A 60,948-nucleotide genomic window follows, 5' to 3' on the forward strand; every position below is an offset into this window, starting at 1 on the left:
TCCATGGTCTCGGAGCACATGCTACAGGGTGGCATTTTTCACGATTTCGGAGGATTTAAAAAAAGGTGAAAATCTCGGAAAAGCGACAGGCTATAGTCCATGTTGTCGGAGGGTCGGAGGATTTGAAAAAAAGGAGAAAATCACTGAAAAGCGACAGGCTATAGTCCATGGTCTCGGAGCACATGCTACAGGGTGGCGTTTTTCACGGTTTCGGAGGATTTGAAAAAAAGGTGAAAATCACTGAAAAGCGACAGGCTATAGTCCATGGTCTCAGAGCACATGCTACAGGGTGGCCTTTTTCACGGTTTCGGAGGATTTGAAAAAAAGGTGAAAATCACTGAAAAGCGACAGGCTATAGTCCATGGTCTCGGAGCACATGCTACAGGGTGGCATTTTTCACGGTTTCGGAGGATTTGAAAAAAAGGTGAAAATCACTGAAAAGCGACAGGCTATAGTCCATAGTCTCGGAGCACATGCTACAGGGTGGATTTATCACGATTTCCGAGGATTTGAAAAAAAAAGGTGAAAATCGCTGAAAAGCAACAGGCTATAGTCCATGGTCTCGGAGCACATGCTACAGGGTGGATTTATCACGATTTCCGAGGATTTGAAAAAAAAAGGTGAAAATCGCTGAAAAGCAACAGGCTATAGTCCATGGTCTCGGAGCACATGCTATAGGGTAGGCATTTTTCACGGTTTCGGAGGATTTGAAAAAAAGGTGAAAATCACTGAAAAGCGACAGGCTATAGTCCATGGTCTCGGAGCACATGCTACAGGGTGGCATTTTTCATGGTTTCGGAGTATTTGAAAAAAAGGTGAAAATCGCTGAAAAGCGACAGGCTATAGTCCATGGTCTCGGAGCACATGCTACAGGGTGGATTTTTCACGATTTCCGAGGATTTGAAAAAAAAGGTGAAAATCGCTGAAAAGCAACAGGCTATAGTCCATGGTCTTGGAGCACATGCTATAGGGTGGCATTTTTCACGGTTTCGGAGGATTTGAAAAAAAGGTGAAAATCACTGAAAAGCGACAGGCTATAGTCCATGGTCCCGGAGCACATGCTACAGGGTGGCATTTTTCACAGTTTCGGAGGATTTGAAAAAAGGTGAAAATCACTGAAAAGCGACAGGCTATAGTCCATGGCCTCGGAGCACATGCTACAGGGTGCCATTTTTCACGGTTTCGGAGGATTTGAAAAAAAGGTGAAAATCACTGAAAAGCGACAGGCTATAGTCCATGGTCTCGGAGCACATGCTACAGGGTGGCATTTTGCACGGTTTCGGAGGATTTAAAAAAAGGTGAAAATCACTGAAAAGCGACAGGCTATAGTCCATGGTCTCAGAGCACATGCTATAGGGTGGCATTTTTCACGGTTTCGGAGGATTTGAAAAAAAGGTGAAAATCACTGAAAAGCGACAGGCTATAGTCCATGGTCTCGGAGCACATGCTACAGGGTGGATTTTTCACGATTTCCCCGGATTTGAAAAAAAAAGGTGAAAATCGCTGAAAAGCGACAGGCTATAGTCCATGGTCTCGGAGCACATGCTATAGGGTGGCATTTTTCACGGTTTCGGAGGATTTGAAAAAAAGGTGAAAATCACTGAAAAGCGACAGGCTATAGTCCATGGTCTCGGAGCACATGCTACAGGGTGCCATTTTTCACGGTTTCGGAGGATTTGAAAAAAAGGTGAAAATCACTGAAAAGCGACAGGCTATAGTCCATGGTCTCGGAGCACATGCTACAGGGTGGCATTTTTCACGGTTTCGGAGGATTTGAAAAAAAGGTGAAAATCACTGAAAAGCGACAGGCTATAGTCCATGGCCTCGGAGCACATGCTACAGGGTGCCATTTTTCACGGTTTCGGAGGATTTGAAAAAAAGGTGAAAATCACTGAAAAGCGACAGGCTATAGTCCATGGTCTCGGAGCACATGCTACAGGGTGGCATTTTGCACGGTTTCGGAGGATTTGAAAAAAAGGTGAAAATCACTGAAAAGCGACAGGCTATAGTCCATGGTCTCGGAGCACATGCTATAGGGTGGCATTTTTCACGGTTTCGGAGGATTTGAAAAAAAGGTGAAAATCACTGAAAAGCGACAGGCTATAGTCCATGGTCTCGGAGCACATGCTACAGGGTGGCATTTTTCACGGTTTCGGAGGATTTGAAAAAAAGGTGAAAATCACTGAAAAGCCACAGGCTATAGTCCATGGTCTCGGAGCACATGCTATAGGGTGGCATTTTTCACGGTTTCGGAGGATTTGAAAAAAAGGTGAAAATCACTGAAAAGCGACAGGCTATAGTCCATGGTCTCGGAGCACATGCTACAGGGTGGCATTTTTCACGGTTTCGGAGGATTTGAAAAAAAGGTGAAAATCACTGAAAAGCGACAGGCTATAGTCCATGGTCTCGGAGCACATGCTACAGGGTGGCATTTTTCATGGTTTCGGAGTATTTGAAAAAAAGGTGAAAATCGCTGAAAAGCGACAGGCTATAGTCCATGGTCTCGGAGCACATGCTACAGGGTGGCATTTTTCATGGTTTCGGAGTATTTGAAAAAAAGGTGAAAATCGCTGAAAAGCGACAGGCTATAGTCCATGGTCTCGGAGCACATGCTACAGGGTGGATTTTTCACGATTTCCGAGGATTTGAAAAAAAAAAGGTGAAAATCGCTGAAAAGCAACAGGCTATAGTCCATGGTCTCGGAGCACATGCTATAGGGTGGCATTTTTCACGGTTTCGGAGGATTTGAAAAAAAGGTGAAAATCACTGAAAAGCGACAGGCTATAGTCCATGGTCTCGGAGCACATGCTACAGGGTGGCATTTTTCATGGTTTCGGAGTATTTGAAAAAAAGGTGAAAATCGCTGAAAAGCGACAGGCTATAGTCCATGGTCTCGGAGCACATGCTACAGGGTGGATTTTTCACGATTTCCGAGGATTTGAAAAAAAAGGTGAAAATCGCTGAAAAGCAACAGGCTATAGTCCATGGTCTCGGAGCACATGCTATAGGGTGGCATTTTTCACGGTTTCGGAGGATTTGAAAAAAAGGTGAAAATCACTGAAAAGCGACAGGCTATAGTCTATGGTCTCGGAGCACATGCTACAGGGTGGCATTTTTCACGGTTTCGGAGGATTTGAAAAAAAGGTGAAAATCACTGAAAAGCGACAGGCTATAGTCCATGGTCTCGGAGCACATGCTACAGGGTGGCATTTTTCACGGTTTCGGAGGATTTGAAAAATAGGTGAAAATCACTAAAAAGCGACAGGCTATAGTCTATGGTCTCGGAGCACATGCTACAGGGTGGCATTTTTCACGGTTTCGGAGGATTTGGAAAAAAAGGTGAAAATCACTGAAAAGCGACAGGCTATAGTCCATGGTCTCGGAGCACATGCTACAGGGTGGCATTTTTCACGGTTTCGGAGGATTTGAAAAAAAGGTGAAAATCGCTGAAAAGCAACAGGCTATAGTCCATGGTCTCGGAGCACATGCTATAGGGTGGCATTTTTCACGGTTTCGGAGGATTTGAAAAAAAGGTGAAAATCACTGAAAAGCGACAGGCTATAGTCCATGGTCTCGGAGCACATGCTACAGGGTGGCATTTTTCACGGTTTCGGAGGATTTGAAAAAAAGGTGAAAATCACTGAAAAGCGACAGGCTATAGTCCATGGTCTCGGAGCACATGCTACAGGGTGGCATTTTTCACCGTTTCGGAGGATTTGAAAAAAAGGTGAAAATCACTGAAAAGCGACAGGCTATAGTCCATGGTCTCGGAGCACATGCTACAGGGTGGCATTTTTCATGGTTTCGGAGTATTTGAAAAAAAGGTGAAAATCGCTGAAAAGCGACAGGCTATAGTCCATGGTCTCGGAGCACATGCTACAGGGTGGATTTTTCACGATTTCCAAGGATTTGAAAAAAAAAAGGTGAAAATCGCTGAAAAGCAACAGGCTATAGTCCATGGTCTCGGAGCACATGCTATAGGGTGGCATTTTTCACGGTTTCGGAGGATTTGAAAAAAAGGTGAAAATCACTGAAAAGCGACAGGCTATAGTCCATGGTCTCGGAGCACATGCTACAGGGTGGCATTTTTCATGGTTTCGGAGTATTTGAAAAAAAGGTGAAAATCGCTGAAAAGCGACAGGCTATAGTCCATGGTCTCGGAGCACATGCTACAGGGTGGATTTTTCACGATTTCCGAGGATTTGAAAAAAAAGGTGAAAATCGCTGAAAAGCAACAGGCTATAGTCCATGGTCTCGGAGCACATGCTATAGGGTGGCATTTTTCACGGTTTCGGAGGATTTGAAAAAAAGGTGAAAATCACTGAAAAGCGACAGGCTATAGTCTATGGTCTCGGAGCACATGCTACAGGGTGGCATTTTTCACGGTTTCGGAGGATTTGAAAAAAAGGTGAAAATCACTGAAAAGCGACAGGCTATAGTCCATGGTCTCGGAGCACATGCTACAGGGTGGCATTTTTCACGGTTTCGGAGGATTTGAAAAATAGGTGAAAATCACTAAAAAGCGACAGGCTATAGTCTATGGTCTCGGAGCACATGCTACAGGGTGGCATTTTTCACGGTTTCGGAGGATTTGGAAAAAAAGGTGAAAATCACTGAAAAGCGACAGGCTATAGTCCATGGTCTCGGAGCACATGCTACAGGGTGGCATTTTTCACGGTTTCGGAGGATTTGAAAAAAAGGTGAAAATCGCTGAAAAGCAACAGGCTATAGTCCATGGTCTCGGAGCACATGCTATAGGGTGGCATTTTTCACGGTTTCGGAGGATTTGAAAAAAAGGTGAAAATCACTGAAAAGCGACAGGCTATAGTCCATGGTCTCGGAGCACATGCTACAGGGTGGCATTTTTCACGGTTTCGGAGGATTTGAAAAAAAGGTGAAAATCACTGAAAAGCGACAGGCTATAGTCCATGGTCTCGGAGCACATGCTACAGGGTGGCATTTTTCACCGTTTCGGAGGATTTGAAAAAAAGGTGAAAATCACTGAAAAGCGACAGGCTATAGTCCATGGTCTCGGAGCACATGCTACAGGGTGGCATTTTGCACGGTTTCGGAGGATTTGAAAAAAAGGTGAAAATCACTGAAAAGCGACAGGCTATAGTCCATGGTCTCGGAGCACATGCTACAGGGTGGCATTTTTCACGGTTTCGGAGGATTTGAAAAAAAGGTGAAAATCACTGAAAAGCGACAGGCTATAGTCCATGGTCTCGGAGCACATGCTACAGGGTGGCATTTTTCACCGTTTCGGAGGATTTGAAAAAAAGGTGAAAATCACTGAAAAGCGACAGGCTATAGTCCATGGTCTCGGAGCACATGCTACAGGGTGGCATTTTTCACGATTTCCGAGGATTTGAAAAAAAAAGGTGAAAATCGCTGAAAAGCGACAGGCTATAGTCCATGGTCTCGGAGCACATGCTATAGGGTGGCATTTTTCACGGTTTCGGAGGATTTGAAAAAAAGGTGAAAATCACTGAAAAGCGACAGGCTATAGTCCATGGTCTCGGAGCACATGCTACAGGGTGGCATTTTTCACGGTTTCGGAGGATTTGAAAAAAAGGTGAAAATCACTGAAAAGCGACAGGCTATAGTCCATGGTCTCGGAGCACATGCTACAGGGTGGCATTTTTCACCGTTTCGGAGGATTTGAAAAAAAGGTGAAAATCACTGAAAAGCGACAGGCTATAGTCCATGGTCTCGGAGCACATGCTACAGGGTGGCATTTTTCACGATTTCCGAGGATTTGAAAAAAAAAGGTGAAGATCGCTGAAAAGCGACAGGCTATAGTCCATGGTCTCGGAGCACATGCTACAGGGTGGCATTTTTCACGGTTTCGGAGGATTTGAAAAAAAGGTGAAAATCACTGAAAAGCGACAGGCTATAGTCCATGGTCTCGGAGCACATGCTAAAGGGTGGCATTTTTCACGGTTTCGGAGGATTTGAAAAAAGGTGAAAATCTCGGAAAAGCGACAGGCTATATAGTCCATGGTGTCGGAGGGTCGGAGGATTTGAAAAAAAGGAGAAAATCACTAAAAAGCGACAGGCTATAGTCCATGGTCTCGGAGCACATGCTACAGGGTGGCATTTTTCACGGTTTCGGAGGATTTGAAAAAAAAGAGAAAATCACTGAAAAGCGACAGGCTATAGGCCATGGTCTCGGAGCACATGCAAACAGGGTGGCATTTTTCACGATTTCGGAGGATTTGAAAAAAAGGTGAAAATCTCGGAAAAGCGACAGGCTATAGTCCATGGTGTCGGAGGATCGGAGGATTTGAAAAAAAGGTGAAAATCACTGAAAAGCGACAGGCTATAGTCCATGGTCTCGGAGCACATGCTACAGGGTGGCATTTTCCACGGTTTCGGAGGATTTGAAAAAAAGGTGAAAATCACTGAAAAGCGACAGGCTATAGTCCATGGTCTCGGAGCACATGCTACAGGGTGGCATTTTTCACGGTTTCGGAGGATTTGAAATAAAGGTGAAAATCACTGAAAAGCGACAGGCTATAGTCCATGGTCTCGGAGCACATGCTACAGGGTGGCATTTTTCACGGTTTCAGAGGATTTGAAAAAAAGGTGAAAATCACTGAAAAGCGACAGGCTATAGTCCATGGTCTCGGAGCACATGCTACAGGGTGGCATTTTTCACGGTTTCGGAGGATTTGAAAAAAAGGTGAAAATCACTGAAAAGCGACAGGCTATAGTCCATGGTCTCGGAGCACATGTTACAGGGTGGCATTTTGCACGGTTTCGGAGGATTTGAAAAAAAGGTGAAAATCACTGAAAAGCGACAGGCTATAGTCCATGGTCTCGGAGCACATGCTACAGGGTGGCATTTTTCACGGTTTCGGAGGATTTGAAAAAAAGGTGAAAATCACTGAAAAGCGACAGGCTATAGTCCATGGTCTCGGAGCACATGCTACAGGGTGGATTCTTCACGATTTCCGAGGATTTGAAAAAAGGTGAAAATCGCTGAAAAGCGACAGGCTATAGTCCATGGTCTCGGAGCACATGCTACAGGGTGGCATTTTTCACGGTTTCGGAGGATTTGAAAAAAAGGTGAAAATCACTTAAAAGCGACAGGCTATAGTCCATGGTCTCGGAGCACATGCTACAGGGTGGCATTTTTCACGGTTTCGGAGGATTTGAAAAAAAGGTGAAAATCACTGAAAAGCGACAGGCTATAGTCCATAGTCTCGGAGCACATGCTACAGGGTGGCATTTTTCACGGTTTCGGAGGATTTGAAAAAAAGGTGAAAATCACTGAAAAGCGACAGGCTATAGTCCATGGTCTCGGAGCACATGCTACAGGGTGGCATTTTTCACGATTTCGGAGGATTTAAAAAAAGGTGAAAATCACTGAAAAGCGACAGGCTATAGTCCATGGTCTCGGAGCACATGCTACAGGGTGGCATTTTTCACGGTTTCGGAGGATTTGAAAAAAAGGTGAAAATCACTGAAAAGCGACAGGCTATAGTCCATAGTCTCGGAGCACATGCTACAGGGTGGCATTTTTCACGGTTTCGGAGGATTTGAAAAAAAGGTGAAAATCACTGAAAAGCGACAGGCTATAGTCCATGTTCTCGGAGCACATGCTACAGGGTGCCATTTTTCACGGTTTCGGAGGATTTGAAAAAAAGGTGAAAATCACTGAAAAGCGACAGGCTATAGTCCATGGTCTCGGAGCACATGCTACAGGGTGGCATTTTTCACGGTTTCGGAGGATTTGAAAAAAAGGTGAAAATCACTGAAAAGCGACAGGCTATAGTCCATGGTCTCGGAGCACATGCAAACAGGGTGGCATTTTTCACGATTTCGGAGGATTTGAAAAAAAGGTGAAAATCTCGGAAAAGCGACAGGCTATAGTCCATGGTGTCGGAGGATCGGAGGATTTGAAAAAAAGGTGAAAATCACTGAAAAGCGACAGGCTATAGTCCATGGTCTCGGAGCACATGCTACAGGGTGGCATTTTTCACGGTTTCGGAGGATTTGAAAAAAAGGTGAAAATCACTGAAAAGCGACAGGCTATATATAGTCCATGGTCTCGGAGCACATGCTACAGGGTGGCATTTTTCACGGTTTCAGAGGATTTGAAATAAAGGTGAAAATCACTGAAAAGCGACAGGCTATAGTCCATGGTCTCGGAGCACATGCTACAGGGTGGCATTTTTCACGGTTTCAGAGGATTTGAAAAAAAGGTGAAAATCACTGAAAAGCGACAGGCTATAGTCCATAGTCTCGGAGCACATGCTACAGGGTGGCATTTTTCACGGTTTCGGAGGATTTGAAAAAAAGGTGAAAATCACTGAAAAGCGACAGGCTATAGTCCATGTTCTCGGAGCACATGCTACAGGGTGCCATTTTTCACGGTTTCGGAGGATTTGAAAAAAAGGTGAAAATCACTGAAAAGCGACAGGCTATAGTCCATGGTCTCGGAGCACATGCTACAGGGTGGCATTTTTCACGGTTTCGGAGGATTTGAAAAAAAGGTGAAAATCACTGAAAAGCGACAGGCTATAGTCCATGGTCTCGGAGCACATGCAAACAGGGTGGCATTTTTCACGATTTCGGAGGATTTGAAAAAAAGGTGAAAATCTCGGAAAAGCGACAGGCTATAGTCCATGGTGTCGGAGGATCGGAGGATTTGAAAAAAAGGTGAAAATCACTGAAAAGCGACAGGCTATAGTCCATGGTCTCGGAGCACATGCTACAGGGTGGCATTTTTCACGGTTTCGGAGGATTTGAAAAAAAGGTGAAAATCACTGAAAAGCGACAGGCTATAGTCCATGGTCTCGGAGCACATGCTACAGGGTGGCATTTTTCAGGGTTTCAGAGGATTTGAAATAAAGGTGAAAATCACTGAAAAGCGACAGGCTATAGTCCATGGTCTCGGAGCACATGCTACAGGGTGGCATTTTTCACGGATTCGGAGGATTTGAAAAAAAGGTGAAAATCACTGAAAAGCGACAGGCTATAGTCCATAGTCTCGGAGCACATGCTACAGGGTGGCATTTTTCACGGTTTCGGAGGATTTGAAAAAAAGGTGAAAATCACTGAAAAGCGACAGGCTATAGAGCGTCGCAGTCCCGCCTCCTACCCGGGCCCAGGAAATGAAAGCCAATGCATTATTCTCATAGACATTTCGTAAAGTATTTATTTAAAGACGGTTACGCCGCGGACAAAGCCAACTCGAGTCGTGACAACTCATGACAACACAAACAATATTTTGGACCAAACAAATAATTAGAAAGAAGAAAAAAACGGCAGGTTACAACACTTTTTTTGTTGTTTTTCTTCTTTCTAATTATTTGTTTGGTCCAAAATATTGTTTGTGTTGTCATGAGTTGTCACGACTCGAGTTGGCTTTGTCCGCGGCGTAACCGTCTTTAAATAAATACTTTACGAAATGTCTATGAGAATAATGCATTGGATTTCATTTCCTGGTCCCGGGTAGGAGGCGGGACTGCGACGCTCTATAGTCCATGGTCTCGGAGCACATGCTACAGGGTGGCATTTTTCACGATTTCGGAGGATTTAAAAAAAGGTGAAAATCTCGGAAAAGCGACAGGCTATAGTCCATGTTGTCGGAGGGTCGGAGGATTTGAAAAAAAGGAGAAAATCACTGAAAAGCGACAGGCTATAGTCCATGGTCTCGGAGCACATGCTACAGGGTGGCGTTTTTCACGGTTTCGGAGGATTTGAAAAAAAGGTGAAAATCACTGAAAAGCGACAGGCTATAGTCCATGGTCTCAGAGCACATGCTACAGGGTGGCCTTTTTCACGGTTTCGGAGGATTTGAAAAAAAGGTGAAAATCACTGAAAAGCGACAGGCTATAGTCCATGGTCTCGGAGCACATGCTACAGGGTGGCATTTTTCACGGTTTCGGAGGATTTGAAAAAAAGGTGAAAATCACTGAAAAGCGACAGGCTATAGTCCATAGTCTCGGAGCACATGCTACAGGGTGGCATTTTTCACGGTTTCGGAGGATTTGAAAAAAAGGTGAAAATCACTGAAAAGCGACAGGCTATAGTCCATGTTCTCGGAGCACATGCTACAGGGTGCCATTTTTCACGGTTTCGGAGGATTTGAAAAAAAGGTGAAAATCACTGAAAAGCGACAGGCTATAGTCCATGGTCTCGGAGCACATGCTACAGGGTGGCATTTTTCACGGTTTCGGAGGATTTGAAAAAAAGGTGAAAATCACTGAAAAGCGACAGGCTATAGTCCATGGTCTCGGAGCACATGCTACAGGGTGGCATTTTTCAGGGTTTCAGAGGATTTGAAATAAAGGTGAAAATCACTGAAAAGCGACAGGCTATAGTCCATGGTCTCGGAGCACATGCTACAGGGTGGCATTTTTCACGGTTTCGGAGGATTTGAAAAAAAGGTGAAAATCACTGAAAAGCGACAGGCTATAGTCCATAGTCTCGGAGCACATGCTACAGGGTGGCATTTTTCACGGTTTCGGAGGATTTGAAAAAAAGGTGAAAATCACTGAAAAGCGACAGGCTATAGTCCATGGTCTCGGAGCACATGCTACAGGGTGCCATTTTTCACGGTTTCGGAGGATTTGAAAAAAAGGTGAAAATCGCTGAAAAGCGACAGGCTATAGTCCATGGTCTCGGAGCACATGCTACAGGGTGGCACTTTTTCACGGTTTCGGAGGATTTGAAAAAAAGGTGAAAATCACTGAAAAGCGACAGGCTATAGTCCATGGTCTCGGAGCACATGCTACAGGGTGGCATTTTTCACGGTTTCGGAGGATTTGAAAAAAGGTGAAAATCACTGAAAAGCGACAGGCTATAGTCCATGGTCTCGGAGCACATGCTACAGGGTGGCATTTTTCACGGTTTCGGAGGATTTGAAAAAAAGGTGAAAATCACTGAAAAGCGACAGGCTATAGGCCATGGTCTTGAAGCACATGCTACAGGGTGGCATTTTTCACGATTTCAGAGGATTTAAAAAAAGGTGAAAATCTCGGAAAAGCGACAGGCTATAGTCCATGTTGTCGGAGGGTCGGAGGATTTGAAAAAAAGGAGAAAATCACTGAAAAGCGACAGGCTATAGTCCATGGTCTCGGAGCACATGCTACAGGGTGGCGTTTTTCACGGTTTCGGAGGATTTGAAAAAAAGGTGAAAATCACTGAAAAGCGACAGGCTATAGTCCATGGTCTCGGAGCACATGCTACAGGGTGGCATTTTTCACGGTTTCGGAGGATTTGAAAAAAAGGAGAAAATCACTGAAAAGCGACAGGCTATAGGCCATGGTCTCGGAGCACATGCAAACAGGGTGGCATTTTTCACGGTTTCGGAGGATTTGAAAAAAAGGTGAAAATCACTGAAAAGCGACAGGCTATAGTCCATGGTCTCAGAGCACATGCTACAGGGTGGCCTTTTTCACGGTTTCGGAGGATTTGAAAAAAAGGTGAAAATCACTGAAAAGCGACAGGCTATAGTCCATGGTCTCGGAGCACATGCTACAGGGTGGATTTTTCACGATTTCCGAGGATTTGAAAAAAAAAGGTGAAAATCGCTGAAAAGCGACAGGCTATAGTCCATGTTCTCGGAGCACATGCTACAGGGTGCCATTTTTCACGGTTTCGGAGGATTTGAAAAAAAGGTGAAAATCACTGAAAAGCGACAGGCTATAGTCCATGGTCTCGGAGCACATGCTACAGGGTGGCATTTTTCACGGTTTCGGAGGATTTGAAAAAAAGGTGAAAATCACTGAAAGGCGACAGGCTATAGTCCATGGTCTCGGAGCACATGCTACAGGGTGGCATTTTTCAGGGTTTCAGAGGATTTGAAATAAAGGTGAAAATCACTGAAAAGCGACAGGCTATAGTCCATGGTCTCGGAGCACATGCTACAGGGTGGCATTTTTCACGGTTTCGGAGGATTTGAAAAAAAGGTGAAAATCACTGAAAAGCGACAGGCTATAGTCCATAGTCTCGGAGCACATGCTACAGGGTGGCATTTTTCACGGTTTCGGAGGATTTGAAAAAAAGGTGAAAATCACTGAAAAGCGACAGGCTATAGTCCATGGTCTCGGAGCACATGCTACAGGGTGCCATTTTTCACGGTTTCGGAGGATTTGAAAAAAAGGTGAAAATCGCTGAAAAGCGACAGGCTATAGTCCATGGTCTCGGAGCACATGCTACAGGGTGGCATTTTTCACGGTTTCGGAGGATTTGAAAAAAAGGTGAAAATCACTGAAAAGCGACAGGCTATAGTCCATGGTCTCGGAGCACATGCTACAGGGTGGCATTTTTCACGGTTTCGGAGGATTTGAAAAAAGGTGAAAATCACTGAAAAGCGACAGGCTATAGTCCATGGTCTCGGAGCACATGCTACAGGGTGGCATTTTTCACGGTTTCGGAGGATTTGAAAAAAAGGTGAAAATCACTGAAAAGCGACAGGCTATAGGCCATGGTCTTGAAGCACATGCTACAGGGTGGCATTTTTCACGATTTCAGAGGATTTAAAAAAAGGTGAAAATCTCGGAAAAGCGACAGGCTATAGTCCATGTTGTCGGAGGGTCGGAGGATTTGAAAAAAAGGAGAAAATCACTGAAAAGCGACAGGCTATAGTCCATGGTCTCGGAGCACATGCTACAGGGTGGCGTTTTTCACGGTTTCGGAGGATTTGAAAAAAAGGTGAAAATCACTGAAAAGCAACAGGCTATAGTCCATGGTCTCGGAGCACATGCTACAGGGTGGCATTTTTCACGGTTTCGGAGGATTTGAAAAAAAGGAGAAAATCACTGAAAAGCGACAGGCTATAGGCCATGGTCTCGGAGCACATGCAAACAGGGTGGCATTTTTCACGGTTTCGGAGGATTTGAAAAAAAGGTGAAAATCACTGAAAAGCGACAGGCTATAGTCCATGGTCTCAGAGCACATGCTACAGGGTGGCCTTTTTCACGGTTTCGGAGGATTTGAAAAAAAGGTGAAAATCACTGAAAAGCGACAGGCTATAGTCCATGGTCTCGGAGCACATGCTACAGGGTGGATTTTTCACGATTTCCGAGGATTTGAAAAAAAAAGGTGAAAATCGCTGAAAAGCGACAGGCTATAGTCCATGGTCTCGGAGCACATGCTATAGGGTGGCATTTTTCACGGTTTCGGAGGATTTGAAAAAAAGGTGAAAATCACTGAAAAGCGACAGGCTATAGTCCATGGTCTCGGAGCACATGCTACAGGGTGGCATTTTTCACGGTTTCGGAGGATTTGAAAAAAAGGTGAAAATCACTGAAAAGCGACAGGCTATAGTCCATGGTCTCGGAGCACATGCTACAGGGTGGCATTTTTCACGGTTTCGGAGGATTTGAAAAAAAGGTGAAAATCACTGAAAAGCGACAGGCTATAGGCCATGGTCTCGAAGCACATGCTACAGGGTGGCATTTTTCACGATTTCGGAGGATTTGAAAAAAAGGTGAAAATCACTGAAAAGCGACAGGCTATAGTCCATGGTCTCGGAGCACATGCTACAGGGTGGCATTTTTCACGGTTTCGGAGGATTTGAAAAAAAGGTGAAAATCACTGAAAAGCGACAGGCTATAGTCCATGGTCTCGGAGCACATGCTACAGGGTGGCATTTTTCACGGTTTCGGAGGATTTGAAAAAAAGGTGAAAATCACTGAAAAGCGACAGGCTATAGGCCATGGTCTCGAAGCACATGCTACAGGGTGGCATTTTTCACGATTTCGGAGGATTTGAAAAAAAGGTGAAAATCTCGGAAAAGCGACAGGCTATAGTCCATGGTCTCGGAGCACATGCTACAGGGTGGCATTTTTCACGGTTTCGGAGGATTTGAAAAAAAGGTGAAAATCACTGAAAAGCGATAGGCTATAGTCCATGGTCTCGGAGCACATGCTACAGGGTGGCATTTTTCACGGTTTCGGAGGATTTGAAAAAAAGGTGAAAATCACTGAAAAGCGACAGGCTATAGGCCATGGTCTCGAAGCACATGCTACAGGGTGGCATTTTTCACGATTTCGGAGGATTTGAAAAAAAGGTGAAAATCTCGGAAAAGCGACAGGCTATAGTCCATGGTGTCGGAGGGTCGGAGGATTTGAAAAAAAGGTGAAAATCACTGAAAAGCGACAGGCTATAGTCCATGGTCTCGGAGCACATGCTACAGGGTGGCATTTTTCACGGTTTCGGAGGATTTGAAAAAAAGGTGAAAATCACTGAAAAGCGACAGGCTATAGTCCATGGTCTCGGAGCACATGCTACAGGGTGCCATTTTTCACGGTTTCGGAGGATTTGAAAAAAAGGTGAAAATCACTGAAAAGCGACAGGCTATAGTCCATGGTCTCGGAGCACATGCTACAGGGTGGCATTTTTCACGGTTTCGGAGGATTTGAAAAAAAGGTGAAAATCACTGAAAAGCTATATTACATGGTCTCGGAGGGCATACTATAGTATGTTGTTTTTTACGATTTCAGAGGATTTTATAAAAGGTTAAAATCACGGAAAAGCGAAAGACTATAGTCCATGGTCACTGACCGCATACTGGTCAAGGTCATTTATACTGGTCAAGGTCATTTACTAGTCTTATGAAGGTCATTTATACTGGTCAAGGTCTTTTACTAGTCTTATGAAGGTCATTTATACTGCTCAAGGTCATTGATATTGGTCAAGGTCTTTGAGCGGCGCTCTATAGTGCGTGATTCTTCATCATTGAGGATTTGAAAAAAGGTGAAAATCGCGGAAAAGCGAAAGGCTATAGTCCATGGAAAAAAACGACATGCTATAGCATAGCATGGGGAAGAGGAAACAGGGTAGGCCAAGAAACACCTGAAGACGTTCCACTCTCCAGGACCTAAAGGAATGAGCTGGCAGGAAGCAAAAGCGCAGGCCCAGAAGAGAGTGAGATGGAGAGCTCTGGTGGACGCCCTATGCCACTCGACGGGGTAAAGAGGATTAAGTCAAGTAAGTCATAGCTTTCCGTCCGAAACCATGAACTATAGTATGTCGTTTTTTCTCGATTTTCATCTTTCTCTCTAAACCTCAAAAATCGAGAAAAACGTCATGCTATAGACTTCCGTACGAAACCATGAACTATAGTATGTCGTTTTTTCTCGTTTTTCATCTTTCTCTCAAAACCTCAAAAATCGAGAATAACGACATGCTCTAGCCTTCCGTCCGAAACCATAGTATGTAGTTTTTTCTCGATTTTCATCTTTCTCTCAAAACCTCAAATCGAGGAAAAACTACATGCTCTAGCCTTCCGTCCGAAACCATGAACTATAGTATGTCGTTTTTTCTCGATTTTCATCTTTCTCTCAAAACCTCAAAAATCGAGAAAAACGACATGCTATAGTATGCTGTCTCTCTCTCTCTTTCTCTGCGTCACTCTCTCTGCGTCACTGTCTCTGTGTCACTCTCTCTGCGTCTGCGTCACTGTCTCTGCGTCACTCTCTCTGCGTCACTGTCTCTGCGTCACTGTCTCTGCGTCACTCTCTCTGCGTCACTGTCTCTGCGTCACTCTCTCTGCATCACTGTCTCTGCATCAGCTTACTGTGGAGATACATGCTGGAACTTTTTACTTTGAAATGTTTTGTAGTTTCTGAGTTATTTAAGTTAAACGCCCAATGCATTCCCAATGGCAATAGCACAAACTTTGGCATGCTACTAGTCCTACATACTTACATCTAGAAACCCCATTCAAACCTATTTAGGTTCATCTTACGGTGGACATGTTTGCCTGAAAAGGAATCTTTGAAATGTTTCATCGTTTTAGAAATATAGTGCTTTCAAATTTGAGACATTTACAATGGGGCTCAATGGCAGATATTGGCACGTCAAAAAAGCACTTTCACCTAGAAACTCCATTCACACTTTTTATAATTCAGCTTTCTGTGGAGACACATGCTGGAACTTTTTACTTTGAAATGTTTTGTAGTTTCTGAGTTATTTAACTTAAACGCCCAATGCATTCCCAATGGCAATAGCACAAACTTTGGCATGCTACTAGTCCTACATACTTACACCTAGAAACCCCATTCAAACCTATTTAGGTTCATCTTACGGTGGACATGTTTGCCTGAAAAGGAATCTTTGAAATGTTTCATAGTTTTAGAAATATAGTGCTTTCAAATTTGAGACATTTACAATGGGGGTCAATGGCAGATTTTGGCAAGTAAAGATTTGAGTGGGGTTTGAACCCACAATCTCCAGATAATGCAGCCAGAGTGCTAAGTCACTGATCTACTTGCTTCCTGCCACAATGCAGTCTGCTGTTCCCTTTGAGTACAACATTGATACAAAAATAAAATACAAAAAATAAAATAACAGGAGATTTGTCTATTGTTTATTTTGCTGTTGTATATCTCTAAGTTCAAATGTTTATGAACCACAATGGAAACAAGTCTCTGGCTCTTCTGTCATTGACTCATTATCTATTCGGCCTTTTAAGAACATGCAGTATGCACAGTGGCTCACTGGGTACAGAGCCTGCCTGGGAATCAGGAGGTTCAAGTCCTGGCTCTGACATAGTGTTCCAAAATCATGAAAATATGACATAATATATTATGCCGTCCCAAACCATGGACTATAGTATGTCGTTTTTTCTCGATTTTCATCTTTCTCTCAAAACCTCAAAAATTGAGAAAAACGACATGGTATAGCCTTCCGTCCGAAACCATGAACTATAGTATGTCATTTTTTCTCGATTTTCATCTTTCTCTCAAAACCTCAAAATCGAGAAAAACGACATGCTATAGCCTTCCGTCCGAAACCATGAACTATAGTATGTCGTTTTTTCTCGATTTTCATCTTTCTCTCAAAACCTCAAAAATCGAGAAAAACGACATGCTATAGCCTTCCGTCCGAAACCATGAACTATAGTATGTCGTTTTTTCTCGATTTTCAACTTTCCCTCAAAAATCGAGAGGTCGTTTTTCATGATTTCGGAGCCGACAGGCTATAGTCCATCGTCTCGGTGCGCATGCTATAGGGTGCCATTTTTCACGATTTCGGAGGATTTGAAAAAAAGGTGAAAATCACGGAAAAGCGACAGGCTATAGTCCATCTACTCGGAGTGCATGCTATAGGGTGCCATTTTTCACGATTTCGAAGGATTTGAAAAAAAGGTGAAAATCACGGAAAAGTGACAGGCTATAGTCCATCGTCTCGGAGTGCATGCTATAGGGTGCCATTTTTCACGATTTCGGAGGTTTTGAAAAAAAGATGGGCCATGATGGAGGGTTTTCAGACTACGGCGGAAGATTGGGAGTGATGCTGCAGTTCTGATTGCAATGGGAAGTGCATTCCACAGTTTTGGGGCCAGAAGGGAGAAGAGTTTGGGACGTGTGGAGCGTCACAGCGTTTTTAGTGAGGGTACTTCCAGCTTCCCTGCGTTGGCTGATCTGAGTGCGCGGGAGGGTTTGTAGGGTTCAATCATGCTTGCAAGATATGGGGGAGCCATACCTTTGGTTGCTTTGAATGCCAGCATCAGAGTTTTGTATTCTGTGTGGGCAGCGACCGGGAGCCAGTGCAGGGAGCGGAGCAGGGGGGAGACATGTGAGAATTTTGGCTGGTTGAAGACCAAGCGAGTTGCAGCATTTTGGATCAGTTGGAGAGGCTTAAGTGCACATGCCGGTAGGCCAGTAAGGAGGGAGTTACAATAGTCAAGTTTTGACAAGACTGTGGTCTGGATTAGGAGCTGGGCTGATTCCTGGGTGAGGAACGGTCGAATGTTATAGAGTGTGAACCTACAGGATCGAGTGACAGCTGTGATGTGAGTTTTGAACGAGAGCTGACTGTCCAGGACAACACCAAGGTTCCTGGCTGTTCGGACAGACGTTACCAGGGCGTTGTCTATGGAAATAGTTAGCTCCCGCATAGGGCAGGACTTAGCTGGGAAGAAGAGAAGCTCAGTCTTGTCTGGGTTCAGCTTGAGGTGGTTGGAGGACATCCACTGTGAGATGTCAGCCAGGCATGCAGTGATGCGCTCTTCCACCTGAGTGGCAGAGGGGGGGAAGGATAGAAACAGTTGTGTGTCATCGGCATAGCAGGGTTGGATATATTGTGAGCAGAGATGATAGTGCCAAGGGATTTAGTGGCACTATCATCTCTGCTCACAATATATATATATATATATATATCTTTCTTCTTGACCATCTTGACCATCTTGACCGTCATGACCATCTTGACCTTCTTGACCATCTTGACCATCCTTACCTTCTTGACCATCTTGGAAGATTTGAAAAAAAGGTGAAAATCACGGAAAAGCGACAGGCTATAGTCCATCATCTCGGAGAGCATGCTATAGGGTTCCATTTTCACGATTTCGGAGAATTAAAAAAAAAGGTGAAAATCACGGAAAAGCGACTGGCTATAGTCCATCGTCTCGGAGCGCATGCTATAGGGTGCCATTTTTCACGATTTCGGAGGATTTGAAAATAAGGTGGAAATCACAGAAAAGTGACAGGCTTTAGTCCATCGTCTCCGAGCGCATGCTATAGGGTACCATTTTTCTCGATTACTGAGGTTTTGAAAAAAAGATGAAAATCACAGAAAATCGACAGGCTTTAGTCCATCGTCTCGGAGTGCATGCTATAGGGTGCCATTTTTCACGATTTCGGAGGATTTGAAAAAAAGGTGAAAATCACGGAATAAGCGTCAGGCTATGGTCTCGGAGCGCATGCTATAGGGCACCATTTTTCACGATTTCGGAGGATTTGAAAAAAAGGTGAAAATCACAGAAAATCAACAGGCTATAGTGATAGTCCATCGTCTCGGAGCTAGGCATGTAACGATACACTCAAACGATATTTTCAACACAATTATTTTCCAGACAAATGACCGAAAAATATATATTTTTTTAATGATTTATCTTCCCCCCAACCTTTTTTCACAATTTTTATTTAACTACATTGCAAAAGTAGCATTACTTTTCATGTAAAAATACTTAATTTCTGTGCAACAACTGTAAACATGCTTTCATGTTTAAACCTAGCTCGAGTTAACATTTCTTCTTTTCTTTGATGGCATCTTAGGATAGATGTAGACCTATTTGACAGTGCAGAAACATAATTGCCTTCCTTGATGTATTAATGAGCATCAATAACGACCATCACCTGTGTCACAGACACATACAGCTCCCCCCTGCAGGCCTCTACTACTGAAAGTGACTGCATGGAGTCTGTCTCATGTCTCTCCAAAAGCACGTGAATATGATGGGATATGATTACAGCTCACATTTCATATCACATCGATACATAGTCGGGATATAATATCGATATATATCAATATCGATATACGATATATCGTTACATGCCTACTCGGAGCGCATGCTATAGGGTGCCATTTTTCACGATTTCGGAGGATTTGAAAAAAAAAGGTGAAAATCAGTTGGACAGTAGGTGTCAGACCAGAGCTCTTTACTACTCTATTCTATAGCTAGCAAATTGTATTTTGCACTGTTTTTTTCTACTGCATGTGTTTACATGTAATACATGCAAACACCATAGGTGTCAATGTGTGTGTGTGTGTGTGTGTGTGTGTGTGTGTGTGTGTGTGTGTGTGTGTGTGTGTGTGTGTGTGTGTGTGCGCGAAGACGATGATAACAATAACAGTGGTGGAAAGAAACTAAGTACATTTACTTAAGTACAATAATTGTGAGGTATTTGTACTTATCTATGAAAACCACAATGAGCAGAAAATAAAAATGTAAATCCAACAAATTGAGCAGGGCACTGCAGGGACTTGAACCCTGTTCTGGTAAACCAGGAGTACCACACCAGTGCCTTTTTTCTTTTGTTTTGTTGTAATTTACAGGTTCCAAAAGCAATCACATTCATTTACATTTCAACAGTTGAAGGACCACTTCACCACTTTTCAACTTATCTTTATAATAGGTCCTCACTAATAATCATGATAAAATGGCACAATTTTGTTCAACTCGGTCTGTGTCTCATAGGAAGGCTGTGGGCAGTTCAGAAACCAGTCTGTGTCTCATAGGAGGGCTGTGGGCAGTTCAGAAACCAGTCCACCAGTGACATCATCGATGGGTCTGTGTCTCATAGGAGGGCTGTGGGCAGTTCAGAAACCCGTCCACCAGTGACATCATCAATGGGGAATCCAAGCTAATAGAAACTGCAGGCTTGCAATGCGAAAATGGAAGCTTTCGTTCTCACGATAATACAAATCTCAACATTTTTGTAAAAAAATATTGTTTAAAAAAATATCTGCCTAATGATGATGTCACTGGTGGATGGGTTTCTGAACTGCCCACAGCCCTCCTATGAGACACAGACTGCATAGGAAAATAATTGTGCAATTGTATCATGATTATTAGTGAGGACCTATTATATGAAGATAGGTTGAAAAGTGGTGAAGTGGTCCTTTAAGTTATTTCACAATTTACATTGTAGGCAATAATAACAGTATATAAAAGAGAAAAGTAAAGCACAAAGCTAACCTTTTCAAATTATTCGCAAAGGCGCCACCATTTCATGATTTTTTCTCAGGCATCTTCACAAATTTTCAATACTGAACAAAAAAAAGGGAAAAATAGCAAATTTCTGTTTGCTGGATTAAATTGAACAAACATAATTATACTACGGTACCTTGACCACTTTTTGTGATTTTTCGATTAGCGTTTTCACAACTTTTCAATTTTGAACAAAAAACGAATATTTATATGTTGGATTCAGATTGAAATAAGACAATTATACTAAGGTCCCCTGACCTACCCTGACCAAACAGGCACTGATTTCCAATGTTTACACTAGACATTCAGAATAACGAAAAACAGGCCTGTGTTCTGTAGTTTCATTTTAGCCCACAATGTTTAGGTACACAGTATTGATAAGCTATGAGCTTATTTCGGTGGCACGTTATGCTTAATCAAACAACAAGTTTACTGCAGTGTTTGGGACATGTTCTGTGTCTCCGTGGATCAGCGCAGCAACTACCATCTTCTTATCTGAAAGAATTGTTTCCTATAAGCTTGAGCAAAGCATTTGCCACAAACTACAACTAAAGGTTTTCCACCCCTTTATGAGTCCTCATGTGTGATTTTAGACTCCCCTTTTGAACAAATTCTTTGCCACAAACGTTACAAATAAAGGGCTTTTCCCCCGTATGAATCCTCATGTGCGTTTTTAGATTACCTGTTTGACCAAATCCTTTGCCACAAACATTACACATAAAGGGCCTTTCCCCTGTATGAGCCCTCATGTGCTTTTTTAGAGAACCCCTTTCACTACAGCCTTTACCACAAACTGGACAGATAAAGGGCTTTTCCCCTGTATGAATCCTCATGTGTGTTTGTAGTTCAGACATTTGACTACAGCCTTTTCCACAAAATGCACACGTGTAGGGCTTCTCCCCTGTATGAGTCCTCATGTGTCTTCTTAGATTACTGTTTTCACTAAAGCTTTTGCCACAAATTGTACAAGTATATGGATTTTCAGATTCAGAAGAGTGTGAAGAGAGGAGATGGTCATGAGTAGTTGGTTGTGATGATTGCCAGTACTGTATATAAGCTTGTGTTTGCATGTGTTCTGTTGAGGTGCTGGCTCGAGGCTCTGTCTCTCCGTGATTGTCTTCACTTTTCACTTGTAGTAATAATGTTGATGGACCAGTCTCCTCTGGTCTTAGAGGTAGCTCCTCCGGTTCCTGTTTAATCTGTGGAAGATCCAACTCCTCCTGGACAACAACCACCACTTCTTCCTGTTCCTCTTTAATCTGTGGAGGTTGTGGTTCCACCTGGACCAGACTGGAGCTCCTCTCCTCATGTTGTGGAGTTTGTGGTTCCTCCTGGACCAGGCTGGCACTCCACCTCTCTTGTTCAGGGGAAACCTCTTCACATGGAGACAGGAGGAGAGAAGAGGGTACCATCAGCAAAACAAATCACAGTGCATTTCTCGTTGGATGACATTTAAGCCCAATGCATACAGTACTACAGCCAAACAACCGATGTCCATTCAGTCCGGCTGGGTCCAGATTACCATATGACATCGCCCACCCAAACCTCTGAATTTCAGAGATTCGGGTGGGCAGGATATTTTTTGTTGGAGCAACGAATTTATGAGCTTGTGGATCTGCATGTCTGCATTTCACTTCAGCTGAAACGTGGAATTTGTTTTAATTTAATTTGATAAAATGGTTGAATTTCTTTTCTTTACAATGTATGACAAATAATGAAAAATATATAAATAAACTCACAAAAATCAGTTCCCGACCCACTGCTTTGGAAACAGTGTACTAGCCTAACCTATTCTGCCAATTTATAGGAGGTACAATCTCCGAAATCTCTGTCGTCTAGTAACAATTCACAAAAAAACAACATATCACTAGAAAAGGTAAAACCTCTAACTCCATCCAACTCCGTAACAATGCTGCCTGGCTGTAGTCTAAAATCACACCCATGTGAAGTGAGCGGTGAAACTATAGTTTTATTGTGATAGTAACTGTACTTATGGTACAGTTTTATGGTTAGTTATACTTTTGTTAATAAAAGCATGTTAAGTGTGAAAGGCCCTTTAGGCTGCTCAACAGTGCCACTTTAGGTCACCCAGCGTTATTGCAGCTGTTCGTACCCCAAACAGACATACATATCATTGAGACAGACACAGTAGAGACACATGCGAACGGGTGGCGTCTGGCTTCCAGAACACAGAAGTACAAAATTCAATTTCTCTGTCCATGTTTTTTGTTGTTTTGGGTTAGGTTGGGGAGTGCAGCTAAACCAAACTGAGGGAGCAAAAGGAGTTAATATAACATCAAAATCAGTTTAACCACTTCAGATCTACAAGCTCACAAAGCGCTGTGAGCTTGTAGAAACAATCGTACAGTATGATATGGCAGTATGTCCTTAACGCAAACCATAAACAATAAACAAGGAGCCAAGGTTGACAAGACAGTCTTGCTCGATGGCTCTGTTCTGCCCCTCTCCCCCCCATCGAGCAAGACAATCTGGTCAAAACCACATGACTCCCATTGAAAATGAATTGCGAGCTGTTTTGCCCCCCAGAACAAAACATTGTGTTTGGAATGTGTGACCAACATGGTGGATGTATTGTTGTTTAACCCGTCATAACTAACAAGGAAGTCACAACACAACACAACGTTCCTTCTCCGTTCTGTTGTTGTGATCAGCACTTTGGAATATTTTTTTAACACTACGACAAGCGATTACAAAGTGGATTTTCATGACAAGCAACTCGGCGGTCGGCGCAGTGGCTCTTCAAAGGTTAGTGAAAACACGGCAGGGAGATCTGGAAAACGATTGTTTAATCACAGCATTAAAAGTAGCTGTGTAATTGTGTAATTAGCGGGATAACAAACAGGTCGGTTCATTATCGAGAAATAAATCTGTTCAGGATGATTAGGCACCTCCACTCCATGTCAGTGCCTAATCATCCTGTCGCGATTTATTTCTCGATACTGAACACCAACCCATTTTTTCATCCATAGAAGATGGATGAGACTTCTATGGAATCCAAATGAGTGAAATCAGCGGTGGCGACTGAGAAATGTAATCCATGGACTCTCACCGACTGAGGACTTTAATCCATGGACTCTGCGTGCGTGTGCGAAGAGCGTGGAGGACACGGAGAAGGACATGCCACAGGTGTCACACTGGTAGGGCTTCTCTCCGGTGTGTCGTCTCTTGTGGTAGGTGAGCGTGCTGGACTGGGCAAACGCCTGGCCGCACACGTCACACACGTAGGGTTTCTCTCCTGCAACAGGGAAGAGTAACAGGAGGGGGGGTTAGAAATAATGCAGACCTCACATAATAGATTGCTGCATTGTTTGGATTTCATAGTTTTTCCTTTCTTTTAGTTTTTCTGCGGTTGCACCACAGACCAACATCAGTCAATTAAACTATGAGTACAGAATAATAATCACACACATAGCTCCGCAAGGGAATGGTTACACCACTCAAAAATGCCCTTAAAGTCTCAGTCCTAGTTGTTACCCGTGTGTGTATGGGTCTTATCTGTGTGTATGTGCAGGTGGGTCTTACCTGTGTGTATGCGCAATTGCGCATGTGGGTCTTACCTGTGTGTATGCGCATGTGGGTCTTACCTGTGTATGCGCATGTGGGTCTCACCCGTGTGTATGGGTCTTATCTGTGTGTATGTGCAGGTGGGTCTTACCTGTGTGTATGTGCAGGTGGGTCTTACCTGTGTGTATGCGCATGTGGGCCTTGAGCTGATTGCTCTGACGGAAGCTCTTGGAGCAGAAGACGCACTGGAAGGGCTTTATCTCACTGTGGGTCTTCATGTGTCTCCGCAGGTTGCAGGTCTCAGTGAACGACAGGCCGCACACCTCACACGTCAGCACCTTTAGTTAGTTATAGATTATTTATCACACCTCGCACGTCAGCACCTTAGTTAGTAATAATTATAATTAGTTTATTTTGGTCATGAGCCACGTACAAATAGGCAGGCAAACAAACAGGAGGAGGGCGCACACCAGTATTGATGAGGTGCTGCTAACCTTGGTAAATAAGTCTAAAAGACAAGAAAGGGCCACACACACTCATAGCCATGATGCAGGAGAATATATTAAATAAAAGTGTCCTTTCTTAAAAGACCTTTCCACGACGAAACATTTTCATTTAATAAATGATCCTGCATCGTGGAGTGTGCAGCCTTTTCGTTCAATAAAGACAGCTAAAAACTGAAAAGATGTAGGCTGAAGCTTTAGCTTAGTGCCTGCCTAGTACCCTTCTTACTTAAAATGAGTTAAACTCCTCACAAAAAGTTTGCCAACTTAACCTTTCTCCCCTTTAATAATAGCAGTTAGTATATGGTAATTTATGTCCTTTTTATTGTTGATTAGCCACCTTTACGAGGTACAGCTTGTAAGGAACAGGCATTCGTGGTACGAGCGTGCCAAAAAAATAAAAAATAAATTAATAATTGCCCAAATCCCCTGCCATATTGTTCTGTTGGCATTCACTCTCGTTCTGAGTTGCTTAGTGGAGGAAAAAAAGAAAACACATATTGGCCATTTTTATACTTTATTAATTTTACACTCAGCGTAAGCATGTAGAAGATCCATACACAGCCACAACGTTTTTGAAAGGAGTTTAAAAACCAAAAACCAATTGCAGAATAATGAATCAGACAATATTTCCATACCTTCTTCCCTTTGCCCGTCTCGTCCAGATCCTCGCGGTCATGCTCGCCCCTCTGCGTCAAGTCGGTGTTCACGCTCAGATCCATGGCGCTCCACCCCTCTTCGCCATCCGCTGCAAGGTTATTATAGTTAACCAAAATTAACAAAATAACGAAGAAAGAAAAAAGAAAGAAAACATTTTCGTTAACTGAACTAAAAATAAATAAATAAAAAAGATAACCGAAGCATTTATAGGACTCAGATTGTGCTAATGGATGATGTTTAGAGCTTAATAATACTTTAATCCGACCTCGCCAGTAGAAAACCATTGTTTACACTGAGAGAAGACTTCACAGAGTAAAGTCAAAGTCATACAATTTGTCACACACGTTACCACAGTGAAATTTGTACTACACATTTGACCTATCTCTTGGAAAACTAAACTAGAATGAAAAATCCCAAACTATTCTCACCTTGCTCTGCTTCCTCCGCCTCCTCCCACTCTTTGTCTTCCTCCACGTCTGCAACCTCCTCTTCCTCCACCACTCCCTCTCCTGCATCTAGGGCCGTGTCACGATTATGAAGTGACGTGTTGTAAGCTTGTAGATCATCTATTTCTGGAAAATGTTTGAAAATATACAAAGAGTTTTCAACGTGTAAAAGATTACGACGTGTATGCAAAATAATCGTGATCATCTCAAATAATGGCGATTAGTAATTAATAATTGTATCCGCACCCAGCTCAGACTTGGACTCGTCGCTCGGCTTTGTGTGTTCGGGGCTTTCTTCCAGATATTGCGTAGCCTCTACCATCCCGAGAAACACGGCTGCACTACGCACCGTAGCCAAGTTGTCACTGAAACAACATGGTAAATGGACTGGTAAATGGTGCATTTATATAGCGCTTTTATCCAAAGCGCTTTGCATAGATTGTGCATTACATTCACACACACACATTCATACACCGATGGCGGATGGAAGTCAGCAAATCATGCAAGGCACCAACCTGCACACTTGGGGAACCCTGGTGTAATGAAATCAGATGCATTGATGGTGACAATATGCATATAAACTAACTGAATTTAACAGCTTGAATGCCGACAATGTACGGCCGTCTTTCAGACTGCCTATGTTTAAACTGGTTACCTTTGAACAGCCAGTGCACCGATCGCTGAGGGGCTTGTCATGAAAATCCACTTTAAACGGTGTAATCGTATGTTGTAGTGTTGAAAAAGAAAGTGTCGACCACAACAACAGACCGGACGGGGCAGCCGCGCGCTGCTAGGCAGGTTTCCCATTGTAAACAATGGGGACTCAATTTCCCATAACCCTTTGCACGCCGGAGCGACAGACATTTATGCGATGACGTCATCAAAACGCCTGTATGACTTAAAACTGATTAAAAACGTGGATTAAACAATGAAAACATAACTCAGGCAACTCGCGAATCGCAGGGAAAGTGTTCTACAATTAATTAACTTGAGCAACTCGTGAATAGAAGTCAAAGTGTTAAGGTGGAACACTAGATTGTGATGTGAATACTAGGTTTGATGACCCAAATGACGTTTGATGACCCTGTTACCTGACGAGGCTGCTCATCTCCCCGGTGTAGATGAACTCCAGCAGCTTCTCCAGGGCGTAGCGGCTGACCTTGTCGGGGTCCAGGCTCATGACCCCTTGACCCTTGACCTTTCCGGGGTCCAGGCTCATGACCCCTTGACCCTTGGCCTTGTCTGGGTCCAGGCTCATGACCACTTGACCCTTGACCTTTCCGGGGTCCAGGCTCATGACCCCTTGACCCTTGCCGGGGTCCAGGCTCATGACCCCTTGACTGTTGACCTTGCCGGGGTCCAGGCTCATGACCCCTTGACCCTTGACCTGTCCGGTCTGGGTGCTGAAGTAGACGCTGAAATAAGGCTGCAAGATATATCGAAAAAGTATCATCATGCGAGGTATATATATATTGCGAGAGACGGCATTATAGAGTTAAAATAACAGCATATAATTATGTCTATTTGCCGATTGAGCAATCCCATCGGCAAAGCAATGTGGAGCGGAGATCGAAGTATAAATCAAGTTGAGCTCCTCCCCGCCCCTCTCAACTGAACATGTTCTGTTTATATGATCCCAGTAGCCCCTCATGATATATTTAATTAATTCAAACTATATACTGCAAAAAAAGTGTACTTATCGTGAGTCATATCGTTACCGAATATATCGCTTATATATTGCTTTTCTAACATGCAGACTTACGCTGAAGGCGGCCAAGACGTTGCGGTGCGCGCGGAACTCCACGTCCCTCACGGCCACGGTGACATCACACATAATGTCCTCCTCGCGCAGCTGGTGGAGACGCTGCAGCAGCAGCACGCCGTGACTCGCCACGCGTGACATGACTCACTGCTTCCTGTGCGGCGGCAAGACACAAGACAGCACACACGTGGATTAGGGATAGGACGATATGAAAATAACATGGTTATTAAAAGCTTAAAAGCTAAAATGCCACTTTTGTTTTGTTATCCTATCCCTAAAAGCACAGGAAAGTACAGTTCAATACAAGGTCTGGTGCTAAGAGGATTTAAACCCAAGAAAGCCTATGGCTTGTTTCCATTGGGGTCCTTCATACTCAATTCATCGAAAGAGAGAGGTCAATTTAAAAATAAATACTAATCCAGCTTTACAATTCAAACAAATGCTACATGGTAGGTAATGCAAAGACAAGAATCAAACATTGGCAACATTGCAGGACCACATTGACAATAACTGTTACACTTATGTTATAGGCCTAAATAGGCCAACAATGGAAACCTACAGTCCTACAGTCTTTGTATTGGTGAGTAGTGAAAACGTTATTTTTATTTTAGCAGAAGTCGAGAGGATGTTCATTGAAAGTCCCATAGCTCTAATGCGACGGCAGCAGCGGCATTAGGGCTATGGACCAGAGCTACATTTTGGCCATTTGACAATAGCTGATATACAAGCTCATTTAGCTCAAAACGATATAGTAGATAGTAGTACTATTTAAAAATATTTTTTATTTTCTGTGAAATGGGACAGTCTACAAACTCTACATAATTAAATAGTCTACAGTACATTTTGAAGTCCCTTTTTATTTCTTTTTTAACTGTATATTTGTATGTATTTAATGTTCTGATGAATTGATTATGCAGGACCCTGATGTAAACAAGTCTTAGTGCTTTTTCTGGTTTTATCCTCGTAGCAGTTTTTGTATTGACCTGTACTTTCGTTTGAACTGTAGTACTGTACCCATACCATCGCGCGCGCGCGCACACAAGCACACACACACACACACACACACACACACACACACACACACACACACACACACACACACACACACACACACCTATTAATGTTTAACACAATGCTAACATTAGCTTATTATTCTATTCATCACAGATCCCAGTGTGATTGAATGGCGTGAAACGGTAAAGTGTAATGTTAAATTAAATAACGAGACTGCAACAACAAAACAACAAGCGCACGTAACATTGTGCTCTTATTTCGAAGGTTGGGCGACTGTTGTTTGGTTTGTTTGTTTTTGTTTTAGAGTAAAATAAATACAGACAGTCCATATTAAAAGCTTAAACAGTTAAGAGCGCCGGGCGCGTTATTGACTTAATGTCCACGTTGCAAAAAGGCGCTATTTTCAATCTCTTAAATTCCTTAGAAAAGCATAAAAGTACCTTTTGATTTCCTCTCGAAGCAGCCAGCCAGCCAGATATTAAGCAGCAAGTGACGTCATCATCAAAGGTCAGGCACCCGCGAGATTCTCGCGAGGGTTGCTATTTTAAAGCTACAGTGCGGTCAAAACAACTTGACAAATTATTTTTTCTCATTATTATTATCGTTATTAAAAGTAGAATTGGTACTTTTACTTTGACTTTACTCTGACTGTTACTTATGTAACATCTGTGTTTAACTAACCTCGCCTCACCATAGAGCCCCATTGTGAACCCGGACATGTTGAGTACACCAAGGTTTTATGTTAGAAATGTTTAGTATGGGTCCCGAGCATGTAGAAACTGCCCGATGCTAACTTGCATATGTTGAGCAATTTTCATAATTGGCATAATATGTGACCATACCAATTACAACCTATAGAAGGCAAAATATTCAAAATGTCATCATGCTTTATGTAGCATGTGACATGTCAAACTAGGGGGTTTTCATGATGCTGAATCCATTCCAGGCTTTATTTTTGCAAAAAAAACACTCATTGGGCTAAAAAACGGCCAATGCCGTCATCACAAATTGATGATGTCAGCACATTTGGGCACGTGGGCATGGCCGTTTTAAGCCCAATGAGTGTTTTTTTTTGCAAAAACGAATGCTTGGAATGGATTCAGCATCATGAAAACCCCCTAGTTTGACACATCACATGCTAGATAAACCATAATGAAATTTTGAATATTTTGCCTTCTATAGGTTGTTAATGTATGGTCATATATTATGCCAATTATGAAAATTGCTCAACATATGCAAGTTAGCATCCGGCAGTTTCTACATGCTGGGGACCCATACTAAACATTTCTAACATAAAACGTTGGTGTACTCAACATGTCCGGATTAACTTTTTGGCTACTAGGCTATTAGTGTTTAACAATAATGTAACTCTTGAGAGTATAATAATATAATTTGTTTTCATTATACATTTTAAAGGTCTATAACAAGGCCAAGGGTCCGTTTGGTTACCAACTCTCCATCATTTAGCTGGTGACCACCTGGAAACCACTGGTTGAAAACCACTGCTTTAATCTGTCAGCTCAGCAATGCACCACCAGAGAGCAGTAGAGACCAATCCATACAACCTAAAAGGGAACAGATGCATGTTCACATCATACACTTTACTTATGAAATAAAGAAAAAATGCTCTCAAGTCAAAAATGCATGGTACATCTGTTACCAAGTGGGATCGTAGATCGGCTGTTTGTCAGTAATAAAACCATAAAAATGACATAATGGACATGAGGCAGACTTGCAGGTGAAAGATAAGTTTAATTAGATCCAGGCCTGGACAACATAAGTGAAATAAATGAAAAAAAGAACTCAAAGAACATAACTCAACATAACTTAACAGAGAGGTACTGGAGTCAACCTCTCCCCATGGCAGCCCACCCTTTACTGAGCCATTTCCCCTTTATATAGACTCCTGACCCCACCCCTGGCTAAGCAGTCAGCAAATCACAACGCATTTAGCAGCACACAAGACGCTCCCCCTAAAGCAATCAATCAGAGCTCTCTTCAGGCAATCAAGGCAGCGTCCCAATTACAGCATCTGCATAGATAAACACAGGTATGTTAGATTCACATGTCACAGCAGAATGTGCACCTTCTGTGGGACTGAGAATCAACTTGTTACAAATACAATACAGAAACAATACAATGAATGTGTATTGTTGAACAACATTACTCTGACAGAGGCTGCTCTGTCACAACATCATTATCAGGCCAAAATGTATCCCTCGACTTCTTGATCACCTGATCGCCATGTTACAATCTCACTTATGTCTGAGCATGCAACCCCACAATTAAGTCCATGGGCCCAGACCAGAATTTTCACTAGTGAGGGACATTCAAGGTGGCAAATGCTATCATGTTTTTTTGATAAGGTCTATATCCCAGGATAATATTTCAACATGATAGCAGTTCCTAAGTGGTAGCTTAGTTGCAGTTATCAGCCTTCAAAGACACCAACCATAGATTCACAGAATGAAAAATCGCCTAACTATTTTTTGAATAAAATGTCATACAGAGGGAAAAATGAAGAATTATCTGTCTTTCACTCAATTTAATCAATGAACATCATCATAACCATCACTGTCATATCAATATCAATTATTCAGTATTCATCATCTTCATCATTATCATCACATGATCATACTTTATACCTCATACTTTAAATGCTTAGTATGAGGTATAAAGTACAGCAGCCATTCATAAAACAGAAAGATTGGGTATTGGGTAAGACTGACGTTATGTATCTTTCAGGACCTTTCACTGCTTCGTCTCAACCATTACTCAATGGCTCTGGTCTCAGACCCCGCAGTGGATATTTTGGCATTACGTTTTTTGGGTGTTTTGGAATGTTGCCACTACTGTTGGACCAGCCATAAACTAAACAGGTTCATCTCGATGTTCTGCATCTTTGTAATGTTAGTGTTAGTAAAAAGCAGGTAAAAGAGTAACGTTTGACTTGAGGCAGACTAACATCAGTCACTCTACCGTTCACTGTAGTAGAAGAGATGCGCCTGGTGAGGGTTTAAACCCCACAGCTATGTCGAGTCCGCCTACAGGAAATACGTAAGCTGCGACCATGAGACCCGTTTCTGAATTAGTTCTATATATGGATCGTGTCATAAGGCGTGATGGAGGTCATCTGTTGACATGGTGTCCACGACATCCTCTACTTCAGTTGTGCGCATGAAGACTTGAAGACGCGGACGGCTGTGGCTCAGGAGGTAGAGCAGGTCGTCCAAAGATCCCTGGGTCGGCGGTTCGAATCCCAGCTCCTCCCATCCACATGCCGAAGTGTCCTTGGGCAAGACACTGAACCCTACACTGCCTCCAATGAGTTGGTCGGTGTGAGCTCGCCACCATTGGTGTGTGAATGTGGGAAGTGAGGACGCTGGCATCAACTGTTCGCCGCTCCCAATGTATGAATGAATTAACCATTGTAAAGCACTTTGAGCACTTGGAAAAGCGCTATAAAATGCAATTCATTATTATTATTATTGAAAGTAGCCAAACCAAGGCTTGCCCCAGGATTAAAGTCATCAAGGTTACATTTAACTTAATTATGACAAGACATTATTATTTATTTTTTATAAATGTTTTTTGTTTGTGGCTTTCGCCTTATTTTATATTTTTTATGGAGGGACAGACAGCAGGCTGACAGGAAATGGGGAGAGAGATGGGGGAAGACATGCAGTAAAGGCCGTCGGGATCGGGAGTCGAACCAGCGGCACACTGCCAGACTGGATTACCAGCCAAGGTGCCTGGACCACTGAGCCATGGCCCAGGCCATGACAAGACATTATTGTATGGACATCAAAACAGACTTTAGACTGTAAGATCCTTCTCAATAAATGTAAAGCAAAACATAATAGCTATTTATGGGTCACCTCCACTGAGAAGTCAATGTCCCCACAAACGACATCTGTCAATGAATCTGCACATGCAACACTGCTGTTGAATGCACTGCATTGTGCTAGAGCAGCTAGAGGTTGTCCAGCAGTCCCACCTGACAGAAACGGAGAGAGAATAGGACAATAAAACAATCATCTGTGGGGCAACTCAGCTTTGTTGTACTGTACATTCATTGTACCATTCTAACCTGGAAACCAGACTCATTTGCTCCATTCGGCGGATTGCTTTTTATCACAAACAAACGCTTAACCTCAGTCTGGAATCCAGGCTATAGTACCATCCTGCTGTATATAGATATAGATCGATGTCTCATAACAATATATACTCACCATGCTGAGCAGGCGCTCCTGGGATGCTATTTACTTTGACTGACATATTCAATTTCTTTGCTTTGATACCCGTAAGTTGACGGGCATAAGCAATACTCCCGTCATCAGCCAGGGCTGTTTGTCTTGGTGATCCTAAAAAGGACAACAGAGCAGCAATAATACAAATTATTATATTACTATAACTGATGAATGTCAAATTAGCCCATGGCCCCACTAAAGGTCACTTTAGTTAAATCTGGCTTTAACTAGCAACCAAATAAGAGTCCCACAAAGCAGCAATGAGTGAGACTGACTTTGTACCTTTCTTGTTGAAAAAGTGTTGTAGTTCTGGATAGTGACTCTGCTGCTTCAACAGAATGTCATAGAATTTCTGACATTTGCTTTCTCCATCATCGATGATCATCTTCAAAAGAAGTGTAATTTTCTCCAAAGGAACATCTTGCTTCTGCAGCATCTTATTCTGCCTTGCGGATAAGATGTCCTCGCATGGTTCAATGATGTGTTCAGGATCGCTTGAAAGCCACTTGCAAAGTTGGTGCTGCATTGACTTCAGATTTTCCATATTCTGGGGGGAAAAAATGAAAATACTGCATTGTATGGTATTATGATACTTCTAAGACACAATAAAAAAAAAAAGCAAACAATGAAACACACTATTTAAAATCCCTGTTCAGAGATATGTTTAAAAATTTAAACTAAGTATGTGTCATGTCATATGTTGTTTTACATGGTTACCACAACTTCACATTTCAGTGTTTAGGAAGTACCTCCAAAAGGGGAAATGTGAAACAGGCATTCTTGTGTAATCTGTCAAATCATATGTAATTGTAGAATTTTAGTCAAGGTGGTCTTTAGGAATTGTTGCTCATGTCTGAGCAACAATTCGGCTCATGTCTGAGCCGTGCACACATACGACGAATTAGACCGTTCCTCACCCAGGAGTCAGCCCAGCTCCTAATCCAGACAACAGTCTTGTCAAAACTTGACTATTGCAACTCCCTCCTTACTGGCCTACCGGCATGTGCACTTAAGCCCCTCCAACTGATCCAAAATGCCGCAGCACGCTTGGTCTTCAACCAGCCAAAATTCTCACACGTCTCCCCCCTTCTCCGCTCGCTCCATTGGCTCCCGGTCGCTGCCCGCACAGAATACAAAACTCTGATGCTGGCATTCAAAGCAACCAAAGGCATGGCCCCCCCATATCTCACAAGTATGATCGTACCCTACAAACCCTCCCGCTCACTCAGATCAGCCAACGCAGGGAAGCTGGAGGTACCTTCACTAAAAACGCCGGGACAACGCTCCACACGTCCCAAACTCTTCTCCCTTCTGGCTCCAAAACTATGGAATGCACTTCCCATTGCAGTCAGAACTGCAGCCTCACTCCCAATCTTCCGCCGTAGTCTGAAAACCCACCTCTTCAGACTCCACCATGGCCCGTAGCACTTGCCCTAGCCTAGCCCCTTAGATAGCACATTATGTAGACTTAGATAGTATTTTAAACAGACTTATAGCTTGTTATGTAGACAGCTCTAGAATTGCACTTTATGTAGTCATAGCACTTTATAGTACACATGTATAATATATTATATAGTATAGTATGTATAGTTTACATAGATACTCCACTGTTACGTTCTTAGTTTACGCATGATTCATGATAACTACTTTTTATACATGTGATGTATGCCATGCTTTTTGTTTTTGCTTAATGTAAATCGCTCTGGATTAAGAGCGTCTGCTAAATGCCTAAATTGTAAATTGTAAATTGTGCACCCAAGATCATAAAGTTCTTTGAGATTCTGATAAAACAGGAACTTTTGGACAACATGCGTGTGCATGCACGGCGCACACACATGCACACAGTCAGACACAGGCACACACACACACACACCCACAAACAAAATTCATTTCGTCAAGAAGGGGAAAACTTTTTTCTTACATATTAAGCTTGCATTGCAACCTGTCTAGCTTCTTGATTGGCTATTTTAATGTTTGAAAAATGACATTTTTGAAAGGCTTTCACTTTCTCTTTTGACGTCAACTAGTCTCAACACAAAACCTTTCTATACTTTTAAAACAGTTGAAAGTGACTATAATACAAGAATACACCATGTAACAATAGGATATGGATGTGTCCACACGATTCTGTCAATGGAGAATGATGTATATGATAAAATAATGAAAATAATTATAGTGTGTATATAGGCTATAGGCCTGCAATAGAACCACACCCACTCGAGTCGAGTGTTTAAACGTTGTCACATTTAAAAGAGTCAGAACAGAAAATAGCTTACCTTAGACTTTAAGATTTCACAGACACAATATTCAACGTGACAACGTGACGTGACTGTAAGCTGAACCAAAATGTTGAAATAAAGTTTCCAGTGGGAGGATCATGCAGCCTTTTAGCTGTCACTTGTGGCTTGTGGGTGTCACTTGTGGCTCCTTCGGCTGTGCGTATTGTAGTAATACCACTGTCTGCTCCTCCTCTTGTGTTCTTCACCCTCCCTTTTAGCATCCTATATTTGGCCCTTTGACCAGCCCTGCCTGCCCATCCATGCATTGGCCTTCAGGACCTTTACAATTTCACATGCAGATTGATATTTTGCCAAAATCATTTAAAGAAAAAATGCTCTCAAGTCAAAAATGCATGGTACATCATTATCAGGCCAAAATGTATCCCTCAACTTCTTGATCACCTGATCTGCATGTTACAATCTCACTGTCTGAGCATGAAACCCCACGATGGTTTTGGCAAAATATCAATCTGCATGTGAAATTGTAAAGGTCCTGAAGGCCAATGCATGGATGGGCAGGCAGGGCTGGTCAAAGGGCAAAATATAGGATGCTGAAGAGGAAAAGGGAGGGTGAAGAACACAAGAGGAGGAGCAGACAGTGGTATTACTACAATACGCACAGCCGAAGGAGCCACAAGTGACACCCACACATCTGCAGCTAAAAGGCTGCATGATCCTCCCACTGGAAACTTTATTTCAACATTTTGGTTCAGCTTACAGTATTATGTCACTTTGAATATTGTGTCTGTGAAATCTTAAAGTCTAAGGTAAGCTATTTTCTGTTCCGACTCTTTTAAATGTGACAACGTTTAAACACTCGACTCGAGTGGGTGTGGTTGTATTGCAGGCCTATAAAAAAAATAATTATTTTCATTATTTTATCATATATATCATTCTCCATTGACAGAATCGTGTGGACACATCCATATCCTATTGTTACATGGTGTATTCTTGTATTATAGTCACTTTCAACTGTTTCAAAAGGATAGAAAGGGTTTGTGTTGAGACTAGTTGACGTCAAAAGAGAAAGTGAAAGCCTTTCAAAAATGTCATTTTTAAAAAATTAAAATAGCCAATCTAGAAGCTAGACAGGTTGCAATGCAAGCTTAATATGTAAGAAAAAAGTTTTCACCTTCTTGACAAAATGAATTGTGTGTGTGTGGGTGTGCCTGTGTCTGACTGTGTGTGCATGTGTGTGCGTGCATGCACGCGCATGTTGTCCAAAAGTTGTTGTATGCATGTTGACTAAAATTCTACAATTACATATGATTTGACAGATTACACAATAATGCCTGTTTCACATTTCCCCTTTTGGAGGTACTTCCTAAACACTGAAATGTGAAACAACTTCGCTTTGAGTTGTGGTAACCATGTAAAACAACATATGACATGACACATACTTAGTTTAAAACATATCTCTGAACAGGGATTTTAAATAGTGTGTTTCATTGTTTGCTTTTTTTATTTTTTTATTGTGTCTTATAAGTATACCATACAATGCAGTATTTTCATTTTTTCCCCCAAGAATATGGAAAATCTGAAGTCAATGCAGGACCAACTTTGCAAGTGGCTTTCAAGCGATCCTGAACACATCATTGAACCATGCGAGGACATCTTATCCGCAAGGCAGGATAAGATGCTGCAGAAGCAAGATGTTCCTTTGGAGAAAATTACACTTCTTTTGAAGATGATCATCGATGATGGAGAAAGCAAATGTCAGACATTCTATGACCTTCTGTTGAAGCAGCAGAGTCACTATCCAGAACTACAACACTTTTTCAACAAGAAAGGTAAAAAGTCAGTCTCACTCTTTGTGGGACTCTTATTCGGTTGCTAGTTAAAGCCAGATTTAACTAAAGTGACCTTTAGTGGGGCCATGGGCTAATTTGACATTCATCAGTTATAGTAATATAATAATTTGTATTATTGCTGCTCTTTTGTCCTTTTTAGGATCACCAAGACAAACAGCCCTGACCCTGGCTGATGACGGGAGTGTTGCTTATGCCCGTCAACTTACGGGTATCAAAGCAAAGAAATTGAATATGTCAGTAAAAGTAAATAGCATCCCAGGAGAGCCTGCTCAGCATGGTGAGTATATATTGTTATGAGACATCGATCTATATCTATATACAGCAGGATGGTACTATAGCCTGGATTCCAGACTGAGGTTCTTGTTAAGCGTTTGTTTGTGATAAAAAGCAATCCGCCGAATGGAGCAAATGACTCCGAGTCTGGATTCCAGCTTAGAATGGTACGTAATGAACGCACAACAAAGCTGAGTTGCCCCACAGATAATTGTTTTATTGTCCTATTCTCTCTCCGTTTCTGTCAGGCGGGACTGCTGGACAACCTCTAGCACAATGCAGTGCATTCAACAGCAGTGTTGCATGTGCAGATTCATTGACAGATGTCGATGTTGATGGGGACATTGACTTGTCAGTGGAGGTGAATACCCTGCAACCAGCCCAGATGGCTTACCCTGCAGGTAAACTACCAATCATCTTTTCTACACCTCTTACCAGACATCATCATGTAATGTATGTATTCATGTATGTATGCTGTACATATGTATGCGCACAAGCTCATCAGTATGAATACATGAAACACATTTATTATGTACATGCACACATTTCTAACATCATTCATAATCACAACTGTCCCTACCAATGAGGAAAGATTACATTTCTTCTTTGCTTGTCAGCTGTGCTTCATACAGAGAAAACGATGGCATCCACTCAGGTAGATACTCTAGGTTTACTGGCAAATAGCAATTCAAAATAACGTTCCATTGTTGCAATGGATGCATATTGAAAAAATAATAAATACCTGCTTCTCATTTCTATAGGGCTCGTCTGTGGCCATATTGGTCGCCAACAAGGTGAAACTTGTCGAGTGGCTCAGCTCAGATCTCCACATTCTACAGCATGCACACTCTGAAGGAATTATTGATGGAAGAGTTTATAAACAACTGATGAACACAGCACAGCCAGACGGTGCTTGTATTCAACTTATTGATACAATGATTTATAGAGGGGAGCGACCAGCATCTCAATTTCTCAAACTTCTAAAAAAAAGAGAGATTCTCAACACTTATCCACAACTCAAGGAATGGAATCCTTCTTTTGCGCTGCCAGGTATATAAAAAAGGGCTGATTGTTTGTGCCGGGTGGTGGTAATGACTTCTTTGTATGACTTAATTGTATTTTGTATCCCCCACTCCCCACAACCAAGGATCAACAGCTACTACTTTGATGTCTGGAAATAGTTCATGTAAATTAGATAATTTAATGTTTAATAATATTAATCATATCCATCACACTGCAATGAAGGCTTTCACTTCTCTCATCCACAGGACCACCTGTACCAAAGATCACAAACAGCCTTTCTGTTCTAGGTACAGATGATTCTCTTCACAAGATCCATATATAACCATTTCTCTTTAAACTTACCCTCTTGTGACATCTTATTTATTGCATGTTTTCTTTTGTTTTGTGTATAGACAAAAGGGATTTCTTCAACAAGAACCGGGGGTCTTTGATCCAAAACGTCAAGAATGTGGAGTCCATCGTTGATGATCTGATAAGTGGAGGGTTCCATGCTGAATTGGCCGCCAAAATCAATGCTGAGAACACAGATCCGGAACGCATGAGAAAGATCCTTGTCAGTGTGAGCAGCAAGGCATTAGCAGAAGTCCTGTTCAACGCCCTACTCGAGCATCAAAATGATGTCATGAAGGAATTACTGGGATAAAACCTCCCGATATATCATACACTGTATGACATATATGTATGTCATACAGCTATAGAAGCTGTATGTTCTATAGCTGATATCATATGATATGATAACGATCGCACGCACGCACACAGACATTCCAACTGATCCAGCCAGACCTGTATTCTCAGAGAATACAGATCTGACTGGATCAGTTGGAGAATTTCTCAGCAGACCGCAGTTTTGCCTCTGCTTATGTCTCTATGGAGGCAGAAGCTTTTAAGCTAGTAAAATCATGTTATTGACATGTAAGATTGTAAGTAAGTACCCTACCTATGGAATAATGTACAATAAGATATTCTATATGGGACCATAATGTAAACCATTGTGATGCAGGCCTCATTATATGCACCACTAGGCTTTACCTCTGGTATTGAGATCTTCATTTATTTCAGTTTTGTCATGTGAAGGACATTTTACATTTTTATTTATTGCATTATCTAATGGGTAACCGGAAGGCTCGCCTTAAAACACACTCGCCTTCATTATTTTCCGCCGGCCACACGCCGAGCGCTCAGTGGGCGGTTCTTGTATTCTAGCCTATTTGTTTTACTGAGGTTTTACTAGGTTTAGACATAGTTTTACTGAAATTAAGTTTAGGAATAGGGTTAGGTTTTGGCACCGTTTTACTGAGGTTAAGGTTAGGATTGGGAATAATGTTAGGTTTAACCATTTAGGCATAGTTTACTGAAGTTACGTTTAATAACAGGTAGAGACCGTTCTACCGTTCCGCCGGATTAACGTCGCGATGAGTTTTGAGGCGAGCATTTCTGGTATTCATCTGATGCACTGCTCAGGTTGTATTTGTATATGGGAAAACATTTTGTACGGTAATGAAAAGAAAAGGTGATATGGTGTGACATTCCGATATTGTAATGAACTTTTTGGTCTACAACTGAACCATGATAAAGATTTGTTTTGTGTCCAATCCATACTGCCACGTCCAGGATCAGTGGCATGCACAGACATTTAGAGGGGCAGGTGCTCAAGTGAAAAAAAGGGCACCTTGTTTGTGCAGTGCGTGGAACCGGCCGGTTGCCTTAATAGTGAGATTTATAGATTTTGGGGCATAAATATTTTATCAAGAATTGATCAATGTCACCATGGTCCACATACTGTAATGTACACTGTACAAAAAAGGGCACATTGCTGTCCAGAGGGCAAAGGGCAGGTGCTCTAGCGCCACGTAGTGTATCTGTGCACGATGATCTATGCTCAAAATAAAAACAAAGATATAAAACCATGCAGCCGCGTTTGAATATGGACTTTACATTTACTACATTGTTTTCATATTTAGCTGGAAATAGTAGAAAGAGTATGTCTACCAAAATGTTTGTGCCTATATTCGCTCCATTATTAAATTGTTTTGACTCTCATTCCCAGAAACTCACATGCTCGTTCAACTGAAAATGGGGAAAGTTCAACTCAAGACTCAGTGTTTTCAGTCTTTGGGAATGAGTTAATGCCAATGTTCATAAATATCAATTGCACCGTCTTAAGCAATTGGGATAGCAAATACAAATTAGCAATTGGGATAGCAAATACAAATTATTCAATTAGAGGTGGAAAAAATTAAGTCCCACTTGATAAGTCAAATGGAAACCAACCACCTTGTAACGATTGTTTTGAAAGGCGCTTTATAAATAAAATTACCTTACCTTACCTTACCACTAGAGGTCACAATTGATCAAGTTTTATCTGAAGTTGAAGCCATAAAGGGGGACTTTTATTGTATTTCTGTGACAGCTAGTACTATCAGTATCAATGCAAAATTACACTGTATTTCTGTCAAAGGGGTTACACTATGGAACAAATGTAGAGATGAACTGAAGCTAAGCAGGACATGGAATGGGTTCAAAGGGATGTTCAAAAGCGACATAATTAAGAGATATAGGTTAGAAGAATAGCCAATTGGGTAAAGTGCTGATCTTATGATATACAATAGTTATTGTCATTACCATAATTCATTATTAATAATAATTATTATTCATTGTAATTATATATTTAGTTGAATGATCTTATATAGATTTGATTGTTTTTATTTAAATTATTTGTATTTCCATTGTTATTAATACTGTAAATGTGTAAACAAAGAAAAAAAATCAACCTGAATATCATTTTGATACGTTTTGATGTATTGAGATACACAAAGAAGGGGTAGGACTTGATAGTTTTCAATAAACTTCTTCCTACTCCTTTTTCGAACATAAATATAAGTTAAGGATTATGAAAGATCACTATTGTAGTTTTTGGACGCTTCTTTTTTGTTTTTAATATTTACTGTCTTTTCTTGTTTATTTGTTCGGAATAAATAAATAAATAAAAAAAAAAAAGTATATGAGGGGGGTTGAAGATATTAAATAGATATCTACTTAACAAATGTTGACATCACAATCAGTGCTCTATTTGCTAAATATAAAAGAGAAAGGAATTCAATGTTAAAATGTCACACAAAAACATGCAATACTGTTTGCACAAACAGGGATATAATAATTATTAATGTATCATTGGGTTTATACATTAACAATCATTAAAAATAATCCGTAACATTCCATATGTATCCTAAACATTCACTCATTCACTTGATGAACATACCGTAGTCTGTCAGTGCAACTGCAGAATTGCAGATACACAGGGGACACATCCAGAGGGAAGATTTCATGGTAGCTTAATGTCAGCTTGAAACCATATTCATTGGTCGGGGGCTGGCCTACTGCCTCTCTTGATAAATGTGGACTTGCGTTCCAGAGTTACTGTCCTTTTGCCAGCCGTCTGGTTCAGTTCACTCATATCCACCCCCGAGTCTAGGCTAGTATCACGGCTTTCTGCTGGCCTCTGTCTTCTCTGCTGCTCTGAGATGCTACGGTGAATCTCTGCTGCAGGTTTGCCCTCCAGCGACACAAACCACGCCCGTGGAGGGAGCGGAGAAGGGACGTTCCCCTGGATTTCTCCGGGGATTAAGGCACCTGAGCAGGAGTGCCTGTTGTCCCCGATTGTCTTCATTGTGCCTGGTTCCGACACAGACACAGCCACAGCCGGGAGGCTGAAGTGGCTTCTGGAGAGGTTAGTGATAGACGGGGCCTGCTGGGACCCCTCTGGGCCTGCAGTCTGTCCCTCCATGTCATGCGTCTCATTCTGGGACAAGGAGGGACCTTTTCCCAGAGTCTGGGTGAAGTTGTCCGTGCTCAGCGGCTCAACGGGAGCAGCGTCGGGAGCAGCGGCGCGCGGTAGGGTGGCCGACTTGCTCCACAGATCTGTTTGCTCCTCCAAGTGGAAGAAGGTCGGGGCATGAAGGATGGCCACAGGTTGGTTGTAGAAAAACAAATTATCCGCCACAGACAAGGGAACTTTCATCTGCTGGGAAACAACATCTGTGGTAGTCAGATTATCAAAGTAGTCATTAGGATCTGGTATTCCATGTCCCGCTGCTTTGTGGCCAACTATTCTATTGCACTTGGAAAGAATTGAGTCATTGTGGAGATGGTCTTTCTCTGTGAATGTCTGGTTCACCTCATCCATCACGTGGTGACAAGAGAGTCCTGAAGATACTTCAAATAGCTCATTGTCGTAGGTCGAGGTGGTCTGGTCTTTCTTCAACGCTGGCATCCGATCAGCATGGATCTTCTTTGACTTAATCTCACCGAGGGAACGTCTGCCAGAGTAGGGAATAATAATAACAAAAATCAGACCCGTCTGAAGTGAGTGGTACTGTACTGTACAGTACTAGCTCTCATCCCTGGCCTGTGTGTGTGTGTGTGTGTGTGTGTGTGTGTGTGTGTGTGTGTGTGTGTGTGTGCGCGCGTGTGCATGTGTGTGTTAGGCTGCACAACAGTGAGACTTGGTAGTGTGTTAGGCTGCACAACTTGACACTTGGTGGTGAAAATACTGTATGCTATTTCCGTGCACGGACCCAGGGACACACATACAAGTAGCTGTCTATAGGAGTGGTTGCACCACTCAAAAACAACAATCATCATGACCATAATAATAAGGATAACTGTATCCAGTTACTCAAACTGATTTCAGCTAGTTTACTCAAAATCACTACGAAAGAGTAGGTAGGATTAACTTTCAGACAGTGCTGTTTTGTCTGCCAAACATTCTTGGTTACCTGTGATGACACAACACAGCCAGCAACAGACAAACGATAATGACAAGAGTTCCTCCCAGGACAGCCATGAGAAAAGACCAATGCTGTGACATCAAGTCTCTGGTCCCCACAAAACCTAGAATACAGCAGGGAGGAAATATAGTTTCAATCAAGTTTCCTTTTTTTATTACACTTACTATGCCAGCTTTGTGTGTACCACATAGTGATGATTTGATTGGCTGAGCACGGAATGTGATCATTGTGATGTATGAAGCCCCTCACTTCACACAAGTGTGATTTTCAGCAATAGGCACACCTTCTTACAATGTATTGTTAATGTAATGATAAACACCAACGGAAACAACTATAAAGATATATGTGGTCAGTGGCATTATGGTCTAACCCAGTGGTTTTCAACCAGTGGTCTGGGGGACCACCAGTGGTCCTTGAGGAGGTTCCAGCCCAGGTGGTCCCCAGCTAAATGATGGAGAGTTGGTAACCAAATGGGCTCGTATTAGATCTTTAACTCTTGAGAGGGTCCATTTGGTTTCATTTTACGCTTTCAAGAGTTACATTTGCCGTTTGAGTTACATTTCACGTTTGCCTATGACTGTATGATATCTCTCCTAATGGTACCACATCAATACAGCATGGAATTGTGGACAAAATGTTATCCAACGATAACATTTTCTAAGTTTTGGGTCTGAGAGGATAATAAATCTTATCAAATGGTTCAAATTCCAAATAAATATTGGGCCTTGACATGAAAAAGGTTGAAAACCACTGGTCTAATGAACCACTAGATGTGAATGTTTACCGCTGGTGGGTGACAGTGGTGCTGCGATCCAGTAGCCGAGGTGAGGAGCGGTGAAGCTCCACATCAGTTTACCCTCCATCTGCTTTACCGTCCCAAGGCCCTTCCTCATCCACCCACCTACGTATGTACATAGAAAATAGTATTTTCAGTTAAAACAGCATCTGTCTAAAATAAAAATTACCTAATTTATACCATGTCATATCGTCACCTAGCTCTGGTCCATAGCCTTCTACTGCTTCTACGATTCTGCCCTGCAGTATAAGGCTATGGGACTTTCAGTTTTAAATCTCAAATCGAAATCAGACCAGCCTCTCCTCTTTAGTGGAAATCTCACGAACGTTTGACCTACTCACCAATACAAAGACGGGTTGTGTCAATAGAAAGCCTACTTTCCTTAGTGGACGCACTCTGAGCCCCCCACCACACGTATAAATGGTACTTTTTGGCCAAAAAGGGATTTTGTTTCCACCGGAAAAAAAATACTTTCAGTTACTCCAATGCGCCCTCTACCGATATTGCCCAGAGAACTGCCGCATAGAGAATATTTTTCCTCCGGTGAAAAAAAATCCCTTTCTGGCCAAAAAGTACAGTTTATACGTGTGGTGGGGGGCTCAGAGTGCGTCCACTAAGGAAAGTAGGCTTTCTAATGACACAACCCGCCTTTGTTTTGGTGAGTAGCAAAAACGTTCTTTTAAAATACGCTAAAGAGGAGAGGCTGGTCTGATTTCGATTTGAGATTTAAAACTGAAAGTCCCATAGCCTTATACTGCAGGGCAGAATCGTAGAAGCAGTAGAAGGCTATGGACCAGAGCTAATCGTCACCTTCTTAAACTAATGGCCTACGTCATTTTTTGAGGAAAAGTGTTCTTTTTTTGCCTAAGTCAGCTCTTCATGACACTGACCACCTCTGGTAAAATCGCTAAGTCCTAATTGAAAAGTCAGAGTGTGACTTAGGCCAAAGTTTAATCCTCTTATGTTACATAACTGACAGACAGTGTTATTTTAGGTTAAATAGTCATACATTGTTATGAACTTTTGTGATGATTAAGACATATCCTATATAGTTTTTATTTTGGATCAGTTTAAATACATTTCTGAAACACTTTAGGCCATTAGTTTAAGAAGGTGACAATATGGCCCTTGCAATATTGCTTGACAAACAGATGTGACAAAAGCTTGTCAAACCGAAAGGGGTTTGTGTGAAACAAGTCTCACGTCTAATCGTTAATTGGATGTGACAGCTAATCGATGAGTAATGAGTGACTATCATCTATGACTATCATCTATATGGCGTGGAGTGTAAATTATTACAATATGACAATATGACATGATGGCATTATGATGTCATTAGGATCATGCGTCCATACGTGTCATATGTCCATACGTGTCATATCTCCCCCTCCCTACCACCCCCTGATTGCTTTGAAATTACTGATCGCTGTAAGATTACACAAAATGTCTTCAAAAACAATTACTGGGTGAGCGTTTGACAATATATCCTTTCTTCTTCTCTCTGTCGTGCAACAGACAGAGATATGTATTTTATTTTAAGGTTACACCTGATTTATACTTAGTTACGCGCCAGTGTCTCACACCAAAATATTGTTGATGTGAGACATGATGTGCAACCATGTAGACTATAAATCAATCAATCAATAAATAAATAGAAAAGTTAATGTACAGTAGCGAAAACATAAATGCCCCATTTTCCCCCCAAAGTTGCAGACCATGGGGCAATTTACACACGCCTTTATATCTCAGCAACATGACAGAGACTTTTATGACCAAGGCCATGCAAATGACACTAGGCCTGATGCTCAAGTATTTGCCTCGGGGCTTTGAATCGTAACAACACCAAGATTATCCACATGAAAACATCAACATTGAAGAAACACAGGCTGCGTATCTAGGTCAATCACATTATTATGCCAATTCCATGATGGACTTTTCACTGTATGCAGCGTCTTTGGTCATGTTCTCCTCTTGTCTCATTAGTGTGGTTGCCCTAAAGGGCAACCAGACTATTGTAATCGTAACACTTTATTATTTTACTGGAGTAACCTTTTTTTTGAAACGCTACTCCTCCCACAGTTTTAACTGTACGCACTTGACCCATATGTCAAATTGACCGGAAAAATCGGGAATGGTGTGCTTGCTCATTGCTAAGAGAAATATTGTATAGTTTAATTGATATTAATTTATTAGTGAATTATATTTCCCCATTGACATGAATGGGAAAATGCGAAAAATCACGTTCAAGTATTTTTTCCTCGGAGACCGTAAGGGCTATAGTTACAAAACTTGTAGGGATAATTCGTAATACTTACTAAAATTAATTAACTTATAATTATTTCGGTCGGCCTCATGGTGGCACTATAACAGCCCACTTTACGTTTTGGCTTATAACTCTTGAACCGTTGGTCGTAAAATCTAAATTATTTTGCCCTGGATTCCTTGGGTCATGACGCATCTCCCCATATAGGCCACGCCCATTTGCGTCAGGATAGATTTTCCGCCATTTTGAATTTTCTTCAAAGCACACTTTTATTTTCTAAATCTACAGATTTTGTCCGAATCTCACAGAAATCGGTACACATGATCTCTGGACCTATCGGACCGCGTTTCAATTTTTTTCAGATTTTTTGAATTTTTTTTGTCCGTATCGTTCGGCCTTAATCTTCGTCCGAAGTTAGTGGGAGGGGCCTATTTGACAAAATATGCCTAAAGTCACGAACGGAATGTCCAATCCATCCCAAATTTGAATCAGATGTCGCGGGTGGTTTAATCAACCAAAAGCCAAAAGCGATTCCATTTTCATCCATAGGGGGCACCGCAAATGCGAAAAATGTAACCGTTTCTTGCAGAAAAATGTTTTTTGGTTTTATAAATCCCATCCGAATTACTTACGCATGATCGCAGGGGTGACGCGACATTGTAATTGGCTGGCAATATCAGTGGGAGGGGCATATGTAAGCCACTGCGGCAACCACACTTTGCAATTTTTTTAAATTGCGACCTTTCTAGTTGTTCATGTCATGTGTCTTGTATGTCGTTTATTGTGGACACATATTGTGCTTTAATATACTGCTTGTCTCGATAAAAAAATTCTGTGTGACAATGGCATAGGCCTGGATGCGTTTGCAGCGTATTTTGTCGGCTTCAAAATACTTCCTTTGATTGTCTAAACTTTCTTTATTTCATAATATATTGTGTTATGTAGAAACCTCAGGCATCTAACGATCAACGCAGACAGCACACCGTTGTGATCACACATTTTGGACTTCAGGGTTTCTGACCAGGTCTTGGAACCCACCAGTTGTCTTGTTGAAGAACCAGGCTGGGACAGCATTGGAGGCCCGGGGTCTATAGTTGTCACGCACTGGGAGGGTGAGCTGTATGGATCCATTGATATGGACCTCCGTCTCACTGGAGAAGAGCTGGATGCTGGCAGCTGCCACGGGGCGTAATTCAATGCTGGTGTAATCTTAAAAAGCAAATGAAAACAAGGGAACAAAGGAATGTTATACGAAAATAACCTTTTCACTTTGAGACGCGGTGTGAGCTTGCAGATTGCCTATTTGCTAGTCAAATATTGCCTATTTTTGTCAAAGATGTTTAGTGCAGAGAAGAAATGTAAGACCCCTGGGGACTCCTGTCAACTAAGTATATTGTTTTTATTAATATTATTATTTTTTCTCTAAAGCCTAATTTTGGGAAAGTGAAATGGCTGTATTCATGTTAAATTAACTTTAGCCTGAAAGAGCCCTATGGTTTGTCTGGGCATAGACTACCATAGAGGGGCGGGAAACCGACGCCAACTTCCTATTGGTTCACTAACCTGAATGAGTGAGCCCGCCTCCCCTCCACCCACTACCCTCTTCCTCCCCTCCCCTCCCCAATAGAATGCAGCTTCAAATATTTTTGAAATAATAATAACTAAAACAAAATGTCGGAAACAAAAAAAGACACAAATGTGTCCGTGACCCACAAATGGGTCTCGACCCAGTGTTTGGGAAGCGGTGCTCTAGGTCTGATCTCTCGCTCACTCACCTGATTGTCTGCTCAACACGCCCACTGTGTGGAGAAAGGTATTCTCCGCTGTTGACAGTTTGGGGGCGGTGACGTACGCCTGGAGAGAGGCCACGTCGCTGTTCTCTGTCAAATGCAACAGCTTCTTAGGAAACCGAGCACTGGGGTGGGATGAGGCGTCTGTGGAGGCAAAGCAAAGCAACAGAATCCATTGAAAAATAGTCTGTCTTATTACTGACACAGGGGAACATTGAGGGGTAGGCACTAGGGATGTCATTAAATATCATGCAACAATGTATTTTATATAGGCCTAGAGACGCACAATATTGAAATTATGACCGATCTCCAATTATTTGCAATTATTTCATATCGGCTGTCGACAGATTCCTATATATTTCATTATTAAATTATAATTATATTGAACTCAAGTGTTTATTTTTTTGCACGGTCCCATCCAACCCCACCCCATAGTGCCATAATTTTAAGCTGTTGAGCTCTAACAGAGACAGAGCATGTCTGAAACTGGGAAGGCTTTAACTTTCATGCAATATCGCCTGTCAGCCAGTAGGTGTCCTACCTGACCACAGGATCTGAATGTTTCAATAGAAGAGCAAGGAGACCAACCACCTACAACCACTGCAATAAGCCTATCTCACAGAATTTCCCCGCCCCCCTAAATACGCCCCCTTTCGGGGTTAGTGGTGATAGCGTGACGTCACTCCATAGACGCTACATGTTAAAAGAGGTTATTTAAGAAGTCTACAACTTTTGTTTTCTCAAGGTAAGGTTTGTTCTATCTGCTCGACCTGATTTACCATCTTGTTTGCTTCATAATAATATTGGTCTGTCACATTTTTACATTAGAAAATGTACTTAGATTCTCCAGAGAAAAAAACGTGTAAATGCCCATGTTAAAGTCACCACTATTTACCGGAAGTGGGCGTGAAAAACGGGCTGTGAGATAGGCCTATTGTGTTACACTGTCTTAAGATACTGTACCACAAAGATAGGTAATTCACTGGGTTCTTCTGAACATTCTCTCTGCACCTGCATTTAGTAAGATATTACTAGTACTGATACAAATGCTGCAACTGAGATTATGTTTGTTGGTCTGTATGTGAACAAAATAACACAAGATTAGTGAAGTTTCATGACCTTTTGTGGGAAGGATAACCTTTGGGTTGAAAGGGTCAAAGAACAAGGTCACATTCAAGGGTAAGGCAGAAATTGTTCACTCAGATCTAAGGTGGAAATGGCATATCTTGACAGTTGCCATGTTGGCGGAGCTATCCATTCTACTTCGTTCTAGTTAATCAAGTTTCCATGCAGTGTACACCAAAAAGCACATACCTGTACCAGATGTTTTGCCAGTTATAAGGACAGAGTCTTCAAATAGCCATATGTTGCCTTGATTCGAGCCATGTAGTGACAGGGACACAGATGAAAATACTGCAATCAAGAGAAAAGGGAGAGAAATGCATGCATATTCAAAATCTAAATTCCACTACATAGCAGTGTGGCATGATATTTCCTTGGTACATTTTTTTCGTACAGAGGCAAGCGGGTCTCCATTCACAACCATTGCCATCATCTCTTATCAGTATATTTAACCCATTGACCCATGAGGCTGAGAAACTTAAAATAATTATTAAAAACAATACAAAACAATTATGTTGCTATATACTGTACATTGCAACGCAACCCAAAAATGGGTTCCCATTCAGAGAAAGAACTGAAGAGAATATCACACACACACACACACACACACACACACACACACACACACACACACACACACACACACACACACACACACACACACACACACACACACACACACACACACACACACACACACACACACACACACACACACACACACACACACACACACACACACACACACAATATTATGTAGACATAGCATTCTATAGTGTATACTTATAGTTTCATTGTACAGACATTCTGCTTTTAAACGGATGTTAGGTTCTTAATTTACTTATGATCCTTGATGACTATTTTCTATGCATTTGATGTATTACCATGTGTTATTCTTTCTCACTGTAATTCGCTCTCGATTAAGAGCATCTGCAAAATGCCTAAATTGTAAAGTGGGCTCACTTGGCACTCTGCTGGTCTTCCAAGGCAGCATCGTGGGGATGTATCGGTCCCTGCTGGCTACTATGGCAACGGGCAGGCCAGCTCGGTAGGGCACGTGAAGCAACACAACGCCGTCCTCCCTGGCGACTGCCATGTTAGTCTTGGTGTAGTCGACAAACACCTCCACCACGGCTTGGTCCAGAGCGTGGCCGTCCAACGCGTCACTCACCTGGACCTTCAGCGTAAAAGTAGAACCTGAAAGGAGGATGAGGATGTTAACCCATTTAGCAAACAGCTTTCTGAAAAACCTATATTTCTATGTCAGTGTTACTCACACTTTTTCATGTCAAGGACCCACGGAATTATGTGCATATCTTGTTCCAGGGTCCCCGCAGAAGCAAATATTTGAGTTACAAATGTTCACGGTGAAAGAATATAATTCAAAGATTTGCGCCACATTTTCAAGATAAAAAAAAATAGCAGATATACAAGCTTGTAGTGCGGCACTCGGTGCTGCGCTATGAGCTTGTAGATCACAAATTCTGTTCTTTCCAGTATAGGGCCATGTATTTTACCACAATTTAGGGCCACAGATTTTACCACAATTTAGACAAGGGACGAAACAACTATGGATCTACGTTTTAGCTAACCTAAGTGAGTCCAGTTATCAGATCCAAGGACTTATTAATGGCACTGATCAAAAACTCCTCTGTGGGCCTTAATTACTGTGTTCCGGATGCTATTAACGATTTGGCCTGATTTTGCACAATTCAAAAACAGTAACTGTTGCCAGCATGCTGGCCTCTAAACATTGCTTTCCAATAATGTAATTTGAATGACATGATCATTCAAATATGAAGATGATCACTTCAGGTGTTCAGGTGGCCTACCAACCAAACCACCAATTACACAAATAGGACAAATTCTCCGATGGTCTATCACATGGTCTATCCATTGATCTACCCACCCCTTCTGTGGTATGAGGTATAGCGCTATTATGAAATATGAATGTAGTTAGTGAATAATAAAAGGCCTTGAAACATGGATGGGGGGGAGGTCCACGTGCTGCTCAGCAATCATCAGTACAACATTGTGGTGGGACTTCACTTCTCACACGTGTGCGAGTATAGCCTGCCTATCTCTCGTCCTAACGGCCATTACCCTCGGTCAGCTTGATGTGTTAAATGAAGCATCATGCCAGTTCAGGCAGAGCACTGAAGTCATGCATGCATCGACTACTCTCCAGCTGAGCTCCTGTGACGGTTCATCCTCATGTTGTTTAATGCAATCAGATCGGTTTCTGCTTGGATGTATGGGCTGTCAAGACCAGAAAGTAGGTTTTTGCCACTCAGTAGGCGTTCCCGCATTACTTCTGGGTACGATGATGTAACCCACGCGCATAGCCTCTATTCTACAGTCTATACTACTACTCTACTCAGTACTTTTTGAAACTGTTAAAGTATTCGATCAATAAAAAAAAAAGGTAACGACATGAAAGTGTTTAATGTATACACCTTTGTATGACAAAAATCAGGCTTTAGTAGAATATTTTACCAACTGAACATGGAACTACAGTTTGTATGGCTTCCAATCTCCAATTTCCTACAGTATTTTTCTTCTTTTAGTTCCGTTTTCCACCAGCACGAAGTTGTTAGCTCATAAATTAATTATTATCGGCAAGTGGTATGGTATTGTTTGTCATACTACAGAGTATGGACTTCACTATACTATACTATATGGACTATACGGCGCGACAGCTTGGCTGACAACACTGAAGAGCTCGACAAGAACCTGATGTTGGATAGGAAATTGTGGAGCAATCCAGGAATCCCGAGTTGGTGTTGGCTACACCTCACTCTCACAGCAACTAACTAACTATGGACTATACATGACATGTATATATTGTTTGCATAGCTAGACAATATCACTGGGCAATTTGCATTGCAGATTCGTCTGGCTACGCAAAGCTATATACATTGGGCAATGGGCATTATTGGCCAAACATGACAGAAGGGGGTTGATAAATCGGCAGATTAGTGTAATCTGCCCATTTGGCCGAATGAGCCCCATCACAAAGAGTATTATGGAATAGGGAAAATAAAAATGTGTTGTTTTAGGCCACAGAGACATAATTCTGAGGACTGACTATAAAAGCCTTGTAAAAATGGGTAGCACGTTCTATTAAGCCCATGTCTGTAATGCATTACAAACATACTTAAATGTGTTACTTACTTAAACATACAATAAATAATGCATAATTATCTGCTTAATGCCTTTATACATACTGTACATGACCTCAACTGTGAGGTTTCCAGTTCGATCCCAGGCTCCCCCAGACTTAGGTGGTCTTTACACGAGAACGGTGTTCATAGAAAACGGCTAAATAAAGTATCGTTTGCTGGTGTCCCTTTAGACGAGAATGGTGTTTTCAGGTGGTGAAAACGCAACAAAGTGAAACCACCTTCCAGAGTGGAAATCTTTGAGAACGCCGTTTTATCCCTTCTCCATGTAAACAGGCAAAACGGTGAATCCGCAAAACTTATGACATCATGGCTCACGTTGGCTCACAGCGCATGTTTATTACATTGATGCAGAGCCATATATGATATAATGGAGTTCCTGAACAAGCCTCCCTCCTCGCCTACAAAGCGCTGCTCATCAGCGATGGTGAATGTAAAACCATGATGTAAATAAAAAGCCTTGTGATAGGTTTATGTAGCCTAATGTATTATAAAATATATAACCATCCCGTGGCGCGCTCTGCCTGCATGCTCTGGGCTGCGGCCACAACCACGTTGTGTTCTGGAATCATTCAAAACCCCAATAGGGTTGCGTGAAGGGGTTCTTCTTCTTGTACGTGGGTGACTGGTCTATTTGGCAGCCCGTTACCGCCACCTAGCGACATTATAGCGTTTTCATAAAGTGGTCAATAAAAATTGAGAACGCAACAGGACTTTGCCGTTTTATCTGGAGATGGTCGCTGTGTAAAAGAGGTATTAGTGTTGAAGTGTCCTTGAGCAAGACTCTGAACGCCTAATTGCTCCTGATGTGCAGGTTGGTACCTTGCATGACCATATGGCTAGGAAAGGCAGGCAGGATTACTTTCAACCTAGAATCCCTAGTTATGTCATTATAGGCATTATTCAACAATTGTCAATAATTGAACTAAATTGAACTTGTAAATCTGCGATTTTTGCCACACAACACATCAGGCTTACTAGTATCAAATATGAATGTGATCAATGGTACACTCTTCCATCGATAATCACTTGGCTCAAAGATGCTGGAAGTTATCAATTCTTGCAAAGCAACTTTCTATTTAAAGGCAATGTACCAAATAATATTATAGGACGGCTTACTTTGGAGAACAACACTGTTGATTTGCCAGGCAGGAAGGAACAGAAACGTGTTGAGTGGTCAACTCTCAGGACTCACAGTCAGGACAAACAGATGGTCCCACAGGGACTTATCTCTGATAGCCCCCAGCCTCTCTCTCTGTGTGTGTGTGTGTGTGTGTGTGTGTGTGTGTGTGTGTGTGTGTGTGTGTGTGTGTGTGTGGTGTGTGTTGGAATTAAGCCATGCATTCTGCCATCAGACAAAAATGCGTCACACCCCTTGGCATGTCGACCAAATCGGCCTAAGCATCTCTTGCACAGGTCAGCAAATAACAATTCCAGCAGAGATTTGAGACAAAGGATTCTTACAGGTCTGGGCCTGGTAATTGGAGAGGAGGGGGGGGGGGCATGTTGACTATATGAACAGCCCTGTTTTCAAAGAATTTACTATACTCCATGATGTTTCTCTCATAGTTTCAATTATGTGTGGAAAACAAATGGAGGTTGTTAATCTCAGCATGCAAGAACTGACCATCTGTTACAAGAAAGGTGGCTTTTGTTCAGAGAGTCAGTGGGTAGTGAACCTCCCTGACAGTGAAAGATGACAGTGTGAGATAATAACAGATATACAAGCTCACGTGTCACACTGATGCGCATTGTGAGCTTAGACCTGCTATTTTCGGTGAGTGACACTACCGTACAACGACATATAAATCCGACCCTATGGGAGACAGGTGAGCTGGCCGTGCTGGGACTTGAATCACTCATGGCAGCAGAGGGGTACAATGTGGCTAAAAACATAAGCTATAATGGAGGGAGCTAAATATGACATTTGAGGCACTTGTCCTCAAGTAAATATCCCATTCACTTGTCCGGGCACAAAAGTCACTTGTCCGGAGCACAAGCACACAAATACATTTTAAATCAACCAACTTCTAAGTTGATTTTTCTTTTATTTCTTCATGAAATTACTGAAAAAGAAATCACTGAATTTGTTATTAATTCATGAAACATGTTTATTTCTTTATGTTGTTTGACCCCCAGGGGTCCTTGAGGGGTCGCCATCTATATGATTGATAGTTTACCCTAACAGCTCTGTAACACTGAGAGTTATTGCTTATTGGGGTCCAAGGCCCTAAATTAATACCAAACTGGGGGGCCTTGAGAAATCAGTTTGAGAAATCACTGCCTGCTGTATCATCATCATCATCATCAAGGGGGTGAAGAATGGGAATGTATGCCTACTCGTCTCCTACGCATCATGAATTAGTCATGAACTGTGTAAAGAGGAAGTCACAAATCCCTCCATTCAGCTCCTCTCCTCGCCTGCTGCTGTAAACAACAAGCAATGAAAAGTGTGTGTGTGTGTGTGTGTGTGTGTGTGTGTGTGTGTGTGTGTGTGTGTGTGTGTGTGTGTGTGTGTGTGTGTGTGTGTGTGTGTGTGTCATATGACTCACTCACTCTAATGTAGATGTCTTTCTGTTCAAATGACAGGCGCAGATATTACAATAAACACACATATCTACACTAGTGTGTGTCCCACTTCTTTCAACTGTCATTTTTTCCCCTATAGCCTATTTATTTCAGTCGGCTGGAAAACAACAATAATGTGGTAAATCGCCACCAGCTACAGCCAGGGTTTTCCGCAAAATTCTGATGCAAAACAAAAGTAGCCAGATGAAATGCAGAAAACATATCATCAATATGTATATGAAATGCATTTTAACTAATTACCGATTACAAATTGCCTCATAAATTCCAAAACGACGTTAAAAGACAGGGAGCTCTTGGTCCATACTGTAGCTCTAATGTCGCCCTCAATAGGTGTCAAAAGATAGTTAAAAATGTATTCTGTAAAACCACGTAGGCTAATTAAGCTAACACACCTGCGGATGAATCAACGCGTTGTTCAAAGTCCTGGTGCTGATGTTGTTCAGAGAAGTTCCCATCATCATTAGGACGCAGCGTGCGTCCAGTGAGATATGAGTCCTCGCTCGCCGTTACAGCCTCGAAGGAAACCAACGCAGATAGGAAGAATATTACTTGTCGTCGCATGACTTCAGTTAGGTTAAGGTCTGCGGCAGTCTGCAGTCAGTGCACCAGAAAAGTAACTGTATGTGCGTGTGCGGTCGGTAGCCTAGCTATACTCCTCCAACGCCATCTTCAACTCTTTTCTGTGCTGCCTAGCTGTCACCCTCCCTCTGACTGTCACCACTGACTTCTCTCTCTCAGCAGAGCGGTGACTGTAGACTAGGAGATTGGCGTCCATAGAGTAGAGATAATAGAGACGTTACCGGATTTCTCCTCCCATCCACTTGCATGGAGTTGCCCATGGCATGCTCACCCAGGGCATGCTGTGCAGAGCATATCTAGGCGTTTTATTGTATTGGTTTGCTGAACAATCTCCTCTACACAGTCCAGTTGGTGGCGGTAATGCACCTTAAATCATGCCTTAAATGGCTTGTAGCGTTTGACCCGGAAGTGTAAAAATACTTTTTACATGTTTTGGTTTTTCAGTGGAATCATAATCACCGTGGGAATAATAAATGGTTATCTTATTCAAGCAAAAACAGTGAGTCTGCAGTGCAGAGTTATGTTTTGAATGCACACAGGATACAGCAACGGTACGGGACTACGGGTAATGTCAAACAATTAAAGGCGAATCCATGTGTCAGCCTGAACTGCATCTGAACTGAAGGTAAGCTAACTTTTTAGCTATGATAATGGTTAAACTTATTGCTCAAGGATAATAATAATAATAATAATAATAATAATAATAATAATAGACACATTGGGGCTTTTTTACATTTCTTTCTTTTTACAATGTCTTGGGTGCAGTAGTGAGTAGAATAGATTAAGACTTCTCAGTGCTTTGATTAGGATTGATTTGGACATTTTTGTAATTGAACAAAGCATTAATTCTGAATCATTATTGCATTCTATCATGATTCAGAATGAACACAGCATAATATATAACTGATATGGGGGGTAGTAGAGTACAGTATGTCATGTTTATTATGGAGAATGTCAGCTGGTCTGGATGCTGTACTACTATAGAGGCAAAACAGGCTGTGGAGGCGGTGGCAGGTTCAGATAATTCATGTTTATTTAATAATACTGAGATATTCCCATCAGCCTGTGAATACAACTTCACTTCACTACTTTTCTCCCCTCTGTCACATTAGAACCGATGAGCTGATCACTTGTACCGAATTCTAAAGACAAATGCAAGGCAAATCAATCTAGAAAAACAAGAGTTTAGAATTGTGGTTGAATTTGTATTCTATTCAGTCTCAGGGTTACATGAGAAATGTAGAACATTTAAGGTGTGTGTGTGTGTGTGTGTGTGTGTGTGTGTGTGTGTGTGTGTGTGTGTGTGTGTGTGTGTGTGTGTGTGTGCGCGCGCTGGTGCGTGTGAGAGCCCGAAATTTGAACTCGTAGATGTATTTATTGATTCTGACATTTTCAATCTACGAGAGTTCAAAGACTTATAGCCTTGGGTGCGTCGAGCGAAACCACCTGCCTCAAAGTAACACTGAACATGTAGGCCTACAAATGCAAAATCTAAGGTGCTTTCCTGGTTGCCGCACCTGTCCGATTATTCTCTGGGAAGGTTCTGAAACCCGGAGGTCCGTAGTTTTAATCGACTCGGTCTCGGAATCTGTCATCCATCTTGGATCTGTCCTTGTCTCCCTAAATGAGTGCAACTGGCTGCGCAACCCTGGCCGCCAAGTGGCGCTGTTGTGCAGTTGCAATGGAGGACAGATCCAAGATGGATGACAGATTCCGAGAGAGTGGATTAAAACATTTTATCGAAAACTACGGACCTTCAGCTTTCAGAACCTTCCCGGAGAATAATCGGACAGGTGGGGCAACCAGGAAAGCACCTTAGATTTTGCATTTGTACATGTTCAGTGTTACTTTGAGGCAGGTGGTTCCGCTCGACGCACCCAAGGATATACGTCTTGAATTTATAAATCATGAACTCTCGTAGATTGAAAATGTCAGAATCGATAAATACATCTACGAGAGTTAAAAAATTGGGGTGTGTGTGCGTGCGTGCAACAGTGATGGTCATCTATCCAGTAAGGACCACATGCATTCCTAGTACTCAGCAGCCCCGACTCTCTGCTGCCCTCTGAAGGACTACTGCATGCATGCCTACCATCTTCACCATGGAGGACGACTACTGTGAGTAACACACACACACTCTCTCTCTCTCTATGGTATCATAAAGTGGCATATATCCGGGTACTTAGTCAGTAGAGCCCTTGCCTTTGGACCACAAGGTCATGGGTTGAATCCCGGGCACCACCAACTGAGCGTATGAGTAGCATGGCTGGGGTGTGGCAAGTCATGCGGTAAGTACTGGGAGCTGATGGTAGGTGTGGCGCTCCACCTCAGCATCCATCTCCCAGGGGTCCCGCGTGTTACAGGCTGATACAGACAATAAGCCACTCCCGACCTAAGCAAAAGGGAGGAAGCAATCTGATTGGTTGAAGTAGCCATCTAGCCGTGCTTAAACGAGCATGAAGGAACACCTAATCAAACATAAAAATCAGCTGTTTTCTGCTCATGTTGCCTTCGCTCTCCTTTTTCTAGATTATGTGCAGCCTACTGTGTGTAAGGAAGGGGTGTCCACTGAAAACCAGGAGAGGAGCCTCAATCTGGTCCAGGAGGAACCAGAGTCTCCACAGATTAAAGTGGAACAGAAGGAGAAGCTACTTCAAAGACCAGAGGAGGTTGGGTCAATGTTGACATTACTAGTTGTGAAAAGTGAAGATGATGATGAAAATATAGAGACAGAGCCCCTAGCCACCACCTCAACTACACACATTAGAGCACAAGCTGACTATGGAACATCAAAACCGGATTTCCCACAGCCAGCTGTGTGTAAAGAGGAGGTTTACACTGAACAACAGGAGAGGAACCCTGGTTTGGTCCAGGAGGAGCTGCTTCAAACACCAGAGGAGGCTGATAAATCATACAAGACACATGTGGATGGACAAAGGTTGTCTTTGAGCCACAAGTTGCCACAGGACCTGAAATCATCAAAACATACTCCATCCATGAGGACATTCATACGTAAATCCTTCACTTGTAAGGTTTGTGAAAGCAGGTTCAATACATATGGTCATCTGAAGATACACATGATAACTCATACGGGGGTAAAGCCCTTTACTTGTACACAGTGTGGCAAAGACTTTGGTCTTAAGTGTAACCTGAAACAACACATGAGGATTCATACAGGTGAAAAACCCTTTACTTGTACAGAGTGTGGCAAAGTCTTTGGTATGAAGGGTATTCTGAAACAACACATGAGGGTTCATACAGGTGAAAAACCCTTTAGCTGTACAGAATGTGAGAAAGTCTTTGGTCACAGGTGGGGTCTGAAACAACACATGAGTATTCATACAGGTGAAAAACCCTTTAGTTGTGTAGAGTGTGATAAAGCCTTTAATCAGAAGGGTAATCTGAAAAAACATATGAGGATTCATACAGGTGAAAAACCCTTTACTTGTACAGAATGTGGGAAAGTCTTTGGTCAGAAGGGTAGTCTGAAGAAACACATGAGGATTCATACAGGTGAAAAACCCTTTAGCTGTACAGAGTGTGGGAAAGTCTTTGGTCACAAGTGGGTTCTGAAACATCACATGAGTATGCATACAGGTGAAAAACCCTTTAGTTGCGTGGCGTGTGGCAAAGTCTTTGGTCTGAAGAGTAAACTGAAAAGGCACATGATGACTCATACCCGTGAAAAACACTTTACTTGTACAGAATGTGGGAAAGTCTTTGGTCACATGTGGGTTCTGAAACGTCACATGAGGAATCATACAGGTGAAAATCCCTTTACGTGTACATATTGTATTAAAGTCTTTGGTCACATGCATAATCTAATTCAACACATGAGGATACACGCAGGTGAAAAACCCTTTAGTTGTGCGGAGTGTGGCAAAGGCTTTACTACCGAAGGGTATCTGAAAAGACACATGAGGACTCATAGTCAATGTAAAATACCATTTACTTGTATAGAATATGGCAAAGTTTTTGGTCAGAAGGGTATTCTGAAACTAAGCATAAGGAAGTAAGTAATTCAGAGTGGATTATTTTGGTGTTTTTTTTGTCAGAGAACAAAGAAGTCTGTTCAGAAAGTTTCCATTTTCAAAGAATTAAAGTCAAGTAACATGTTATCTCATACCAAACAAATGTGTGTAAAGAGGAGGTTTACACTGAACAACAGGATACACTGTAATACATTATGATGTGCAGAGGAATCTACTAATGTAAACATTACCAAATAAATAATTTGAGTACTGAATCATATGCTATTGTCACTTTTCCATGCATAGTCCCCGCTCACCATGAAACATGGAATGCTTTAGGGCCATAATACATGTCTGATCTTGTGATCAGTGTTGGGGGGGGTAACGTATTACAAGTAATGCCATTGCCAATGTAATCGGAATACTATCTTTGAGTAACAACCCAACATGTTAGTTTTGCAATAAAAAAAAAGTGGTGCAACTCCATGTGGGCGTCCCCAGGGGGTCCGCGAAACTTCCAGACCCACAGGACGGTTGAGAAATGACAGAGTTACCGTGGGGGGGTCCCTCTACTGTACTGTACTGTACTGTCACACCCGAAATCATATATACAGTTAATGTGTGTGTGTTAGGCTGCGCAACAGTGACAAACGCTATTTTCGTGCTCCTTAGAAAAAGCTCCTTAATGAAGTGGTTGCACCACTTAAAAATATGGCGTTTCATATGTGTTTCACCCGGTTACTTGGTACTGATTTGGTTGCACCTGCACAACATGGCAGAGATTCTGGGCAGATTCACACGTGTAGTTCGGTAGACTCGAGGGTGAAGTTGCAACATTGTTGCATTTTTGCGTTCACATTGTACTTTGTCAAGCACAAAGCACACAGTTGAGACGGTCGACCGTTTATTGGACAGAATTTCTAGGGAAACCTATGGAAGTACATTGTCCATAAATTACTTCATAAATATGTGTTTCAGGGTTTACAAGTAGGTCGACAGTCGCTCACTTCTAGGCTAGGCCTACTTCATCGACGAATGGGGTTGCACACCGAAAATAGCTCATCTACAAGCTCACAATGCAACATTAGTCTCGCATAGCTGGACAACTATTCCAAAATTGTGGGAGGCAACAGTCTGGGCACGCGGGACTAACAGATTAATGCATAGGCTAATAGCCTGTGTCTACCTCTACCTGTACCAATTATCATTTGATAAGCTACAGCGGATAATGGCACGCAGGTGGTAAAATATCATGGGGGCAAATCTTTTTTTATTAGCCTTTAATTGTGTCACCGATGTGGCCTTTTTATCATTATTCATTTAGGACTTTGGACTTGAAACTACCATTACTAGAACTACCCAGTAGAGGTAGGCTATAGACCTTATGCAGACCGCAGTTATCTTGCCATTAACTTAATGGCAGGGTGGCAAATAGCTGCAATATGCGGCTGCCATTGACAACCCATACTGTACATCCAATTCCAAACAGCAAAGTCCTATCTGACATCAAACTCACCAACATTGCAGCTGTACGAAAAGCTATCCTCTTCAATTCAAGGGCACGCATTCATTTTTTACCTCTGGCCACACTGGATGATGATGATATTTGCCTGATGAAGACCTTGTAGGTCGAAACGTTGCAATTAGTTGCCTCTAAATAAAGTAAGTCTCGGGGCTCTAGAAACTAGTGTGCGGATGTTCTTTCTCTTCCACACTGGAGGGCCCGTCACTTTTTATTTTGGAGAGTGTGGTGTTTTAGAGGAGGTCTTCCCGAACGTGTGCGTATGTCAGACCAGTTGATACGAAGAGCCGTTTTTTGTCCAGCGTCCACTCTAGTCTGGAAATGGCACATTTCTTACATCGAGTAG

The 60,948-nt window shown here is 42.2% G+C and overlaps 2 protein-coding genes and 2 long non-coding RNA genes across 10 annotated transcripts; 2 read left to right on the plus strand and 2 right to left on the minus strand.

Annotated features, from left to right (window-relative positions):
* Window positions 1-20,660: 20,660 nt before the first annotated feature.
* On the minus strand, window positions 20,661-28,877 carry LOC306935378 (uncharacterized protein). Of its 3 annotated transcripts, none has more exons than XM_079518399.1 (10): window positions 28,806-28,877; window positions 27,352-27,505; window positions 26,938-27,015; window positions 26,681-26,820; window positions 25,836-25,954; window positions 25,572-25,715; window positions 25,122-25,231; window positions 24,159-24,318; window positions 23,526-23,711; window positions 20,661-21,830 (listed from the first exon to the last, which is right to left on the minus strand). In XM_079518399.1, the coding sequence occupies exons 2-10, from the start codon at window positions 27,490-27,492 to the stop codon at window positions 21,004-21,006; spliced, it is 1,905 nt and encodes a 634-aa protein (XP_079374525.1). In that variant the 5' UTR covers window positions 27,493-27,505; window positions 28,806-28,877; the 3' UTR covers window positions 20,661-21,003. The 3 variants fall into 3 exon arrangements, with proteins under 3 accessions (XP_079374525.1, XP_079374524.1, XP_079374523.1); XM_079518398.1 differs by having other exon boundaries at window positions 26,681-26,787; window positions 26,866-27,015; XM_079518397.1 differs by having other exon boundaries at window positions 26,681-27,015.
* Window positions 28,878-36,451: 7,574 nt separating this feature from the next.
* Window positions 36,452-37,348, plus strand: LOC306935388. Its single transcript, XR_013791388.1, has 3 exons — window positions 36,452-36,684; window positions 36,845-36,982; window positions 37,227-37,348. It is a non-coding gene; the product is annotated as an uncharacterized lncRNA (long non-coding RNA).
* Window positions 37,349-37,525: 177 nt separating this feature from the next.
* On the minus strand, window positions 37,526-55,373 carry LOC306935635 (protein FAM171B-like). Of its 4 annotated transcripts, XR_013791406.1 has the most exons (10): window positions 54,923-55,373; window positions 49,723-49,956; window positions 48,952-49,050; window positions 47,623-47,781; window positions 46,886-47,056; window positions 43,573-43,689; window positions 42,777-42,891; window positions 41,261-42,317; window positions 38,232-38,516; window positions 37,526-38,140 (listed from the first exon to the last, which is right to left on the minus strand). XR_013791406.1 is itself a non-coding variant. In XM_079518740.1 (8 exons), the coding sequence occupies exons 1-8, from the start codon at window positions 55,089-55,091 to the stop codon at window positions 41,357-41,359; spliced, it is 2,019 nt and encodes a 672-aa protein (XP_079374866.1). In that variant the 5' UTR covers window positions 55,092-55,373; the 3' UTR covers window positions 40,949-41,356. The 4 variants fall into 4 exon arrangements, 2 of the variants coding, with proteins under 2 accessions (XP_079374866.1, XP_079374865.1); XR_013791407.1 differs by having other exon boundaries at window positions 37,526-38,516; XM_079518740.1 differs by lacking the exons at window positions 37,526-38,140; window positions 38,232-38,516 and having other exon boundaries at window positions 40,949-42,317; window positions 48,958-49,050.
* Window positions 55,374-55,514: 141 nt separating this feature from the next.
* LOC306935638 lies at window positions 55,515-58,582 on the plus strand. Of its 2 annotated transcripts, none has more exons than XR_013791408.1 (3): window positions 55,515-55,674; window positions 57,105-57,227; window positions 57,639-58,582. It is a non-coding gene; the product is annotated as an uncharacterized lncRNA (long non-coding RNA). The 2 variants fall into 2 exon arrangements; XR_013791409.1 differs by having other exon boundaries at window positions 55,519-55,734.
* Window positions 58,583-60,948: the final 2,366 nt, after the last annotated feature.

The sequence above is a fragment of the Electrona antarctica genome, assembly GCF_951216825.1.
Source record: "Electrona antarctica genome assembly, chromosome: 13".
Classification (NCBI taxonomy): Eukaryota; Metazoa; Chordata; class Actinopteri; order Myctophiformes; family Myctophidae; genus Electrona; species Electrona antarctica.

Excerpts from the sequence above, each read along its gene's own strand:
- LOC306935378 (XM_079518397.1), bottom strand. The coding sequence starts at position 27,492 with ATGTCACGCGTGGCGAGTCACGGCGTGCTGCTGCTGCAGCGTCTCCAC. Across the intron at positions 25,716-25,835 it reads CGAGTCCAAGTCTGAGCTGG|AAATAGATGATCTACAAGCT; the intron begins GTGCGGATACAA and ends AACATTTTCCAG. Across the intron at positions 24,319-25,121 it reads AGACGGGCAAAGGGAAGAAG|GTGCTGACGTGTGAGGTGTG; the intron begins GTATGGAAATAT and ends AACTAACTAAAG.
- LOC306935635 (XM_079518739.1), bottom strand. The coding sequence starts at position 55,091 with ATGCGACGACAAGTAATATTCTTCCTATCTGCGTTGGTTTCCTTCGAG. Across the intron at positions 49,957-54,922 it reads ACGCGTTGATTCATCCGCAG|GTTCTACTTTTACGCTGAAG; the intron begins GTGTGTTAGCTT and ends TCCTCCTTTCAG. Across the intron at positions 42,318-42,776 it reads GCTGTGTTGTGTCATCACAG|ACGTTCCCTCGGTGAGATTA; the intron begins GTAACCAAGAAT and ends CTACTCTGGCAG.